This window comes from Chionomys nivalis, chromosome 3 (assembly GCF_950005125.1).
Source record: "Chionomys nivalis chromosome 3, mChiNiv1.1, whole genome shotgun sequence".
In the NCBI taxonomy this organism is placed as follows: Eukaryota; Metazoa; Chordata; class Mammalia; order Rodentia; family Cricetidae; genus Chionomys; species Chionomys nivalis.
Window position 1 is genome coordinate 74,679,747 of NC_080088.1, and position 72,089 is coordinate 74,751,835.

At 40.4% G+C, this 72,089-nt stretch overlaps 2 pseudogenes; both read left to right on the plus strand.

Annotated features, from left to right (window-relative positions):
- Nucleotides 1-30,280: 30,280 nt before the first annotated feature.
- Nucleotides 30,281-37,637, plus strand: LOC130871322 (Golgi to ER traffic protein 4 homolog; annotated as a pseudogene).
- Nucleotides 37,638-56,497: 18,860 nt separating this feature from the next.
- LOC130872157 (60S ribosomal protein L22-like 1) lies at nt 56,498-56,859 on the plus strand (annotated as a pseudogene).
- Nucleotides 56,860-72,089: the final 15,230 nt, after the last annotated feature.

Consider the following 72,089-nt stretch of genomic DNA (forward strand, 5'->3'; position numbering starts at 1 on the left):
AACAGGCAATCCCCAACCAAAGATATCATTGGTCTGATTAAGGACTCTTTTCTGTCTCCACAGAAGTGAGAGATGCGTGGCTGTCATTTATAAGCCAATCTGTTCATGCCATTGCTTATAGCAAGGTCGATTGAATGTGACCAGATCAGACGTGCTCTAGGTCAGGCAAATCTGTGTGCAAAGTGGGAGTCACACAGGCTATCCTATCTCCCTTTTGCTGTTCTTTGAAGTGACTGCAGGTGACACACTGCTCTAATATATGGAAATTGGAACGCGAAAAGTGCTCATGAGGAGCCTTTTCTAAAAGCCCCAGGAGTGTTCTTGAATTCTCGTACCTATATGGTATCCATACATATAGACAGCAAAAATAACACCGCCACTAAGGAAGCAGGATCTTCAGGCTTACACTCTATAGCATGCAGTGAAGGACAGTTGCATCTATGAAAAGGGAGCCAGTGAAGTGCAAGCTTCCTACACTGTGGACTTGCTAAAAGTCACAAGTTGATTGGGATGTAACTCTCTAAGTACTTCTGCTCTTGATTTCAAATTCTTGTGTCATGGATCTTCTTCATTTGACATCTTTAAGATCTCCTGTCCTCAGTTCTAACAAAGTCTTGGTAGGACCTGGAGAGCCTCCTAGGGCACAAGCCAGGGGTGGTGGTTGCCACCTGCATCAGTTAGGGGATGGCTTCATATTAGGAACTTTCTCCTTCTGAGCCTCCTTAAAGAAGGATATGCCCCACTAACACATTGGAAATAACAGACAGAAGAAAACTTAGGTCACTCTTGGGAATGGTCAGTGATGACAATCAGGACACACTATGGACACGATAACAAGATGATGTAAAATCCCAGGTGACTTGGAGCCACGCCTACACACTGAGACAAACTGCCCTCACCTATCACTTTCCTGGAGGGAAAATAAATCCTGAAACTGATGGATGTTCACGTGGAAATGTCCACCTGAAAATGTATTCAGAATGCATCAAACTAGCATTGTAAATAAGGAGAGGCAGTGGATGTTCTCATATTTATAACTACTAGGACATCATGAGTGCTCTATGTGATAATGAATGGTCTCTTAATTTAGACTTAGTCCAGAGACTGTAGCAGGGACAGGAAATCAAATACAAAGGTTTAGATTTCACTTCTCCCTTGGTTTGGTGCACTGTGTGAGTGTCACAGTTGCCATGATATAGTTTAACAGTAACAGTCAGCTTCATCCTCAGACTGAATTCCAGAAATGAATAAAAGTCTTGCATTGCTCAAGGCATCTTTGAATCCAGAGAATTGGATGGTAACCCCAGAGCCCTGGAACGTATCTGAGTCTGAGAAGTATTTTAGAAGAAACTGAGAAAAACTCCCAGATTTCTGCTGGTACCAGAATATGTAGTAGCCAGCCACAATAAAATCCCTACTCAGGGTACCGATGAGTCTGACTGGTCCTCCAGGAGAGGCAATGAGGGTAGGCAATTGATTAAGCAAGGACCATGCTATGGAACCTGGAAACAGATATAGTCATGGTGAGAAAGCAAGGTACCCTGGGCAGAAGAGACTGGCATTAAACATGTGAGGCCTGTACCTGACACTTGCCAGAAAAACAGGGGGACAGGTGAAGAACAGGCCATGGCTGACCCAATCCCCCTTAGGTTCAGAACCGTGGTGAGATACTCCTGGACTAGAGGAGAGTAAGCCCATTCAAATGTTGCCTCCATCTACCAATTACTCAATGCCTGAAGTCAAGGAAGACTGAATGTGGTGATGTTCGTGTGCCTTATGGATCCGGACAGAGGGTAGGTGATGGGGGCACCTGAAGTTAATAAAACTGGTCATTCCGCACTGGAGACAGAGAGCACCTAGGCGCTGCCTTTGCCTGGAGTCAGAGCACTTTAGGGAGTTCCCAGTATTGTTTGTTTGTGACAGGGTCTTGTTCTTTCTTTGTATCTCTGGCTGGCCTGAAAATCACCATGTAGACCAGATTAGCCTCAAACTCATAGAGGTTCATTTGTCTCTGCCTGGGGTTGAAGGCATGTGCTCCCACACCTGGCAAGAGTATTCCATTTTTATGTACAGTTTATGATCTCACAACTGTCTTCCTCCTGTCTACTTCACAACCATATTTTCCAACTTGCTTTAAAGGTCTTATTATTATTCCAGGTGTACAGAATGAGATCCTTGTGTGTGCATCCCTGCATTCAAGCTCTGTATCATCAATATTAACAGCATCTGTCTGTTTTCAAAGGCTGAAATTTCAAAGGAAAAGCTAATAAGGAACCAATACCACAATGAATATAAGTATTGTCATCAGGCAGAAGGGTTTGTCTAGGCATGTTCACTCTTTTGGTCATTTAGGAGAATCTTCTGAGAAATTGATCTTCTTGTTCTGATGGTGTCAAAGTATACTGTTACTGGCACACACTTCACTGCTGTTGCTATGCCTACTCTTCTCTTTTCAGCATAACAAATAAGCCTAATTTCTCTCTTTACTCAGGTTAAAATAGGCAGAGCTTCTGAAGTAGCCATTTAAACTGCTATGACACGATGTACCCTACTGGATGTATTACGAGCTGCAGAAATTTATTTCTCATGTTCTAGAATCTGAGAAACACTAAAACATTACTTTCACTATTTTACAAGGCCTTCCTGTATAGGCAACACGAAGAATTTCACTTAGGATTCCGAGAGTCACCATGAAGCATCAGGCAGAAGGAGTTTGTCTGGGAGAAAGGGCATGAAGCTGAGAGAACACACATGAATCTCAGAAGATTTCCTACATGGCTGTTGTCCTTAGCTGGAGTTCCTCCCTTTTAGAGAGAAAATGCCCAGTACCTACAGAGAGATCTTCCTTCCCCACAGTCCAGCCCATACTCCTACCCAACAAAGGACTTGAATCAGAAGCTATATCTCTGTTTCACTCATAATCATATAACTTTGCCCTCAGTTCAAAGCTGGATCTTATCAACATGGAAGCCTCTAGAAGGAAACCCATCTAATTTTATGAGGATTGTCCTGGAGCTATAATACGTTATTCCAAGACAAAATGCCTACTCTCTTAGTTAGGATTTTATTATTGCGATGAGACACCACGACCACAGCAACTCTTATACAGAAAAAAAATGTCTAATTGGGGCTGGCAGTTCAGAGGTTTAGTCCATCACCAACATGGTGGGAAACATGGTAGCATGCAGGCTCAATAGTTCTGGAGATATAGTAGAGATTTCTATATCTGGACTCACAGGAAATTGGAAGAGGCACTGAGTCATTTAGCCTGGCTTTGAGCTTCTGAAACCTCAAAGCCCAACCCTCAGTGACACATTTCCTTTAACAAGGCCACACCTACTCCAACAAGGTCACACTCCCAAAAATGCCACTCTCTATGAGTCTATGCGGGCCATTTCCATTCAAACAAAGACACCTACCATACAGAAGTGTGGCACTGCATGTCACTGGAGGAGTCTGGCCTCCTCTGCAACAAGGCCTGTGTTTATTTTTCTGACACTTTAATTGACACATCTATATATCAACAGTGCATGGACAGTATGAAAAAGAAAGCAATTCACATGAACAATAAATTTTAAATAATGAAAGTCAGTCTTGATAATTTCTTGATCAATTACTTTCTCCCTACCACTCAGACTTTTAGAACTCCATAATGGTCTCCTTCTGTTTGCTTTAATGCAGAGTGGGTAAAGATTTCTCCTGTAGGCAGAAACTTTCTTCATGGGAGTGCCAATGACTTCCTCAAAACTTCTTCCCTTCTGCCTAGTCACTCTCCCAAGGCTTTACTTCTTCAACATGGAAATCTCTTATACATATTACATGTTTTGTCTGGAGCTGGTTCTGAAAAGTATTGACAACAGGAAGAATTTTGCTACTCTAGCATGAAAAAAACAATGCAGAAACCTTACTGTTGCATATACTGACAGAGATCATTTAGTGTCTGACATAAGTAAATTATTTAAGGATGGCATTTTGGGATTAGATTGAGGATGGGTAAAAGCCAATTTTCTCCCTTTGTATTTTTTTATCTAAAATATTTCAGAATGTCTAAGATCCTACAAATCACTCTTGGGATACCACTCCTGTAGTACTGAGGCTCTGCACTCAGTTTTCCCTGAGAGCTGCCCAGCTCACACTCAATTCATGACAGATTAAAAAATGTTCTAGCCAGGCGGTGGTGGCGCACACCTTTAATCCAGCACTCGGGAGGCAGAGGCAGGTGGATCTCTGTGAGTTCGAGGCCAGCCTGGTCTACAAGAGCTAGTTCCAGGACAGGAACCAAAAAGCTATGGAGAAACCCTGTCTCGAAAATAAAATTAAAAAAAAATGTTCTATTTAGTCCCTTCCGTGGAACACTGAACAAAAATAGTGTGGTACTTGAGGTCTGGATGCAGTTCAGTTCTCGGCTGCCTCTTCCAGGTTATTGAATCCATGGTCCATAACTCAATGAAGTCTTTGTAACTGCAAAACTATATTTTACCTCATATGACAACCTGGGCATAGTGGCTGGCTGTCAAAAGACACAGACATTCATTTTCCCAAAAATAACCTTGTTGCTGAGGTGAGTAAAGGCTCCGTACACAATGTAGTCTCCATCTGTCTCCACCATGATATTCTCAGGTTTCTTTTTTATAAACTTTACTTTCTCCAAATTGATTTCCAAGCAGAAGATATTGAAACCAGATCACAGTTCATCCTAGATTGATTCAAATCATAGACCACAAGATCATATCAGATGGTGGAGGAAAGAGTACTTGGTAGCCATACTGGAATCAAAATAGCTTGGAACAGAGTGTGACCCAACCACAGGAGTGGGCCCATCTTTCTCCCTTCATGTTGAGGGTAGATATAATCCTCATCATGGTAATGGATGTTGGATCCACTGTGGTGCCTGCCCAAGGTTTGAGAAGGAGAGGATGAGTAGGTGAGAATTTGTGCAACAGACTGCTGGCAGGTTCACATGATCCATGGAAGTCCTCAGAGCAGGGCTCTTTGACTTCATCATATACTACAAAATGACCTCTAGGAAGTGCTGCTGCCTCTGGCATTTGCTAGGATTATTGACAGTGTTACCTTATCTAGTAAGGTTGGCATTAGTATAGTCCCAAGTATGTTGATCATTCTTGGGCACATCCAAACAGAAAGGTATCACATGTTGATCTTTAAAGTACAGTAGCCAACATAGATACCATCACCTTCAAGCCAGGTCTTGTGCCCCTGGGGACTGGAATAGTGTAATTCTTACCATTCGTTGCTATGGTAAAACACCCAGATAAACAGCAGATTCTAGAAAGGATTGTCTGTTTGGATTTGGGTTCCAGAGGCAGAGTCCCTAATGGTGGGAGAAGTATGGTCACAGGCAATCATAGTAACAAGCTGAGAGATCAAATTATTTTGATTTTGCTTGCTTGTTTTGTGACATGTGATCACTCTTTTTAAAATACTTCTTTTATTTTATGGTATTGTAGTATTATTATGCTATTTCTCCCTTCCCTTCTTTCCCTCCAAACACTCATGTACACACAACTTGATCTCTTTCAAATTCCTGGACTCTTTTTACATTAGTCGTTGTTACGTGCATATATAATGGCAAATGGGAAGCAGAGAGAGCAAACTGCAAGTGCAGCAAGGTTGAAAACCCTCAATGCCCACTTCTACTAAAATACTTCCTCTAGGAGTACTCCAGGGACTAAAGGTTCCTTAGCCTCCAAACAAGTGCAACAGTCAATACAAGACAGCAACAAAGAAAAAACATAAGAATGTCATTCTGAGATAAGATTAAAAACAGGCACACTTTTCAAAAGGCTACACACTTTATAAACAGCATGCTGATATGAAATTGGATTACCAAGATAGAAAATGGTAAGCTATATGTACTTTCTCTTTTTGGCTACACATATACATACATACATACATACATACATACATACATACATACATATAATAAAGAACTAGAATTTAGAATTTTAAAGTCTTACTATCTGAATTTTCACTCTCAGGTAAGAAAATCCTACCATGAGGGGCTGCTGACTACAAACCTCAGAATTAACTATTTGTGGAAACAGGAAACAGGTGGAAGAGGGTGTTGTAGAGTTGAAAACCACAATTCAAAACAGACTGAAGACAATTGACTAGAAATTTGAGTAGAAAACTATTTTATTTGGACAGGGCTGCCTGACAACACAGAAAAAGCATCCAACAGTAAGGAATATTGAGGTTGTATTTTCCTGTGAGGTGACTGAACCTGTTCCTGTACCGGGTCCTATCCGGTCCTTGCAGGATAAATGACAGTCATGTCTACCCTGCAAAGAAAAAGTGTTAGGGGAGGCTGCTCATTCGTTCTCAGCCACTAAGACCTGAAATTATCATACAGAAACTGTATTATTTAAATCACTGCTTGGCCAATCACTTAAGTGTATTTCTAGCTAGCTCTTATATCTTTGGTTAATCCATTTTTTTAATCTATGTATCACCACATGGCTGTGGACTACTGGCAAGTTTCCAGCACATCTGTCTGTGGCGGATCCATAACTTCTCCCTGACCCACCTTCTTTCTTCCAGCATTCAGCTTAGTTTTTCTCACCTAGCTCTATTCTGCCCTATCACAGGCCAAAACAGATTTTTTTTTATCATTAATCAATAAAAGCAACACATATACAGAAGGACCTCACACACCATTTCCCATTTTCTGTTTAGAAAAAAGGAAGGTTTTAATTTAACATAGTAAAATTACATATAACAAGACAGTTACCAAGCAAGAATTATAGTTACAATATTTATATCTACTTTCTCTTTTATCATAACTAAGGAAAACTACAATTATAACTATCTCTTCCTCAACTCCATCAAAGACCCCAGAAGCATACAATATTATCTAAGTTAAGAGGAAGAGCATTGTAAACAACTTTCAAAACTCTAGAATTGTCAGAGACATCTCACTGCCTGGACAGTCACCCAAAGTTCTTCTGTACTGTTGGGGCATCCAATCTTCAGCCCACATGCCCATAGTATCTGGAAGACTGTTCCATGAAGCAGGAAATTTCAAAGACAGTTCCACCTATATTGGCAGTCTGTCAGTCACTTTGTTCTGTGTCCTGCAGAGTGTCTGGCAGACTCCTTCATGAAGCAGGAACCCTGAAGGACAGTCTCACCTTTAAGCAAGTATGCTCAAGCTCAAGCTCTTTATTACGAACAAATATTGTCCCTATCCCACACAGCAGCCTTAAATGCATGGGACAGAATTCAGGAACTAGGAAATCAAATTGAATTAATATACCAGGGTTAAACATGGTCCAGAGAGGATCCCTTAATAACTTTTTTACAAAGATTAACAAAGGATGTACAAATAGGAGTAACAGACCCGGAAACTAGACAAGTATTTATTGAATCTCTGGATTTTGAAAATGCCAAAATAGAATGCAAAAAGAAACTTGGGCCTGAGTCAGCATTAGTGCTCTCACCAAGAATTTGATCTTGGAAGCCTCAGGTCCTTTTGCTTTTCCCTGTTGTTCAAAATTTTTGCCTCTTCTCACCAATAGCATTTCCACAGTAGTTGTGGCCTGTCTTCCAGGACTGCTGAAACTAATTAAAGCCAATTGTGTGGGCTAGCCTTATTGCTAGAAACCCATGTGTTTACCATTTCCCTATCAAATACTGAATGCAAGCCATAAGATACTACTGCTTGCTTAATTTCTTTTAGATAATTCATTCCTATAGGTATCCATCTACATTCTTTGGATCCTTTGGGGCATTTAGGACTTTATGCTTTTTTTGGAGTTGATTATCGTGCAGGAAGCTAAACCCTGGGTAAGTCATCTCTGACAGGTACTGGCGAAGTTAAATCCTGTCCTTGTACCTTCTTTCCCTGCTCATAATCATTTCAAAAATTTTTATTACTATCTTTTGTAAAGCCTGAATCTCTTGGCCTGTATATAATTCTAGTGATTTCATTGAGGCACCTAACCTCTGTTTCTCATTCTGCACATGTGATTCCAAGGTATGAAGTTTTTCCTTTAAAGATAAGATTGTTTTCCAGAAGAGATACTCTATCTTCTAACCCATCATAACTGCTTAACATATTTTTATTGTCAAATTTAACAGTATGAATTCTTTCAGATAATTCTAGTACCTATTGACATGGATTAAATGTCATCAAGCAGCTTTAAATGCTTGGAATAGGCTACAAGATCCAGCAAAAAGGGTTGAATCATACACCAGAATTAGGCAGGGACAGAGAGAACCCTTTATTGACTTTTTACAAAGATTAATTAAGGCTCTGGACATAGGGGTAACAGAACCAGAAGCTAGATGACTACTTATTGAATCTCTAGCTTTTGAGAATGCAAACATAGAATGCAAAAAGATAATTGGGCCTTTAAAGTTTAGATCAGCACCTATGGATGAATGGATTCAGCATACAATGAATGTTGAGACGTTTAGCTATAATGATGAATCTTGGGTAGGAGAAGCGATTTGCAAAGCAATGAGGAGACATCAAACTGCCAGGTGTTTTAATTGTGGTAAATTAGGACATCTGAAAAGGGATTGCAGGCAAAGGATTTCTAGGAATAATATCCCTTCTGGGAATGACAAAAATAGAGACCTCGGCCTTCAGGTATATGTAGGAGATGCGGTAAAGGCCGGCATTGGTCCAATGAATGCAGGTCCACAACAGACAGACAAGGCAACCCGATACCATCGGGAAACTCCTTGAGGGGCCTCTCGCAGGCCCCCAAACCAACAGTGGCCCAGTCATTCCCAGTCACAGTGGAGAACGTGCCTCACCAAGAAAATTAAAAGCTCCAATTTCTGCTGTAAAATATATTACTGGTCTAAATGATGAATTACGCATGGAGGATGAGTCAAAAAACCCAGTAGGACAGAGTAAACGTATATTTTGGCAGACTTCTATTAATGATCAAAGACCAAAGCTAAGAGTCTGTATAAATGGCACTTTTATTGAAGGCTTATTAGACACAGGTGTGGATGTTAGTATCATTACTCCAGAATCTTGGCATCCGAATTGGCCTCTTCAAGAGGTAGATGTTCAGTTCCTGGGAATTGGAACCCTATCTCGTGTAAAACAAAGTACAAGATGGGTTGAATGCATAGGGCCTGAAGGGCAAATAGGAAGACTAAGGCCATATATTGCCAATATTGCAATAAATTTATGGGGCCGTGGCCTGCTACAGCAATGGAATACCCAGATTAACATTCCTGTAGTTCCAGGAACTTATAATTCTGGGAAGGATATGATGAGGTATTATGAAAAAAGGTCACCAGCCATTCAGGCTGTACAAGAACATACAGCAAATACCAAACCTTTAGAGGTACCAACAGCCCTACCTTTAAAATGGCTAACTGAAAAGCCAATATGGATCAAACAGTGGCCTCTAGCTGAAGATAAATTACAGGCATTGGAACAGCTGGTGCAAGAGCAACTAGATGCTCACCATATTGAAGAATCAACCAGCCCTTGGAATTCTCCTGTGTTTGTTGTAAAAAAGAAATCCGGTAAATGGAGAATGGTGACAGATTTAAGAGCTGTCAACAAGGTAATTCAACCTATGGGCCCACTACAATCTGGAATTCCTTTGCCTTCTCTACTATCAAAAGGATGGCCTCTTATAGTTATTGATTTGAAAAACTGTTTTTTCACTATACCATTATAAGAAAAGGATAGAGAAAAATTTGCCTTCACAGTGCCTACTTATAATAATTCTCAGCCTAATAGGAGATAGCGATGGACTGTCCTCCCACAGGGTATGCCCAATAGTCCTACATTGTGCCAATATTTTGTAAGTAAGCCATTGGAAATAATTGGTAAACAATTCCCCAAGTCCATAATTTATCATTACATGGATGACATCTTGTTATCTGATTCAAATAAAGATACTTTAGAAAGGATGTTTGAAGAAGTAAAGAAAGTCTTGCCTAGGTGGGGATTACAAATTGCCCCTGAAAAGATTCAAAGAGGAAATTCTATTAATTACCTAGGTTACAGAATAGGGTTAGAGAAAATTAAAACGCAAAAGGCACAAATTAGGCGAGACCGGTTAAAGACTCTTAATGACTTCCAAAGACTGTTAGGAGACATTTCCAGTCTACAACCAGCTGTTAGGATAACACTTGATCTAATAGTTCATTTAAACAAAACCTTAGATGGTGATAAAGATTTGAATAGTCCAATAAAACTGACAGCTGAGGCAGAAAAGGAACTGACAATGATTGAGGAAAAATTACAGGAGGCACATGTGGATAGGGTGAACCCAAATCTTAGCTGCATCCTAGTCATATTGCCTTCCAGAATTTCTCCTACAGGGATTCTAATGCAGAGGGAAGATATTATTTTAGAGTGGATATTTATATCTAATAAACCAAGTAAAAAATTAAAAACTTATGTGGAAAAAGTCTCTGAATTAATTATAAAAGGTAAGCTGAGACTTCGTCAACTAGCAGGTATAGACCCAGCAGAAATTATAGTGCCTTTTACTACTGAAGAAATAAAAAAGTTATGGGAAGACAATGAACCATGGCAAAGAGCTTGTGCTAATTTTTTGGGAGAAATTAATAGCAACTATCCTAAAAGTGGTAGACTTAACCTCATAAAGAGAACTTCTTGGATTCTTCCTAGAATTGTACGTGATGCTCCAATAACTGGAGCCCGTACGTTCTATACTGATGCAAATAAATCAGGGAAAGCAGGTTACAAGTCAGATGATTTGAGTAAGGTGGAACAAAGCCCTTATAATTCTGTCCAGTAGGCAGAATTATATGTCATTCTGATGGTGCTAAGGGATTTTAAAGAACCTCTTAATATAGTTACATATTCATAATATGCAGAAAGAGTTATCTTGCATATTGAAACTGCTGAGTTTATACCAGATGACACAGAATTGGCTTCATTGTTTATCCAGGTACAAGACATAATCAGGAATAGGCTTTGTCTGATGTACATAACACACATCTGGTCCCATACAGGTCTGCCTGGTCCTCTAGCACAAGGTAACGCTGAGATTGATCAATTATTAATTGGAAGCATGTTGCAGGCCTCATAATTTCATAAAAAACATCATGTCAATAGTAAAGGCCTAAAGAAAGAATTTTCCATTACATGGCAACAAGCTAAGGACGTTATAAAGAGATGTCCTACTTGTTCTTTCTATAATCAAACACCGTTGCCTGCAGGGAGTAACCCAAAGGGTACTAAGAGAAATGAAATCTGGCAGATGGACGTGTTCCACTTTATGGAATTTGGTAAATTAAAATATGTACACCACACCATAGACACATATTCAGGTTTTCAATGGGCTACTGCCCTGAGCTCAGAAAAGGCTGATTCAGTAATCACACATCTATTGGAAGTTATGGCCATCGTGGGAATACTTGCACAAATAAAGACAGACAATGGTCCAGCATATGTATCTAAGAAAATGAAATGCTTTTTTGCTTATTATAATATAAAACACATTACAGGTATACCACATAATCCCACAGGTCAGGCAGTTATAGAAAGATCAAATCGTACTATAAAGGATATGCTGAACAAACAGAAAAGGAACGAAAATACCCCCAGAAATAGATTACATAATGCTTTATTGACCTTGAATTTTCTTAATGCTAATGAGAAAGGAACAACAGCAGCAGAAAGACATTGGATAATGGAAAAGTCTGCTGAACTAAATCAACCAATTTATTTCAAAGATGTGCTGACCTCTCAATGGAAGCCAAGAGATGTGCTACGTTGGGGAAGGGGTTTTGCTCTTGTTTCCACAGGAGAAGAAAAATTGTGGATACCATCAAAATTAATAAAGGTTCGATTTGAAGAGGAGAAACCTCTTGGAAAGGAGAAATGACAACTCATCCACAATGATGATATTCCTACAGGTGGTAAGAAAAACATATAGAATGGGAGCAGGGTTCTGTTCTTATCTCCACAGGAAAACACTCATCTTTGAAAAATTCAAGGGACCCTGGATGTTTGGATACTGACAGATGGAAAAATACCTGCCCAATAGGAACTATCAAGAAAATTGAATAGGTTGTGTAAGTAAAATATACTAAACCATATTTCTAAATTTATAGAGCTGGTTTTGAAGTTGGACTCTGGCTCAGTCCCTCTCCAATTCCAAGCCTGTTGGTAAGAGAAAAACCCAGAGTTTCTGGAGTTTCTGTCTCATGTCAAGAGCCATGATAGGGGACAGAAAGAAATGTGAGTTTAGAAAACATCTTTGCTTTTCTTCATATCTATCATACTTTTCATTGAATAGATCTATCATGCTTTTCATTGAATATATATATATATATGTCTATATGATTAATGTTTAAGTTTTTCACAATGAACAATGAGTTTTTCCTGAAGTGACATTTGAAGTTTCCAGGAAGAAGATGGGGCCCCACAACAACAACTCCACCTGGTTGCTATGACGTCATGATACTGATAGTGCAAGACCTGTTTTGGTTACCAGCTGCACAAGACAGTTCCAACTTGGTTAGCTGAAACGGTGCACATCTTATATAACATTCCGGCCAGACCTGCACAAAATACTCAGAGACTATTTGCAATTTTAAAAGACATTGATCTTGAAATTTAACCATCATTTTACTTTCACAGATCCCCCAGAAAAAACGTTGCCCCCATGACAGCTGGAAGTAACTCTAGAGGATGACGTCCCCTCTCCCAGTAAAGTTTGCCCTTGGGTTTAGGGACATCATTTAGGGGTTGATTATAATTGGTATACAGTTGAGGGTTGGGGAAGGAATTTTATAAGCTCAGGGATCATTTGAAAAAAAAAGAGGGATAATAGATTGGTACTTGTTGGTACTTATGAGTTATTGTTTTGAGACAAATGTATTGTATCGATTCTTATATATTGATACAAAGTGAAATTATATTGACTATTGTATGCATGCATGTTTCTACCTCTGTTTAAAAACATTTTTTATGTATTGACATATATTGTATTAATATATATATAGTATATATTTACCATATTGCAGTGTACTTACATATTGTTTGTGTATTAATATATATTTACCATACTGCAATGTATATTTGTACATTGTTTATATTTGGAAGTCATTGTCCTCATTTGTTTCACAGTCGTTTATTTTCTTAGTCTTTAAGTTAGATAGGTATTGAGAATTATATAGATCAATAGTATTCTAAGTTTGTCATTTTCAACTAGACTAATCATGTTCTTTAGATACATAGAGATTATACTCAGTATAGATAGATAATTTTCAACCTATTCAAAGAGCTGTAGAAAATGGCCTTTAATCTAACTCAGAGTTTTGTGGTAGTGAGACACAATTGCTCCTGGCAACACCGCTCTATTCCTGAGAGAATGTTGAGCACCAAAGACACTCCACCTGGAGCCTTTCTTCTTGGCTGAACTGGCCTTTGGGCAAAGAAATGCCCATACCTCAACCACTGACAGAAATACAGAGTATCTGTGAATGGAATAAACAGGACTGTCATATCCTGCCAAGACAGGGTAAGACAGTTTTAACAAGTTTCTTGCCTTTGAAAATGGTATGTCAGTTATGTTAGGCCTTAGCCAAAGTTGGTTGCTTCAACGCTGCAAACGTGACCTTGGGTGATTGCCCAGGTAGCTAGTTGTCTCTGTGATTTGTTGCATGTTTTGGAAGTTGTTTGATTGCACTTCCTAATTACTCAGGTAACATTATTTCCCTTCTCAGATCTTCAAGGGGGTTGAAGACTATATAAATGTAGTTACTTTCGACTCATGACTTAGCCAAGCTATTTATTATACAAGACCTAAGCTAGTTAGAATAGGATATTTGTACTTATTGTATATAATTTCATAGTAGGTTTAGAACTCTCTTACTTAAACAAAAGGGGGAGGTGTTGTGGGAGGTCCTTCCGCTCCTCCAGCCAATAGCCGCTGAGATACCAGCCCATTGGGGCATGGTTTCTTTCCCTTTAAGAAAGCGGCTACTTCCCTCCTCACTTTTTTTACTTCCTGCTCCAGTTCCAGCGACTAGACTTCTTCCTAATTGCGCAGAGGGCTGTTGTCTGGGACGGTGATCTGTAAGTTTTTTCCCCTTTAAATAAATACCACCCTATTAATCATAATTCCAAACTGGTGTGGGATTGTTTATGACTTATGCCTTCAGTTTTCTCCCAGACCTTTCTGATCCTAGATATGAAGATGCCTGAAGCCCACAGTTTCCGTCTTCATGCCATTTGGAGTCCCAATCATCATTCAACAACTGGAAAAAGTCATGTTGATTTCAGGAGACTATCTGAGCAGGTCATATTGGCCCATCCTCTACTGTATCAGGGATGTAGTCCCTGGCAGTAGTGAGGTAGATGTTTAAAATTATCTGTTTGTTTTGTGAGGTAGGAAATTTTAGGATGCCAAGTCACTATGATTTACTGACAAAGGAAGATTAAATGCCAAACCTCACATGGAATCCTCAGGCTAGGGTATAACATTTGTGGTGTAAATCATTCTTCAGGGAGAGGGACTCTAGAATTCCTTTCTGGATACAAGGCCTCAGGTTTTCTATTCATTCAAAGGTGGATCGTTTGTATGACACCGAGTGTGCCTATCTAAAATGTATACTTTCTCTTTCTCTTGGAGGTGATTGCTTCATGCAGAGCAGTTTGTCTGGTGCATTTGTTGGAGGAGGTAGATCCTTCGTTTTCACCATCTCTGAATGTCCTATCTTCTACTGCAACTGCCGAGAGTGGAGTTCATGTTCTTTTTGATGCTTGCCATCTACAATAACAAAAAAGGAACCAGAAAATCAGAAAGAGTAGTAGCTCTTCGTGCATCCAGATAGATATTAAGGGCTATAGTTGTATAGAAATCACTGGTTTTTATGAAGAGCCAGAGGGATTAATAATAGCAACAGTCAGAGGTATATTACAGAGAGCAGAAACCTTGAGCATTTACACCTACCCTGTATCAATGTCTCCTCCAGCCACCAGAGGGCACTGACAGAACCAAACTTGCTTAGTTTTACCAGGCTCTCAACTGATTTCTGAAGAAGAGAGCCTCTTGGTGGAACTTTACCCGGTAAGCCACTGCCATGTGGCAATACAAAGATTGATGGAGATGGGTTAAATTAATATGTAAGAGCTAGCCAATTAGAAGCTAGAGCTAATGGGCCAAGCAGTGATTTAAATACTGTAGATTCTGTGTGATTATTTCAGGGCTGAGTAACTGGGAACCAACAAGTTGCTCTATCCTTCAACAGATTTGTCCTTGCCAAGCTGCGTTTCCTGTACATGAGAAAGCAAGTTCTCTGTAAATTTTTTCTCAGCTGAAGCCCATTCTAACATTGAAGGAGGGGCTTCAAAGCCTCCAGGACAGAAGATTTGCATATGGATGACTCCCTCTGAGGAGAGGGACAGGGAAGTGGCTGCCTCTCACTTGGTTTTGTGGCTCCAGGAGAACTTTCTGGGGTCTCCACTATAACCTGGCATCCAGTTCTCCTCACTTTCCTCACTCACAGCATGGATGCTGTTTACATGGGATTATGGGAATGTGAAGAGGAGAAATGATAGTTTATCCCTGCCTGCTCCCCTAGAAACTGGCCTTGCCCTATCCTCACTGATACTCTGCTTCACTCCATCCTCCCAGGGTCTGGGGATGAGGGTTTGTTAACCCAGGAACAATCTGTTTTGGGCTCTTTGGGGCAGAAGATCACCATTTCCTGCCCCTGCAGCAGTGGCAGCAGTGAAAGCAATTCTGTATACTGGTATCTTCAGCATTCAGTCAACACACCCTGTCTGCTCATCTCCAGTTGTGCTCTAAGACCCTCTGGTGCTCCAGATCAGTTCTCTGGCTCCAGTGACAGCTCCTCCAACTCTGTCTCCCTAACTATATCTGGGCTGCAGCCTGAGGATGAGGCTGACTAGAGCCACCTCTGGGGTTATGACAGCTGTCTCATAAAGACCCCCACACTTACAGGGAACTGAGACAGAAACTCTCCAGAGCATCACCACCCTGGGTTACCTTCAGCCTTGGAAAATGGAACTTTTCTGTCTTGTTTTAGAAATTTCTGTTCAATAGGCCCTTTATTTCCTAAAATAAAACTTAGTTCCTATCTATCTATCAATGGATCAATCCTCTCTATATGTGTGTGTTTGTGTGTATGTGTGTGTGTGTGTGTTAGTCAGAAGACACATTATAGAAGTCAGTTTTCTCTTTTACCCTGTGGGTTCTCCACAAAATTTACTAACTCCATGTAAAACCTGAAAGGGCTTAAAACACAAATTCTAGACAAATATATACATATATGTGTATATATATACATATATGTGTGTGTGTGTGTGTGTGTGTGTGTGTACAGAGAGAGAGAGCTTAACACAGCTTTTTGCTGTTTGCTGGCAGTGTGTCACAGAGAGATTTTCCTGACTCAGCAGCCACAGCAGAAAAAAAGTGGCGGTATTAAAATGCCAGCTCTCTGGGCTATGTTGCTAGTGCGACCTCTGTCTCTTGTGGGAGACAGAGCATTTGGTATTTGGATGGGGTTTGTGAGCAGATTGCTGCAGCTTGCTTGATGGAAATGTAGACTAGCTTTGTGCCTGGAAGTGGGACTGTGTGCTTGGCTCTCAGAGGCATGAGCGACTCTGCCATGCTGGACTGGGCAGGGCAAGCCTACAGTACCTGTATTTGACCTAGGAATGTCACAGCTTAGATTCTTAAAAGTACTTAGCATTTTAAAAGCACAAAACAAAAGTATTCCTGGACAGTAAAGAATTACAGATTCACAATAGGACAGATTCAGACATAAAAGACCTCTAAATAAGTCACAGTGTTGGATAAATGTGCATAGGCTTAGGAGAGAGAAAAAAGAATATAGAGAGTCATAAAATAAAGTTAATGCTTTTTAAAAAGGGTAAAGTCTTTAAAGAGACAGGCAGTACAAATAGTGGTAGATTAAAAGGAGTAAAGAAAAATAAGCCTCCTAAAAATGGAAAATTCATAGAGAGTCTGGATTATGTGTATTATTCTATTTTCTTTGAATTTTTTGACTGTGAAGGAGCTAAGTACAGAAAGATTTCATTGTATGGGCTGCTAAGCTAAACCAGCATGTATATTATAAAGGTATCATGACTTCAGAATTTGGGTCTAAGGACATGTTGCTTGGGAAAAGAGGTTCTTCTTTTGTTTTCACAGAAGATAAGAACCTGTGGATTGTCTTCAGGAAAATATGGTTTCATGGACCAAGGCTTCCTGAAAGGTTGCTGTGAACACCCCCATGAACTTTCTTCACTCAACTGTGGACTAAGATAAGCCTAGCACACAGGATACACCATGAAAGACCTGATTAACAGTGCCCCATACAGCTGGAATCAGTATGGACAGAACTATGCTCATATTCCCAAATATTGTCTACAAATATTTGTTTTCATTTAAAGGGGGATATGCTATAGAGATTTGCATTGGTATGGATCTTGCCTTAGTGATACAAATGTAAGGTTAATTTTGTTATATGTATATGTATTTCTGATCTTGATTCAGGTATTGTAATTGTTTAGATCATTTAAAAATGCAATGTATAATTAAGAAATACAGGTTAATAGGTAATCATGTATAATAGTCAAGTTTGTAGTCATGTTAATAAGATTTTTCTAGGTGTTTAGAGATATATTTCAGGTAGATAGGCATTTTTCATATCTTTCAAAGACTACAGAATATGTCAGTTAAATATTTTAAAAATTTAGACTTTTCATGACAGTGAGACATATCTGCTCCTGGTAGCACCAAGCTACTTCAAGAGGAAGATGGGCATCAAAGAGCCTCCTTAGACATTGAGGCAAGAAACTGATCTTGCCTGGATTACTTCACTGGACATGCAGAACCCATAGAGAAATGACTGCTGAACTTGCCTAAAGGTGAAATGATCCTTCAGGCTTCCTGCTGCATGAAAGTCTCTGTGAGACATTCTGCAGGACACAGAAGAAAGTAACTGAACTGTCTTTGAAATTTCCAGCTTCATAGAAAAGTCTGCTGGATGGTACAGGCCTGTAGACTGAAGATGGATGCCCCAATGATACAGAAGAACTTTGGGTGACTGTCCATGCAGCGAGATGTCTCTGTAAGTTCTACAGTTTTAAAAGTTGTTTACAATGCACTTCCTGTTTACTTAGGTAATATTATATCCTCCTGGAGTCTTTGATGGAGTTGAAAAATTTATAGTTATCGTTTTCCTTAGTTATGATAAAAGATAAAGTAGATATAAATATTGTAACTGTAATTTTGCTTGTTAACAGTTTTGTTATATATAATTTTACTATGTTAAAGTTAAAGCCTTCCTTTTTGTTTAAACAGAAAAAGGGGAAATGGTGTAGGAGTTCCTTCTGTTTGTGTGTTGCTTTCATCAGTTAATGAGTAAAGAAATTGCCTTGGCCTAGTTGACAGGGTTGAACTTAGGTAGGAGGAAGAAGGGCAGAGTCAGAGAAGCCATGGATCCTCCACCAGAGATGGACACTGGTTAGAATGTCCAATAAGCCACTGCCACGTGGTGATACACAAATTCATGGAGATGGGTTAAACTAATATGTAAGAGTTAGTCAATAAGAAGTTAATAGCCCCTCTGCTGGGGCCTCTCTCTCCCTAACCCATCCCAGTTTGCAACCAGAAACCTCCTCCCATCTTCCTCCCTTCTGTGGGGCCACGGGATCTGCCATCTCAGCCTGTTTGGGCGCTGGGACGGGATGCTGAGGGCAAAGGGGCCGGCGGGAATTGCTTTGCTTTAATAGCCTGTTTGCAGCAAGGTAGGTCCTTTGTTAACGAGGTTCCTGGCCACCAAGGGAACCTGATCCTGTTCCATAAGATCCATAGGATAGTATTTGAAGGAAGAGATAAGCAGGCACCAAGGCAAGATTTCCTCCACCAATCTGAAAAACAACATGAAAACACTAGAACCCAGTGATCAGACAACAGAAGGTCTTGAACACCCTAATCCAGAAGAAGGGAAAAAATTGGAATTACGAAAGTGACAGAGTCACTTAAACAGCATGTAAAAAAATGCCCTTATAGAAATGGATAAGAAGTATAACAAAAAGTTTGAAGAAATGAATAAATACGTAAATGATACCCTGGGAAACCAAGAAAAAACAATCAAACAGGTAATGGAAATAGTTCAAGAATTAAAAACTGAAATGGAGGCAAGGAAGAAAACACAAACCGAAGGCCGAATGTATATGGAAAATCTCGGGCAATGAACACAGACTATAGAAACAAGCATAACTAATAGAATACAAGAGACAGAAGAAAGAATGTGAGACTCTGAAGACACCATTGAGAAAATAAATGTACTGATCAAAGAAAACAGCAAATCCAACAAATTCTCATCACAAAACATTCAGGAAATATGGGACACCATAAAAAGACCAAACCTAAGAATAATAGGGATAGAAGAAGGAGAAGAATTACAGCTCAAAGGCCCAGAGAATTTATTTAACAAAATTATGGAAGAAAACTTTCCCAACATAAAGAAAGATATTCCTATGAATATTCAAGAAGCATACAAAACACTAAATAGACTGGATCAAAAAAAATCCCCTCACCATATAATAATCAAAACACAAAACATACAGATTAAAGAAAGAATATTAAGAGCTGCAAATGAAAAAGTCAAGTTACTTATAAAGGTAAACCTATCAGACTTACACCGGACTTCTCTATGGAAACCATGAAACCCAGAAGGTCCTGGATAGAAGTACTGCAGAAACTAAGAGACCATGGATAAAAGCCCAGACTAATATACCCAGCTATCATTCACTATCAATGGAGAAAACAAAATATTCCAAGATAAGAACAAATTTAAACAATACATAGCCACAAACCCAGCCTTACAGAAAATAATAGAAGGAAAATCAAAACCCAAGGAATCCAACATTGCCAACACTGCCTATAATAACTCAGACAACTAGCGACCCTTCACCAGGACAACTCAAAGAAGGGAAACACACAAACTCTACTACCAAAAAAATAATAACAACCGGAGTCAATAACCACTGGTCATTAATATCATTTAATATCAATGGACTCAATTCACCTATAAAAAGGCACAAGCTAAGAGATAGGATACGAAAACAGGATCCAACATTCTGCTGTTTACAAGAAACACGCCTCAACCACAAAAATAGATATCTACTCAGAGTAAAGGGTTGGGGAAAGGTTTTTTAAGCAAGTGGACCTAAGAAACAAGTGGGTGTGGCCATATTAATTTCTAACAAATCTGACTTCAAACTAAAATCAATCAGAAGAGATCGAGATGGACACTTTATACTCATAACAGGAGCAATTCATCAAGATGAAGTCTCAATCCTGAATATCTATGCCCCTAATATAAAAGCACCCACTTATGTAAAAGAAACATTACTAGAACTCAAGGCAGACATCAAACCTCACACACTGATATTAGGAGACTTCAGCACACCTCTCTCACCAATGGACAGGTCAATCAGACAGAAACCTAACAGAGAAATTAGAGAATTAATGGAGGTAATGAAGCAAATGGACTTAACAGACATCTATAGGACATTCCACCCAAATAGGAAAGAATATAACTTCTTCTCTGCAGCTCATGGAACCTTCTCGAAAATTGACCACATACTCGGTAACAAAGCAAGCCTCCACAGATACAAAAAAATTTTAGTGACCACATGTGTTTTATCGAATCACCATGGATTAAAGTTAGAATTCAACAATGAGGCTACCCCCAGAAAGCAAACAAACTCATGGAAACTGAACAGTCAACTGCTGAACCACACCTGGGTCAAGGAAGAAATAAAGAAAGAAATTAAAGTCTTCCTTGAATTTAATGAAAATAAAGAGACAACATATTCAAACATATGGGACATGATGAAAGCAGTGCTAAGAGGAAAGTTCATAGCACTAAGTGTTCACTTAAAGAAAACGAAGAAAGCACACATTGGAGACTTAGCAGCCCAATGAAAGCTCTAGAAAAAAAAAAAGAAGCAGACTCACCCAGGAGGAATAGAAGACTGGAAATAATCAAACTGAGGGCTGAAATCAACAAAATAGAAACACAGAAAACAATCCAAAGAATCAATGAAACAAAAAGTTGGTTCTTGGAGAAAATCAACAAGATCGAAAAACCCCTATCCAAACTAATCAAACAGGAGAGAGAGAACACACAAATTAATAAGATCAGAAATGAAAAGGGGGACATAACTACAGACACAGAGGAAATTCAGAGAATCTTTAGATCTTACTACAAAAGCCTCTATGCCACAAAACTGGAAAATGCAAAAGAAATGGACATCTTTTTAGATAAGTACCATATACCAAAGTTAAACCAAGACCAGGTGAACAATCTAAATAGACCTGTTATTCGCAAAGAATTAGAAACTGCTATCAAAAATATCCTTTCCAAAAAATGTCCAGGACCAGATGGTTTCAATGCGGAATTCTACCAGAACTTCCAAGAAGACCTAATACCTATACTTCTTAATGTATTTCACAATATAGAAACAGAAGAGTCATTGCCAAATTCCTTTTATGAAACTACAGTTACCCTGATACCAAGACCACACAAAGACCCAACGAAGAAAGAGAATTACAGGCCTATCTCACTCATGAACATCGATGCAAAAATCCTCAATAAAATACTGGCAAAACGAATCCAAGAACACATTAGAAAAATTATCCATTATGATCAAGTAGGCTTCATCCAAGAGATGCAGGGCTGGTTCAACATACGCAAATCTATCAATGTAATCCACCATATAAATAAACTGAAAGAAAAAACCATATGATCATTTCATTAGATGCTGAAAAAGCATTTGACAAAATTCAACATCCCTTTATGATAAAGGTCTTGGAGAGAGTAGGGATACAAGGGTCATATCTAAATATAATAAAAGCTATTTACAGCAAGCCAACAGCTAACATTAAATTAAATGGAGAGATACTCAAAGCCATCCCACTAAAATCAGGAACACGACAATGCTGTCCACTTTCTCCATATCTCTTCAATATAGTGCTTGAAGTTCTAGCATTAGCAATAAGACAACATAAGGGGATCAAGGGGATTTGAATTGGAAAGGAAGAAGTTAAACTGTCGTTATTTGCAGATGATATGACAGTATACATAAGCAACCCCAAAAACTCTACCAAAGAACTCCTACAACTGATAAACTCCTTTAGTGACATGGCAGGATACAAGATCAACTCCAAAAAATCACTTGCCCTCCTATACACTAAGGATAAGGATGCAGAGAGGGAATTCAGAGAAGCATCACCTTTCAGGATAGCCACAAATAGCATAAAATATCTTGGGGTAACTCTAACCAAGGAAGTGAAAGATCTATTTGACAAGAACTTTAAGTCTATGAAGAAAGAAATTGAAGAGGATACCAGAAAATGGTAGGATCTCCCTTGCTCTTGGATTGGGAGGATCAACATAGTAAAAATGGCAATTCTACCAAAAGCAATCTATAGATTCAATGCAATCCCCATCAAAATTCCATCAAAATTCTGCACAGACCTTGAGAGGACAATAATGAACTTTATATGGAAAAACAAAAAACCCAGGATAGCCAAAACAATCTTATACAATAAAGGAACGTCTGGAGGCATTACCATCCCTGACTTCAAACTCTATTACAGAGCTTCAGTATTGAAAACAGCCTGGTATTGGAATAAGAACAGAGAAGTTGACCAATGGAATCGAGTAGAAGACTCGGATTTTAACCCACAAACCTATGAACACCTCATTTTTGATAAAGGAGCTAAAAGTATACAATGGAAGAAAGAGAGCATCTTCAACAAATGGTGCTGGCAGAACTGGTTGTCAACCTGTAGAAGAATGAAAATAGATCCATATCTATCACCATGTACAAAACTCAAGTCCAAATGGATTAAAGACCTCAATATCAGTCTGGACACACTGAACCTGATAGAAGAGAAAGTGGGAAGTACTCTAAAACACATGGGCACAGGAGACTACTTCCTATGTATAACCCCAGCAGCACAGACATTAAGGGCAACATTGAATAAATGGGACCTCCTGAGACTGAGAAGCTTCTGTAAAGCAAAGGACACTGTCACTAAGACAAAAAGGCAACCCAATGACTGGGAGAAGATCTTCACCAACCCCGCAACAGACAAAGGTCTGATCTCCAAAATATATAAAGAACTCAAGAAACTAGACTTTAAAATGCTAATTAACCCAATTAAAAAATGGGGCACTGAACTGAACAGAGAATTCTCAACAGAAGAAATTCGGGGGGGCTGGAGAGATGGCTCAGAGGTTAAGAGCACTGACTGCTCTTCCAAAGGTCCTGAGTTCAATTCCCAGCAACCACATGGTTGCTCACAACCATCTGTAATGGGGTCTGGTGCCCTCTTCTGGCCTGCAGGGGTACACACAGACAGAATATTGTATACATAATAAATAAATATTTTAAAAAATAAGAAATTCGGATGGTCAAAAGACATTTAAGGTCATGCTCAACCTCCTTAGTGATCAGGGAAATGCAAATCAAAACAACTTTGATAAACAAGTACCCCCCCTTACAAGATATAGTACTCTGGAATGACTAAACTTTCTCATGAATATTGTGACAATCAATCACTATTTTATGAGATCTATGGATTCTGATAAGAAATCAGATCAGGGTTATAGCACTAATAATAAAAACCTAGAGACAGAAATTGGGGTTTAACCTGAAAAGCAGGCAACTCACTAAAGAAGTCTTACCTCTACCAAGGCTTGGCAGCCACAGACTAAGCAGACTAAGCCTCTCTCTCCTCTCACTTTTATGGCCTATACTACTGGGATTAAATATGTGACTCCCTAGTACTCGGATTAAAGGTGTGAGGCACCACTACCTGGAATTGCTTGTGCATTGGTCTTGTGTAGTCCAGGGTAGCATTGAACTCTCAGAGATGTTTTGTTCTCTGAATCCCTAATCCTGGGGTGGGGGGGGAGATGTGTTCCAACATTATTTGAACTTTAGTGGTTTAGCTATGCCTCTGGTCTTCCAGCAAGATTTATTTATTAAAATATAAAAAAAACCTTTATATTGGTTCTTATGATACAATTATGATGAAGCTTCATCCTCTGAGGCCCACAGAGGTTCCTCGCAAGGCCTTCGTTGCATTGGAAACAGAACATCTTATTACAGCATCTCAGTGCCAGTAAGGGACCACATCTTTTAAATCTATCAGTCTAAGTTGAAAGCAAAAGGAATTGAATACTCTTGAGTACAGAGATGATGAAGATTAAAAAAACCAAATGTTGATACAAATTAAAGGTCACAATTCTCAAGGCCATTAAAAAACCCTACATAATTAATCAAAACCAGTCTCCATAACCCAAGGAACCAGAAATCTTCCTGATTCTATCGTTTTCTTTCCCCTTATTTATTATTACCATTGAGGGTAAAAGGTCTTTGTTGTGGGTTGAATTTGATATAGCCTCTTCTGTCTCATATGCTTGATCCCTTGTGCCCCTTAGGCAGTCCTGTTTCAGTAATTAGGGAATTCAGGGATGTGTGGCCTGGCTGGAGGTGGTTGGTCTTTAAAATCCCTGGGAAACTATCAATGCAGTGATAACAGTTGCCTCACACTCTCCTGTCAGGGCCAGAAGCTGAACCCAACACTAAGCCGAGCCTGGTAGTCAGAAAGCATAATACAAGACAACCTCTGCCTCTCGAAGTTGTATCTTGACATAGATTTGGGAGGAGCCATGAAAAGAACTAGAAAAGGGTGAAGGATTTTGGCTAGCTGTGATTGGTCCACAGCTTGTATGACCTCACAGGGATCCACTGTGAGGAAAGACAGTCCCCAGCCCATATAAGGGACCAGCTTGGCCTGGACCTTGTCCCTTATACTGCAGTAAAGCTCTTTGTAGGCTACAAAGCAGTGGGACTCAGAATTTTGTTCTGAGAGCGTTATCTATAAGTATCCATCTTTGGAATTGAACATCAGTTATCGCCACTGACCTGAACACAGTGAGTTTGTTACCTGGGGCACTGGGGTGGAGGAGCAGTTGGTATTGCGGTATACACTTTGGTTTACTGTTTGTAGTTTTGGATTTACTTTGTGCATTTACTTCAGATTTTCCCTTTTTATTACCAACCATTTTCTACTACCTGCCCATTTATCTTAGCCATTTTGTACATTGGTTTCTTTCTAAACCTAAAGCTTTTGTCAGTACATATTAGCTTTAGAAAATACTTTGACTATACCATGCTTTGCTACTTCCCACAGCATTTCATTGGCCTTATGAATTCCCTTATCATTGTAAGACTCATCCTCTGGCACCATCCCACTCATAAAATAAAATATGAGTTTGGACATCTTGATGAACAACACATTTCCTAATGGCATCACAGTGTTTAGGACAGGGTACCATATGATTCCCATAACTGGGATTTAATAAAAAAGGACTGAGTGTCATGAATAAAGAAACAAGGAGGTCTGCAGTAGTCAGAGTCACTAGAGAATTTGAGGGTCTAGGTGAAAGCAATATTGACAAAGCCCATGTGTTCACTGTCCAGTGAATAACACATCACTAACTCGGTTCAGCAGGCAGCGCACTGAGTCTATTCTTGGTGTTACTGCTGTTCTCCTTATACTCAAAATGTTCTCATTAAAGTTTATAAGACAGAGATTATAGCACCGTCTCATATCTCTGAATTCCTGGTCTCAACAAGGGGGTGATATCTGGGAAAATTGTGAAACAGAAACCAGAAGGAAAAATTGAGTCATTACAGGAAATGGAACCCAGAACAGCCATGCAAGCATGCTTGAGATCCACCTTCCCAAGTCTCCATTCATGCCTTTCCTGTGCATTGTGAGCCAAAGTATGAGTGTAGGACTTATGTATGGAACTGATGCTTCTTCTCAAATCTTTGGTCACGGCCAGGGAGAAAGAAATGCCATTCTGGGAGAGAGAAGGGGGAGAAATTCTTTGGTTCTGAAGAGCATGAGTGTTTCCTTGCAATGACCTCACTGGACACATTGTGAGGTCTTGCAGTCCCTGCCCATAGAAGGCATTGGCCAGTCTGAGTCTTGTCCACACACTGCAGAGAAGGTGTTCACTTGTTGGCTTCAGGGAATTTGGACTAAGAATCTGGGTCACGTTCACAAGGCTATTATTGATCACTTGGAAACAGACATGTTGATCTGATTAGACCAAAAGAGTTTGTGATTCTTTCCTGAATTGTAGGTTTTTATCTATATCTTTTGAATGGTATTTGAATTAATTTGTGCTTTCAAATTAGTTTCTTGTTTTAAACCACACTTAATTCGCATCTTAAATGAGCATGATACTTTGACATTTTTAAAATATTCTTTTCTGATTTTAAGTCTTCGCTACTAGGAGATAATTTCAAAGAGTAAGCCTCACTATGGTGTGCACTGTCATCACCCCCAGTATGATTACATTCTCCAAGCTTTGTTGAGCCCCACATGTCACCTATTCTCTTGATGACCTTCCTGAATAGCCATGTCCCATCCACCACAAAACAAAACCATGCCATCTCAATTAGAGACAACCCACCACACTGCTATGTTCAATGAGGCCTACCATCTTTTAGATCCATCCATATGAATTTAAGGAAAAAATTGAATATCAGGAATGGAGAGGTGATGATGTCTATCCTAGAGAGTTCTTAGAGAACTTATAGACACAATGAAAAAGCCACTGAAGCAGTTCCAACCGCAACTAGTCCAGACCCAAGTCCCTAGTCTAAGTCAGCTCAGAGTTCCTGAGTCTGTCATTCTTCTAACTTCGGGCTTACCTAAGAGTTGAAAAAAGTCCTCAAGGTTTGATGTGAAAGGCCTTACAATTCCTCATGTGCCTGAATGCTTGGTCTCTAGTATGGAGTGCTGATTGGTTTGGGAAGTCATAAATCAATAAAACACTAGAGCATCAAGAGGTATTAGGTGACTGGATGCAACAAGGGCTTTCCAAAGCCATAAAACCAGCTGCTTCAGCCGCATCTTCCCCAGGCCAACTTCCCCATCTCCTCCATCTGCCATGCCTCCGCTGTACTCAGAAGGCATGAGACAAAGGAGTCCTTATGCCCCTTAAGTTGCATTCTGTTAAGGAAATGTTCACTGCCGTGGTATAAATGATGCAGTCCCTGTTATTAGACAGAGAAACTACATTGGGTTACTCCTTGCTGTTACTGGTCTAACCTTGGCAGTTACATAACTTGTCCTTTGTGGGAAATGATAGGAATTTGTTCCTAAAGGACATTCAGTGGCCAGGGCTTCATCCTGAAGCTGCAGAGAAAGTCATGTTGGATAGAGAGCATCTGTATCTAGCATTGGTCCTGATACACTTGGGATTTCCCAGTCTCACGGACCTTGACATTGGGAGATTTCCTCTCTGTTGCCATGAGTTTCGTGTTCTGTGCAATCTTGGAAGTCACAGAGTCACTGCTGGTGCTGAGACATTGATTTCTGCTTGTGCCCATTTGACTTTTTTTTCTAAATTTGGTCCCTTTTTTATAATTTTGTTTGGGCATGTGGTACTATAATTTCTTTAGGGGGTTGTTGTTTTATTTCAAACCTTAACTATGAAAAGTAGAAAATATGCCTTGAGACATGTATCCATACATATAGTGAGCAAGGATCATTTTCATCTGCTGTGTTATATTGCAAAAGCTCCTGGCATGTGCTTACTGCACTCCCCTTTTAAGAACCCACAAACACATCCACGGCTCTAGTTAGACTCGGAACATCTCTGGAACTGGCACAGTACATCCGAAGCTGTGTCCATGTGTATTTCAGAAAACTACATTTCATTCGTCGTGGATGAACATGGACTCTTCCCACTAAACTTGTCTGTTAACTGATGATCAGTTTTTGTGTGGACTAACCCCTAGTACTCCTTGCTGAACATACTGACAACATGAGGTATCCTTAATGTGTTGTTGAACAGTGTTGAATAGGGAATCTCATTTCAGATGATGGGCAAAAGGACATTATATTATACATTTTGACTGTGTGTATTAGAGTGTGAATGTAAGTGTGTCTGTGTCACACATTGTGTTTGTGTGTGAGTGTGTAAACCCACAAATGTGCATGAATTTGTGTGTGTGTGTGTGTGTGTGCATTCATTGTTTTGGCATCAGGATACTACTGCCATCTTAGAATGTTTAGAGCAATCTTTTTGTCTCTGGTGAAGCAGCTTGAGGATCATTGATCTCCATTGTATTAAAAGACAGCAGGTATGTTCCTTTATGCAATCTTTGGGCCTGAGCTGTCCTTATACTAAGAGACTTATTCTCTTTCAATCTTGTATTCATATGGATCTTAGCACATTTCATGAGCTCCTGAATACATCATCATACCCAGGTGCAGCAGTGGGAGGCACCTGCTGTTGCATTATTGGTTACTTCTTATATCTCTGTTTGTGGCGGCTTTGTAAATTTAGCAATCTCTTTAAGGATTGTCAACACAAAGTTTTCTCGCAGCTCCTAGAGTTCCCATGGATCTTATCATCTCTTTCCTGTCTGACATTTCAACAATATGTGTCTTCCTTTGGGGGGTTCATGTCAAGGGTTGTCAGATTTGTTCATCCTTTCAAAGGACCAGCTCTTTGTTTCAACTGCCAAGTTATCTCTAGCTCTGTTCTTCCTTACACTTTCTCATAACAGTTTTGAGGTTAGAATGCTGTGCTTTGTTTGTTTGTTTTTGCATCTTTGACCACTAAGATGCATCATTAGGATGCTTGTGAGACTTTTGATTTCTTGATGTACAAACTGATAGTTATAACTTTGTCTCCTAGTGCTGATTTTGCTTTTTTTTTTTTTTTTTTATTTCTAGCATCTTGTGGCAGAGCCATTCCCCACCAGAAAAGATGGAGGACATGGCAGGTGAAGTATCCTGTGTCAGTCTCAGTGATGACAGTTTACAAGCATCCAGAAAATTAGCTTCAGAGTACTCCATTTCAAGTTTTGTAAACACAGCCTGCTCACTGACTCACATAGTAGCTGAAGAGAATTTTGACAAAACTGTGCCAAATAGATTTTATGAGACCTTAGCCAAAAACGACTTACTTTTTAAGAAAAATCATATCTACAGGTGGAAAAGCAAATATCATCCACAGGTCTGCTACTCCAGGAGGCTTTCACATCAACTCACCCTCCCTCGGTTTCCTTTGAGGAGGAGGTGGAGTGAGCTGGCCCTGCCAACATTCATGACAGAACCCGAAGTAAAGAAAGGCCAGGAGGTAAATGAAAAAACTAGCAAGGGCTTCTCTAAGTCCAGCTCCCCTGATTTATACATCAGATCTTAACTCACCTGCGAATTCTGCCACACAGGGTGCTGATACAAAGGCATTACAGACACCCGAGTCAGCAGAAAATGCTGCAAACTTAACATCTGAGGGGACACATGAGGAGGCTAAGGTGAAGGCCAACAGAAACCTTTTTTGAAGGTTTTTCTGCTGCCTGTGCATGCCAAGGACAAAAGAGACAACATCCAGGTAAGGAACAGCAAAGAATGGAAAGTGCAGTGTTAAAATGGAGTGGGTGAAGCCAGTTAACTACATATGATTTGAGCTGACTTTTCGAAGGCACTTTGCCATGGGCAAGCTTCAGCCATTTACAGGACCCAGACATTAAGATGTCTGGAACCCCAAAAGGAGCTTTCACACTGAATCCTATTCATGAAGAGACTAGCATAGTTGAGACAGAAGCAGAGGTTGCTGGCAGGGCTTGTGGATGCAGGGAAACTGGAGGGAGGAGAGCTTTCAAAGGGACGACAGTTTAGGAAGGGAAGAAGAAGTCTGTGGAGAACTCTGGTTCCTCAGATCAGCTTTTTGCTAAGTCTTTCTATGTCAACATCACTAAAACAGTCCTTTGTTTCTCTCTTTTCAAGGGTTGATGATGCGGCCCTAACTCAGGGTTCCTAAACCCCGGGTCTGTGTTCGGCCTGGTTGGGGCATAACAGCTTCTGGAGCAAGCCAGGCCAGAACATGAAAGGAGGTGTGCCCCAAACCTCTACCTGATAGACAGCTCCAGCCACCAGGGCATGAGCTCTGTACCCCTCCTCTCCTACTGGGTGCAAGGGTGAACTTCATTTGTCCCCAGAAGAAGTAGCTGGACAGAGAAGCCTGTCACATCATCATGGGCGATGACGAGGCATCCATCCCGCTCCGAGTCCACATGAGAAAAGTTAAGTGTCCCAGATGACTCTGGGTCCCCATCTCCTTCTCCCCTCACTTCCATCAACAGAATCAATGAGCACATGGAAAGAAGTGCTTGCACGCTTTCCTCTTAGGTGGTAAGGAGGCACAGGAAGAGGAGGGGAGGAGGAGTGGGGCAAGTGGGACATGTCAAGGGATAAAAGCAGTGAGAGAGGGCAGAAGAAAGGGCTTGCGTCTGGATGGGGAGGAGGTGATTTATCCAGAGGAAATTCCATTCTGAGAGCAGAAAAGTAAGGGATGAATGTGTGGTGGTGACAGGGGCCACAACCAAGAAGGAGAGGAGCAGAATTCCCCTGAAGAGGAGGTTAGGAGCGAACGGTGCATGGGTACCCCGAGAAGACGACCCTATCTTCCTCATGGGTTCCAGCTTGCTCCAAGCTGCAGCAGGTGAGTGCTGCCTGAGAAATCTGCTCTCATCCTAAGGTGCTCAGCAGGGTGTGGCTGCAGAGAAGTCACATGTTTTCAGGAGCCTCTTCCTCTTTCTGCTTGACTGAGGATTGGATTGATCTGGTGACATCTGCTTATGTTCAAGCCTTCATCTTTCATGCTCCAAGGTGCTGTTGTCCCATCCAATGATTATTCAGACAGATAAATCTGATGTCCCCTTGGGGGATTCCTTGACTTTGAGTAAACAGCAAGATAGGTGTTTGTACTGGAAATGGGTAAACAGTGCTTAAAAGGACTGGGAAACATTACTGCCCAGAAAAAGTCAACAAACTTGGAACATCTTTGAGCCCAGGGCCATCATCAGGCTTTAGTTTAGAAGGAAACCTGATTGACAAGGAGCTGCAGATGACGGCCAGTGGTATTGTGTGCAGCCTTGTTGAGTGGGCTGCCTGCAGTCTTCTCCTGCCCACCATACATATAGGGAGCATCTTCCTGGGTCACCAGGGGAAAGCCAGCTGACATGCTTTTCAGGGGTCTAATCTTGAGATCAGTCAGGTCTAGTGAATTTGTGTCCAATGTGCATCTCCTTGAGGTAGATGATGAGTTTCTGTATCGTGACCTTGATGTACACCAACCATCCCAATTGAGCGCTCTCCTCTGCAGAGGCTGATAGTCCTATCCTGGTCAATGGGAGTATGGTTCTTTGTGACAGCTTATCAATTGTCTGGAATCCACTTCATTTGCTACATCATGTAAATGGAATCTTGACCGAGTCCTATATGGTGCCTTGTTCACCCTAGTCATAATGATAGTCAGTATTAGTATGTCAGTCATCATTTTGTTCTAATAATTCCTGCCATTATATGTTACTTGATGTTTTTATTATACCCTTGAACATTCTTTGTTTTATTGCTTTGATTATATTGTGCCAAGTATGATTTGTTCAATGATCTGGTCTATTTGGAGTTCTGTATGCTTCTTTTACCTTAATAGGAAGCTCAATCTTTAGGTTAGGGAAGTTTTCTTCTATGATTTTATTAGAAATAGTTCCTGTTTCTTTGACCTTGCTTTCTTCTCCTTCTATTCCCCTTAATCATGGATTTGGCCTTTACATAATATTCCAATTTTTCTGGTGCTTTGTGCTTGAAATTTTATTAGATTTAACATTGTTATTGACTGGGAAATCCATTTTCTTCTATGTTGTCTTCAATGTCTGAGATTTTTGCTTCCATCTCTTATATTCTGTCAGTAAGTCTTATCTCTAGGATTCTCGCTCCAGTCCCTTACACTTCTGTTTCCAGTTCAACCTTGGTTCCACTTGTCTTTATTGATTCTTTTTTTCACGTGTAGCCTTGACCTGTCTTCTTCATTCAAATCCATTGTTTGTGTTCCAAAGATTTCATTAACACATTCATTCGTGTCCTTCTAAGGTCCTTGACCATTTTCATAATAGCTATTTTGAAGTCCTTGTTCTGTGTGTCAGCTGTATTGCCTTGCTCGGGAACTACTGAAGTCCTACTGATGAGCTCTAGTGGAGACACACTGTTGGGGCTGTTTTGATTCTGTCCTCATGCTGACATCCAGACATGTGGGCTTAGAAGGATTTCACTTCCAGTAGTTGATATCTGGTCTTGCCTGTCTGTTGGGTAGGTTTTTCCTTCCTTAATTTGTGTTGCTCCCTCGGGATTTTTGGAGGAGGTGCAGTGGCTGTGGTAGCCTATAGAGAGTGGCCACTGGTGGTTCCAGGTGGGCAGTGTTTCTAGTATTGGGAGATTGCAGGAAAAAGTAGGATGAGCTAGACTAGCGAGTGTCTCAGCAGATACACAAGGAGGGAGAAAAGTTTGGTCAGCCATCTGGATCTCTAAAGTCCCCAGGGAGTTGGAGAAAGAGGGTGAAATCTCTTCCCCTATCCAGCACGTGGTCTGGTACAGGGTTAGGGAAGAGACCGAGTGTTTGAAAATGGAGGACAGAAGAAGAGAGAAGATTGCCTATTTGCTTCCATGGTCAGCATGGCCAAAAGGACTGCAGTGACAGACTGTCTCCAGTGAAGGTGACCAAAGGGATGGGATGAAGAGAAGGCTGAGAGAGAGGATTTGTTTACCCTCCCGGGAATGGGGACAGAAAAAAGGAGAGTCCAGAGCAGGTGGCCTGCTGAGAATAAGACTGGGGAACTGGGATTGGAGGATGGGAAGGAGATTGAAGTTCACCTACCTGATTTCCTGCTCAGCACAGCAAGTGTGTCCAGGAACATAGTGTCTCTGGTGTTGCTGGCTGAGACAAAGTGGTGGGAATTGGGTACAGTGGTGTAGGAGAAGAATGATGGATTTGAAATTTGTACATCGACTAGCGAAACATGCAGACACTGGAAGTGAGTGCAGGAATCTCATAAATGAGTGTCTGATCATGTATGGGGCAGACTATTGTATAGGCAAAAAGTGGAGGCTGTAGTGCAGTAAATTCATTTGATAGTTACTGGAATATGTTCCCTTAATAATGAATGCTGTGAGGAACCCCAAATATATATCTTTGTGGTAAATCACATACCAATGAAATAATCTGATGGCATTCTCTGTGGGAGAGTTAACAATGTATTATTCCCTTTGATTTTTGTAAGAGTGTTAAAGATTTCTTCTGGATGTGGCAATCTTTTCAGAAGATCAAAGGATATGATCTAGTAGAATCCAACTGGATTCTGAGGGCTGTGTGCTGTGACTGATGATCCTGTTAGAGCTCACCCTGTGCTCACTGAGGAGACTCAGCAGTGCTGTCCTTCTGTCCCGTCAGAGCCCAGGGTGAAAGGAGTCCGCCAGAGCTAGTGATTACTGCTAGGACTCCCCAAAACTGAAAGCCCACCTAGCTCCTCCTCAGGCTGCCATGGCAGTTGAGCTTCAGCAGCAGGGCTCACAAGGGTCTTGGCAGCCTCAGTGGAAACATACCCAAAGGAAGAGCCACTTCTCTGCAGGGGAAGGAGGCCTGGGACAACCTAGACTCCCTGAGGAGAACTTTGGTCTTCAACTGCTTCTTTCTCACTGCAGGGCAGGGGCAGGCCTAAGCGCTCTGCTGTCACCCCGGCCATATCTGTATCTTAAGCACAGATCACTACTACACTTTACCACAGCATCTCATCTACCATCTGTTCGTCTCTATCACTGCAAGGATCCTTTCCCAGTCCATTCCGCCCTCTGCTTCTAGGCTAACATTGCCTGCACCTTGATCATGGAAATCAGTTCCATTGTCCCTAGGGTACAATGAGGCAAAAAAGTCAGATATCTATTCCTCATATCTCCTTGGATACCCCTATGAGTCAATAATAGTCAATCCTATAAGAAATATTAAATGATCATTTTTCTTGTCAAATACTATAAAACAAATGCTGTTTTTCCTTCAACCCTGAACACTCCTGAGCCTTTTAGACTTTTGTCCTCCATTCCCAATGTCCCATTCTAAATGCCCACTTCTCTTCAAGTGTTAGACACGTTCTTCCAGACAGATGGAATCAATTTCCTTTCCTTTTTTAAAAAAGAAAACAGAATATCTATACATCCAGTGACCTCCTCTTCTCTCTGCCTTTTTCACTGTTCATAATTATTTTCCAAACTAGCTCTAACTGTGCATACACTGTGAAGTTGGACCTCAGCTCACGCAAACAACCACTTTCCTTCCTTTGGTCATGGATAATAGTGTTAACAGGGATAAAAAATACAGCTTACTTTCCAGGTATGCTTGCTCTGCCACTTCCGTGAGCATCTACTCTCCTCATTAGAAGTTGCATTGTTAAGATGCTTTAGTAGGAGTGGTGGTCTCTTTCTTTGTGTTCTCAAGACCACTTCCAACAGACTCCAGCTCTTTCTATGAATCTAACTATGCATCAGGTAATATAGGCACCACGCATACCTTTGAGTTGTGGCCTGATGGCAGACCTGGATATTACATTCAAGTCTGGCACAGGTGAGTTTCTCAAGATGACAGAGACAAGAGAAGCAGTGCAGGATACTCAACCTCCTGGGCCTCGATCCATCTCCACATCTGCAACAGTATTTGTCTACACTGCTGTCTTTGTACACAGCTTCTGCTTACAGTATCTTTTATTCGTTCACATTCAATGATTCTAAATGATCATAAAATGCAAATAAAACAGACATCAAGGTTATGATTGGTTTACTAATCCAAGTACTTCCCATTGAACCTATTGTTTAAAGGGCATCCCATGGAGTTGGCATTGTTTTCTTAAATATAGAAATATCAGCCTGTGCTTGGTGCATTTTACTAACAGAAAATGATTCTGGAAAGCTCTATGCCTGAATACACTCCTGTTTCCATATTATTATGTGTCATGTGGTTAATATATAACTAACCCCTAAGCGGGCCCTTGAACCTGCTTCATTTCCTAAGTCACGGTCTACGACCCATCTTGTACCCTGCACCATCTGCTCTTTTTGCAACTCGTGCTTACTGCACCACTGCTGCACCTTCAAGATCTGTCCCATTTCAGCCTTTCCTGGTTCTCAGCTGTTGGACTGTATCAGCCTCAGGCAAATGCATTCTTCAAGGCCCCTTCTGCGTAAGTTCAGCCCATTACATCTATCAGAGTAGGGTGTCTAATGTCAGAAGAAACAACAGGCAACATTTTGGTTAAATATCTCTTGAACACATTAACATGTTTGACTGAAAGCCACACATGATGTCTTGGCATATTGCCTGGTTCTGCACTCTGCCTGTCAACTGCAGACCCTGTGTTGGTATTTGATCTGCATTCTAGGCCATGCTGTGTCATCTCCTGTGACGTTTATCAAGGCCTGCTTCACTATATGAACCCCCTTTCACACACAGCATCCTGAACAAGTGCCTCCTCCTCTAAAATAAAGACAGATCTAATCATCCTTGATCCATTAAAGGCAACAGAATTGTTCATATTGTCAGACTCATTTGTCTCTGTTCAGGGTTTTTCATCCTCGGCTCCTGGGTGGGTCCCAAGCTCTCCTGTGCTGACTGCCATGTGCTGTCCCTGTCCACATTCATCAGGAAACGCACCAGCGATGGCTCCACTGGGACACATCGCCACGCCCCTGTAGTTTTCCTTCCATGCGTCTGAAATGTAAGTCTGAAACCCACAGCAGCACTGATACAGTGAACGACTGTGGAAGTGAGGCTGCTCTGGGACTTACAGGAGTGTGCTGAGTCTCTCTCTGGAGTTTCTGCAGGACAGGTGCCCACGTGCGGTGACCCTAACAGACATGGGGCCCATGGCTGACTGAGTCCTCCACTGTGAGGAATCAGCAGCTGCTCGCTCTCCTGTGGATCTGAAAGTGGTCTTTGCACACAGGCCTGGGTGTTTTACCGTCTACTTTATATTCCATGGAGAAAGTAATTCACTTCACCTGGCTTGCTCTTTCAGGAGCCCACACTGAAACAACCACTAGGAGGAGCTAATGAGAACTCATTTGCTTGACTCGCACCTCTTCTCCTATGGGGTCCAGATGATGAGATGAGACAGCCCAGACAGAAGACCCTGGTCTAAGAAGAAGGTGTGCTGTGCCTGCCATTGCTTGGACTCCCTCATCTTCATTTTTCCACCTCAATGTACAGGTACGAACAGGCCCAAGAGTTCTGGGGAGAATTCCTAAACTCAGTCAGTCCCTTCTGGTTCAGATCCCCAAAATGTTGTACCTCAACTCTGCTGTTCCCTGTGGTTTCTGCTTTGGCAGGTTCCTTTTCTCGGACTATATTGACAGAAACACCCTCCTCCTCTGTGCCTCTTGGATCAACAGCCAGACTCACCTGCGCCCTGAGGAGTGGCATCGGCATTGGTGATAACAACATTTACTGGTACCAGCAGATGCAGGGGAACCCTCCCAGGGTTCTCCTGTGCTACTGCAAAGACTCAAACAAGTCACTGGGGCCTAGAATCTCCATTACATTCTCTGGATCCAGAGAAGCCTCAAAAAAAAATGTTGCAAATTCGCACATCTCTGAACTATAGATGAAGAATGAAGCTCAGTACTGCTGTATTATCTGGGAAAATAGTGTTTCCCACAGTGATACAGGCAGATGGGGAAGTAGCCATCAATAGTAGCTTCTGCTAAAACACAAAATCAGTTCTGGTAGAGTGCATGTAGCGGCCACAGGGAAGGGAGCAAGGAGGCTCCGTCAACATCGCCTGCCACAGCACCAGTTCTGAACATTGCAGAGGCCCATGGTATTGGTTTTGATCACCCAGAAAGATGCCCCCACCACATGGAGGGCAAATTGCGTGCAAGCATCCAGAAGGGCGACTACCACAAGGCACACGAGATGTACCTGATGCTCTTCTTCAGCTACATGTCCAGAAACAAGCAATCAAAATCCTGAGACCTCAAATACTCAGGAGTATTTCTCTTCTTCGGTCATGACCAGCAGAGCAGTCCAGGCTGACCTGACCATGCCGGTCCTCGAATCCCTGGGGAAGGTAACGGTGTATATAGCTAATGAACTGTTAGAGAACTGTAGAGCCAGCTACAGTGTTCACTTTGACAGATCTAAATTCACAAGAGCAAGTAGTGTTGGTGGCCAGAACTCTGAAGTGGTCCAGTGGAGGATCTGGGAAACTGGGCCATCCCAGCTTCCACCAGCCCCTCATGCTGTGGGGTCTGCAACACTACTGTAAGTCTCGGTATTACTTCCTGCCCTCCACTGAGGGCAAGGGCTGTACCAACATGGCAGACAGGTACTCCACAGCACAGGCTTCTGAAGCGGGTGGGTGAGTTCATGGCCCAGGCTGTGTACAACTGTTTCTCTGTTTGAAAAACAAGAAAGGTACCCAGGTGGTCTTTACAAGGTGCACACAGAAGGTCCCGTCCATCAAGGGGACCTTCTTTCAATCCTTGCTCAACTTCATCTGGTTTCGGCTGCTGGCTGTGGACAAGCTGACTGTGTTCACAGTGAGCACTGCCTGCTTCCCTACATGGGGACCCCATGTACAAAGTGTACCTGGACAGAGGAGCTGCCAAAGCAGACCTCCTCCAGAGAGGGCAACCTGGGAACAAGCTGAGCAGCCTCGTGGACTCCTCAGAACAGGAGGATGGGGATGAGTGCTAGGATGGCAGAAGCCTCATCAGCCTGCACGGAAGCTGCCTGGCCAGCATGGAGATGCCCATGACCAGCACCACTGGGACGGACTCAGTGCCAGGCTGGGCATGAGGCCCCTTACACAGTAGGTTCCTGTTCCGGGGCTGGAGGGGCCACCTCTACAGTCTGTCCCTATTTATTATGGAGGTCAAGGGCTGTGTGGTAAAGAACAAGAACAAAGCCCAGCTTCTGCTGCCCACCGATGTTCCTCATATCTCCCACAATAAAGCACAGGTCCTGCGGCAGCACCCTGTGCCGTCCTTGTCTCTGGTTCCTTGAGGAGGGCTCTAGTGGGACAGGCAGCCTGGTATCAGTAACCGGTGTCCCTTCTTGTGTGTCCACTGTTGCCGTGGCGTGCCAGAGGAGCGGTGCTCACTACTGGGGGCCATGCAGGATCCTGAACCCTGCAGATGAGTGTGCTTTCTTGTTTGATTTCTGTTTGGTCACAGAGTTGTTTTGCAATCATGGTGAGCTTCTCAGGGATAGAATATGTTCTGTGGGGGCCAAGCTCCTAGGAGGTAGAGATCAGTCATTCAAGCTACAGCCCCACGCTGCTGCTCTGCAGATGTTTTAAAGGGTGTAGTAGGTTCTCATATCCTTCATGTTGTTGTATTTTTTTTCTGGGTGAGTGATTTTGCAATCTAATGTTTAGGACTTAACCATTTTAAAAGTCCAGGAATGAGCAACCAACTCTATTACCACAGATAATGTCCATGCTACCAGTCAGATTATAAAGGGAGACTCCATACTTTTTACAATTAAAATAAATAAAATTTCTGGATTACAACACTCTAAGCTGCTTGGGAAGGAAGCAGATGTGCCCTGTTTTCTATAAAATGGGATTTAAAGGAGGGCTTATGTCATCAGTTGATTACTTCTCAATTTTTTTCTAAAGGTCTGTATACATTTTGGATCTATTCTTGGTTTAATTTCTCTGACCCAGATATATCTAGAATTTTACCCCTTTTATTAGGGTTTTCTGGTTCATAGATTTCAGAACTGTCTAGCCTTGTGATTTTTAAAAAATTATTTCTTGAGATTATCCTTACATCACTTTCCCTTACCCTTAATTCATCTCAATCCCTCCCATGTGCCCTGCCTGATTCTCTTTCAAACCATGGGCTCTTTGCTCACTCTTGCACACATTCATTTATATACATATATATTTCTACGTACATGAACACAACCTGCTCAGACTATATAATCTTCCTTGTATGCATGTTTTTAGGTTTGACCATTGGTTTTGGGTTGATGGAGGAAGGTTATTGGCTAATAAAGAAACTGCCTTGGCCCATTTGATTGGCCAGCCTTTAGGTGGGTGGAGTAAACAGAATAGAATGCTGGGAGGAAGAGGAAGTGAGCCAGATGCAGGGCAGCTCCTCTGAGAGACAGACGCCATGCTCTCTTCTCCAGAGCAGACACGATGAAGCTCTGACCCAGGATGGACGTAGGCTAGAATCTTCCCGGTAAGCGCACCTTGGGGTGCTACATACATGAACAGATATGGGCCAAGCAGTGTTTAAAAGAATAGAGTTTGTGTGTCTTTATTTTGGGGCATAAGCTAGCCAGGCAACCATGAGCCGGGCTGTGGGAAGAGGCCCGCAGCTCCCTACTACATTGGGTCGCCAATAATAAGCGTGTGCTCCTCATGAGGAAGACTATTTCTCCTACCCTCAACATTCTTTGGTTGAGGTGTTTTTATTTAGGTTTGAGTCTTTGGGTTTTTGCTAGCCCACACATGTTGGTGAGACATTATGGGAAATGCTTCTGTTATTACTTGGAGGCACAGTCTCACAGCAAACTCCCTGACTCTCTGTACTCCCTGACTCTCTGTCCCTTACAATCTTTCCATCTCCTCTTACTCAACTTTCACTGGGGTGTGGGAGTGTGGACTACACAACCCTGTGGTTTGATTGATTGTGGTTTTGTGTAGTGGTCTCCATCAGTTGCAAAGGGAAGTTCATTGATGAAGGATGATGACTATACTTATCAGTGAGTATAAATTCATGTTTATAGTTGTTACAGATTATTCTGGTTTAGTGGCTGTACAGTTTCTTATAATAACCATAATTTCTCTAGGATTGAGTAGTTAGGTAGTTTACCCCTACAAGGGTATGGTATTCCTATTGACGTATGGGTCTTAAAATCAATTGGAGAGCTTGTGGTTAGCACTAAGGTATGTTTGTCAATAGTGAGTTTGTAGAGTTATCATACCCTGCTGGTTATTGTTGTGGGTTCATAGGTATCAAGCTGGGTTAAGATTGTGTAGGTTGTCTCCTTCCTGTGAAGCTTGTGTGACCATGGAAGTTAGACTGCAGAAAGGGAATGTTCAGGTCAGTTCAGTTAACAGGTCTCAGGGATCTTTTTCTGAAGAGTTTGGTGTCTTCACCAATAAGGAATTACACTCAGGGAGGGAACAAAGGGCAACATTACTAGGCTGTATGTTTTAAGAGTCTCTTGAGAGCTCTGACCAACAACTCAAAAGACGGCTTCTCATATCTGGCACTGGCGCTTTAGTTAGGTGGCCTTCGGTTCTTAGGGGAGCACTGCCTTTGCAAACGATAAAAATCTCATTAACACTATCTCTATATACTGAATAACATGTATATTTGTGTGTGTGTTTAGGTAAATAGTTAATTGTATGATTCTTTGTGATTTTTTTAAAAAACATTCTTATGGTTGTTTTACTAACCTCCATCCTTCTCCTGTATTTATCTTGCTCCCCTTCTCTAAGAGCCCCATGTTTCAATTTCTGCTATCAGATATCTAGTATTCTACTATTTTCCTTTGACCTCCCCTCTGTATTTATCTCCCTCTCCCTCCCTAATCCTTTCCATTTCTCCTTTATGGTCACTCTTACCCTGTCATTACCCTCTCTTTGGCTCCCACACCACCTCCCCCTATCCTGGTAATTAGCTCTGTTTTATTTTGCAGTATATGTACTCACATGTGAAAATTTGGACCTAGGGGCTTCCAATAAGAGAAAATATATTTCTTTCTGGATCTGGATTACCACACTCAATAGAATCTTTTCTCATTCAATCCATTTACCTGCAAAGTATGTGATACCAGTTTTCTTTAGAGCTGAGTAGTATACTACAGAGCACATTTATCACATTTTTATTATCCATTTGTCAGTTGTAGGACCCTTGGTTGTTGTCATTTCCTAGCTATTATGAATAGAGCAGCAATGAAAATGCCTGAGAAAACATCTGTAGAATGGATGATAAGTTCTTTGGGCACTGCCATGGAGTGGTATAGCTGGGTCATCTGGTAGATATTTTTAGCTTTTTGAGGATTCTCCACACTGACTTCCACAGTGACCAAACCCATTTAGAACCCCAACAGCAGTGGATGTGTATTTAGTTCTTGGCACTACCATCTTTGTTCTCTATCTTAGTTTGGCCCATTAAGCACTACATTCATCATTTGACCACTTTTTAAAAGTCCCAAAGTGAAAGTCAGAAGGTCCTGGATAGATGTACTGCAGAAACTAAAGACCGTGGATGCAAGCCCAGACTACTATACCCAGCCAAGCTTCCGTTCACTATAAATGCAGAAAACAAAATTTTCCAGGATGAAAACAAATTTAAACAATACGTATCCACAAATCCAGCCTTACAGAAAGTAATAGAAGGAAAATCACAAACCAAGGAGTCCAACAATGCCCAAAATAACTCAGACCTAGAGACCCTTCACCAGCACAACTCGAAGAAGGGAAACACACAAACTCTACTACCAAAAAAAATGACCGGAGTTAATAACCACTGGTCATTAATATCACTTAATGTCAATAGACTCAACTCACCTATAAAAAGTCACAGGCTAAGAGATTGGATACGAAAATAGGATTCAACATTCTGCTGTTTACAAGAAACACACCTCGCCTTCTCCCTTCTGCCCCCTTTCCTCTTTGGGGACATAACACCATCCAGCTCAGTCTGTCTGGTGCTGGGGGCAAATCCTCAGGGCAAGTAGGCAGGCGAGACTTCCTTTGTTTCACTGGCCCGCCTGCACCAACCAAGGTAGGCGCTTTGTTTACGAACTACCCAACCTGCACGGAGATCTGATCTCGGCACCAGGAGAGACAGCAGTGGGGTGAGTTTGTGACCGGCGGCGGAAGCAGCCCTGGACAGGGAACTCTGAAGTTCCTCATCCCCCACCCTATACTCCCTGGGCTCCCTGCAGGGGCTCTACACCCCGCATACTGCCTCTCTCTTCTTGTCCCACCCAGCTTGCATCCAGAACCCTTCTTCCTTCTGCCCCCTTTCTTCTTTGGGCACATAACACCATCCAGCTCAGTCTGTCTGGCGCTGGGGGCAAATCCTCAGGGCAAGTAGGCAGACGAGACTTCCTTTGTTTCACTGGCCTGCCTGCAACAAGCAAGGTAGGGGCTTTGTTTACGAACTACCCAACCTGCAGGGATATTTGATCTTGGCACCAGGAGAGCCATCAGTGGGAGAGCTAATCTGGGTACCAGGAGAGCCGTCTTTGGGCACGGAGATCTGATATTGGTACCAGGAGAGACATCACTGGAGCACCAGGAGAGCCATCACTGCAGAGTGCCATCACTGGGAAGGTACATCAGTAGGCAAGGAGACCTGATCCAGTAAAAGAAGATCCATAGGGGAGCATTCAGAGAAAGAGATGGGCAGGCGCCAATGCAAGAATTCACCCAACAATCTGAAAAACTATATGAAACCACCAGAACCCAGCGACCTCACAACAGGAGGACATGAACACCTTTATCATGAAGAAGTAGATAAAATTGACTTTATGAAAGTGATTGACGCCCTTAAACAGCATGTAAAAAATGCCCTTATAGAAATGGATGAGAAGTATAACAGAAAGTTTGAAGAATTGAGTAAATCAGTGAATGATACCCTAGGAAACCAAGGAAAAACAATCAAACAGATAATGGAAACAGTTCAAAACTTAAAAACTGAAATGGAGGCAAAGAAGAAAACACAAACAGAAGGCCAGCTGGACAGGGAAAATCTAGGTAAACGAATAGAGACTACAGAAGCAAGCATAACCAACAGAATACAAGAGATAGAAGAAAGAATCTCAGATTCTGAAGATACCATAGAGAAAATAAACACGCTGATCAAAGAAAACAGCAAGGCCAACAAATTCTCATCACAAAACATTCAGGAAATATGGGACACAATAAAAAGACCAAACCTAAGAATAATAGGAATAGAAGAAGGAGAAGAAGTGCAGCTCAACGGTCCAGAAAATATATTTAATAAAATTATAGAAGAAAACTTTCCCAACCTAAAGAAAGATATACCTATGAAGGTTCAAGAAGCATACAGAACACCGAATAGGCTGGATCAAAAAAAAAATCCTCTCGCCATATAATAATCAAAACACAAAGCATACAGAATAAAGAAAGAATACTAAGAGCAGCAAAGGAAAAAGGCCAAGTTACTTATAAAGGTAAATCTATCAGACTTAAACCTGACTTCTCTATGGAAACCATGAAAGCCAGAAGGTCCTGGATAGATGTACTGCAGAAACTAAGAGACCATGGATGCAAGCCCAGACTACTATACCCAGCCAAGCTTTCATTCACTATAAATGGAGAAAACAAAATTTTCCAGGATAAAAACAAATTTAAACAATACGTAGCCACAAATCCAGCCTTACAGAAAGTAATAGAAGGAAAATCACTAATCAAGGAGTCCAACAATGACCACAATAACTCAGACATCTAGAGACCCTTTACCAGCGCAACTCAAAGAAGGGAAACACACAAAATCTACTACTAAAAAAGTGACTGGAGTTAACAACCACTGGTCATTAATATCACTTAATGTCAATGGACTCAACTCACCTATAAAAAAGCACAGACTAAGAGATTGGATACGAAAACAGGATCCAACATTCTGCTGTTTACAAGAAACACACCTCAACCACAAAGACGGGCACCTACTCAGAGTAAAGGGTTGGGATAAGGCTTATCAAGTAAATGGACCTAAGAAACAAGCAGGTGTGGCCATACTAATTTCTAACAAAGTTGACTTCAAACTTAAATCAATCAGAAGAGATGGAAAGGGACATTTTCTACTCATAACAGGAACAATTCATCGGGATGAAGTCTCAATCCTGAATATCTATGCCCCTAATATAAAAGCACCCACGTACGTAAAAGAAACATTGTTAAAACTCAAGGCAGCCATCAAACTGCACACATTAATAGTAGGAGACTTTAATACTCCTCTCTCACCAATGGACAGGTCAATTAGACAGAAACCTAACAGAGAAATAAGAGAATTAATGGAGGTAATGAATCAAATGGACTTAACAGACATCTATAGAATATTCCACCCAAATAGGAAAGAATATACCTTCTTCTCTGCAGCTCATGGAACCTTCTCAAAAATCGACCACATACTCGGTAACAAAGCAAACATCCACAGTTACAAAAAAAATATTAATAACCACCTGTATCTTATCAGATCACCATGGATTAAAGCTAGAATTCAGCAACAATGCTACCCCCAGAAACCCTACAAACTCATGGACACTGAATAGTCAACTACTGAACCATACCTGGATTAAGGAAGAAATAAAGAAAGAAATTAAAGTCTTCCTTGAAGACAATGAAAATAAAGAAACAACATACTCAAACCTATGGGACACTATGAAAGCAGTCCTGAGAGGAAAGTTCTAGCACTAACTTCCCACTTAAAGAAATCAGAGAAAGCACACATTGGAGACTTAACAGCCCACCTGAAAGCTCTAGAAAAAAAAGAAGCAGACTCACCTAGAAGGGGTAGAAGACTGGAAATAATCAAACTGGGGGCTGAAATCAACAAAATAGAAACACAGAAAACAATTGAAAGAATCAATGAATCAAAAAGCTGGTTCCTGGAGAAAATCAACAAGATTGATAAACCCCTATCCAAACTAATCAAACGGCAGAGAGAGTATTTGCAAATTAATAAGATCAGAAATGAAAAGGGGGACATAACCACAGACACAGAGGAAATTCAGAGAATCATTAGATCTTACTACAAAAGCCTGTATGCCACAAAACTGGAAAATGTAAAAGAAATGGACACTTTTTTAGATAAATACCATATACCAAAGTTAAACCAGGACCAGGTGAACAACCTAAATAGACCTGTTAGTTGCGAAGAATTAGAAGCTGTTATCAAAAACCTCCCTACCAAAAAAAGTCCAGGACCAGATGGTTTCAATGCGGAATTCTACCAGAACTTCCAAGAAGACCTAATACCTATACTCCTTCATGTATTTCACAATATAGAAACAGAAGAGTCATTGCCAAATTCCTTTTATGAAGCTACAGTAACTCTGATACCAAAACCACACAAAGACCCAACCAAGAAAGAGAATTACAGGCCAATCTCACTCATGAACATCGATGCAAAAATCCTCAACAAAATTCTGGCAAACCGAATCCAAGAACACATTAGAAAAATTATCCATTATGATCAACTAGTCTTCATACCAGAGATGCAGGGCTGGTTTAACATACGCAAATCTATCAATGTAATCCATCATATAAATAAACTGAAAGAAAAAAACCATATGATCGTTTCATTAGATGCTGAAAAAGCATTTGACAAAATTCAACATCCCTTTATGATAAAAGTCTTGGAGAGAGTAGGGATACAAGGGTCATACCTAAATTTAATTAAAGCTATATACAGCAAGCCGACAGCTAATATCAAATTAAATGGAGAGAAACTCAAAGCCATCCCACTAAAATCAGGAACACGCCAAGGCTGTCCACTCTCTCCATACCTCTTCAATATAGTTCTCGAAGTTTTAGCAATAGCAATAAGACAACATAAGGGGATAAAGGAGATTCAAATTGGAAAGGAAGAAGTTAAACTTGCATTATTTGCAGATGATATGATAGTGTACATGAGCGACCCCAAAAACTCCACCAAAGAACTCCTACAGCTGATAAACACCTTTAGTAATGTGGCAGGATACAAGATCAACTCCAAAAAATCAGTCGCCCTCTTATACACACAGGATATGGAAGCAGAGAGGGAAATAAGAGAATCATCACCTTTCACGATAGCCACAAACAGCATAAAATATCTTGGGGTAACTCTAACCAAGGAAGTGAAAGATCTATTTGACAAGAACTTTAAGGCATTGAAGAAAGAAATTGAAGAGGATACCAGAAAATGGAAGGACCTCCCTTGCTCTTGGATTGGGAGGATCAACATAGTAAAAATGGCAATTCTACCAAGGGCAATTTATAGATTCAATGCAATCCCCATTAAAATCCCATCAAAATTCTTCACAGATCTTGAAAGGACAATAATCAACTTTATATGGAGAAACAAAAAACCCAGGATAGCCGAAACAATCTTATACAATAAAGGAACTTCTGGAGGCATTACCATCCCTGACTTCAAACTCTATTACAGAGCTACAGTAATGAAAACAGCGTGGCACTGGCATAAAAAGAGAAGTCGACCAATAAAATCGTATAGAAGACCCGGATTTTAACCCACAAACCTATGAACAACTGATTTTCGATAAAGGAGCTAAAAGTATACAATGGAAGAAAGAAAGCATCTTCAACAAATGGTGCTGGCACAATTGGATGTCAACCTGTAGAAGAATGAAAATAGACCCATATCTATCACCATGCACAAAACTCAAGTCCAAATGGATCAAAGACCTCAATATCAATCTGAACACACTCAACCTGATAGAAGAGAAAATGGGAAGTACCCTACAACATATGGGCACAGGAGATCGCTTCCTATGTATAACCCCAGCAGCACAGACATTAAGGACAACATTGAATAAATGGGACCTCCTGAAACTGAGAAGCTTCTGTAAAGCAAAGGACACTGTCATTAAGACAAAAAGGCAGCCTACTGACTGGGAGAAGATCTTCACCAACCCCGCAACAGACAAAGGTCTGATCTCCAAAATATATAAAGAACTCAAGAAACTAGACTTTAAAAAGATAATTAACCAAATTAAAAAATGGGGCACTGAACTGAACAGAGAATTCTCAACAGAAGAAGTTAAAATGTCCAAAAGATACTTAAGGTCATGCTCAACCTCCTTAGCGATCAGAGAAATGCAAATCAAAACAACTTTGAGATATCATCTTACACCTGTCAGAATGGCTAAAATCAAAAACACCAAGGATAGCCTTTGCTGGAGAGGTTGTGGAGGAAGGGGTACCCTCATCCATTGCTGGTGGGACTGCAAACTTGTGCAACCACTTTGGAAATCAGTGTGGCGGTTTCTCAGAAAAACTGGGATCAACCTACCCCTGGACCCAGCAATACCACTCTTGGGAATATACCCAAGAGATGCCCTATCATATGACAAAAGCATTTGTCCAGCTATGTTCATAGCAGCATTATTTGTAATAGCCAGAACCTGGAAGCAACCTAGATCCCCCTCAATGGAAGAATGGATGAAGAAAGTGTGGAATATATACACATTAGAGTACTACTCAGCAGTAAAAAACAATGACTTCTCGAATTGTGCATGCAAATGGATGGAAATAGAAAATACGATCCTGAGTGAGGTAACCCAGACCCAAAAACAAGATCATGGGATGTACTCACTCATAATTGATTTCTAGCCATGGATAGGGGCCACTGAGTCTATAATTTGTGATCCTAAAGAAGCTAAACAAGAGGGTAAACCCAAGGAAAAACATTAGCTATGGGAAATAGACAAGATTGATGGGCAAAAAATTGGAATCTTGGGGGTGGGGTGGGATGGGGATGAGGGGTGATGGGGAGAGAAAAGTGTGAAGGAGAGGATGAGGGGAACTGGGGGAATCGGGGTGATTGGGGATAAAGGAAGGTTGGATAGGGGAGCAGGGAAACTCATACCTTAGTTAAGGGAGCCACCTAAGTGTTGGCAAGAGACTTGAACTTGGAATGGCTACCAGATGCCCAGGGCAATGTCCCCAGTTAGTTCATTGGGGCACCTGAGGATAGGGAACCTGAAATGAACCTATCCTATAATCATACTGATGAATATCTTGCATATCGCCATAGAACCTTCATCTAGCGATGGATGGAGATAGAGACAGAGACCCACACTGGAGCACCGGACTGAGCTCCCAAGGTTATAATGAGGAGCAGAAGGAGAGAGAACATGAACAAGGAAGTCAGGACCATGAGGGGTGCACCCAACCACTGAGACAGTGGGGCCGATCTATTGGGAGCTCACCAAGGCCAGCTGGACTGCTACTGAAAAAACATGGGATAAAACTGGACTCTCTGAATGTGGCGGACAATGAGAGCTGACGAGAGGCCAAGGAGAATGACACAGGAACTTTCATCTGGCGATGAATTGAGAGAGAGACAGAGACCCAATTTGGAGCAACGGTCTGAGCTCTTAAGGTCCAAATGAGGAGCAGAAGGAGGGAGAACATGAGCAAGGAAATCAGGACCACGAGGCGTGTACCCACCCACTGTGACAGTGGAACTGATCTATTGGGAGCTCTCCAAGGCCAGCTGGACTGGGACTGAATAAGCATGGGTTGAAACTGGACTCTCTGAACATGGCGGACAGTGAAGGCTGATGAGAAGCCAAGGACAATGGCACTAGGTTTCGATCCTAATACATGAACTGGCTTTGTGGGAGCTTAGCCTGTTTGGATGCTCACCTTCCTGGACCTAGATAGAAGTGGGAGTACCTTGGTCTTCCTGTAGGGCAGGGAATTTGTACTGCTCTTCAGTATCGAGAGGGAGGGGGAATGGACTGGGGGGAGGAGAAGAGGAGTGGGGATGGGGGAGGGGAGTGGGGGGAGGGGGAAATATGTGGGAGGAGGGGAAGGGAAATGGGAAACGGGGAGCAGTTGGAAATTTTAATTAAAAAAGAATTAAAAAATGAGAAAAAAAAACAAGAAACAAACCTCAACCACAAAGACAGGCATCTACTCAGAGTAAAGGGCTGGGGAAAGGTTTATCAAGCAAATGGACCTAAGAAACAAGCAAGTGTGGCCATACTAATTTCTAACAAAGTTGACTTCAAACTTAAATCAATCAGAAGAGATGGAGAGGGACATTTTTATCAGGATGAAGTCTCAATCCTGAATATCTATGCCCCTAATATAAAAGCACCCACTTATGTAAAAGAAACATTACTAAAACTCAAGGCAGTCATTAAACCACACATACTAATAGTAGGAGACTTCAGAACTCCTCTCTCACCAATGGACAGGTCAATCAGACAGAAACCTAACAGAGAAATAAGAGGATTAATGGAGGTAATGAATCAAATGGACTTAACAGACATCTATAGAACATTCCACCCAAATAGGAAAGAATATAACTTCTCTGCAGCTCATGGAACCATCTCGAAAATTGACCACATACTCGGTAACAAAGCAAACTTCCACAGTTACAAAAAAATATTAGTAACCACCTGTGTCTTATCGGATCACCATGGATTAAAGTTAGAATTCAACAACAATGCTACCCCCAGAAAGCCTACAAACTCATGGAAACTGAGCAGTCAACTACTGAACCACACCTGGATCAAGGAAGAAATAAAGAAAGAAATTAAAGTCTTCCTTGAATTCAATGAAAATAAGAAATAACATACTCAAACCTATGAGACACTATGAAAGCAGTCCTGAGAGGAAAGTTCATAGCACTAAGTGCCCACTTAAAGAAAGCAGAGAAAGCACACATTGGAGACTTAACAGCCCACCTGAAAGCTCTAGAAAAAAAGAAGCAGACTCACCTAGGAGGAGTAGAAGACTGGAAATAATCAAACTGAGAGCTGAAATCAACAAAATAGAAACACAGAAAACAATTCAAAGAATCAATGAAACGAAAAGCTGGTTCCTGGAGAAAATCAACAAGATTGATAAAGCCCTATCCAAACTAATCAAACGGCAAAGAGAGAATATGCAAATTAATAAGATCAGAAATGAAAAGGGGGACATAACCACAGACATAGAGGAAATTCAGAAAATCATTAGATCTTACTACAAAAGCCTGTATGCCACAAAACTGGAAAATGTAAAAGAAATGGACACTTTTTTAGATAAATACCATATACCAAAGTTAAACCAGGATCAGGTGAACAACCTAAATAGACCTGTTAATCGCGAAGAACTAGAAGCTGTTATCAAAAACCTCCCTACCAACAAAAGCCCAGGACCAGATGGTTTCAATGCGGAATTCTACCAGAACTTCCAAGAAGACCTAATACCTATACTCCTTCACGTATTTCACAATATAGAAACAGAAGAGTCATTGTCAAATACCTTTTATGAAGCAAAAGTTACTCTGATACCAAAACCACACAAAGACTCAACCAAGAAAGAGAATTACAGGCCAATCTCACTCATGAACATCGACACGAAAATCCTCAATAAAATACTGGCAAACCGAATCCAAGAACACATTAGAAAAATTATCCATTATGATCAAGTAGGTTTCATCCCAGAGATGTAGGGCTTGTTCAACATACGCAAATCTATCAATGTAATCCATCATATAAATAAACTGAAAGAAAAAAACTATATGATCATTTCATTAGATGCTGAAAAAGCATTTGACAAAATTCAATATGATAAAAGTCTTGGAGAGATTAGGGATACAAGGATCATACCTAAATATAATAAAAGCTATTTACAGCAAGCTGACAGCTAACATCAAATTTAACAGAGAGAAACTCAAAGCTATCCCACTAAAATCAGGAATGCAACAAGGCTGTCCACTCTCTCTATACCTCTTCAATATAGTGCTTGAAGTTCTAGCGATAGCAATAAGACAACATAAGGGGATCCACATCAAAAAAGTAAAATAACAACCAACCAGCCAACCAGACCAGACCAAACTAAGACTACAAGCTTAGGTCTGTCAGCAGCTATTAATACCCTACTCTCTGGTACCAACTTCTGTATTAGTTATTTTTCTATTGCTGTGATAAGACCAAGGTAACTCATAGAAGAAAGAATTGGTAGCACTTGAAGTGATTGAGGAAAGCCTTGGTGGCTAGGCCTGGGCCTGCTCCCTCAGCATTTCAGGACCTGAAGGAGCTGCATGGTGGTGCAGGTGATGGTGGGACTTGAGGCATGGAGGAACAGATAGAGGCCGGCTCCAAACCACTGAATAGAAACTCTTGGGAGTTGGACCTGGTAGCAAAGCCAAGCCTGCCTTGCTGATACGGATAATTTGGAATCAGTATGTGTATGGTTGTGATCCCACAGTAGAGGATTGCTATAGGAAAATGTTAGTATTTATGGAGAAGCTGATCTCTTGAATATACTTGACAAAGCAGGTGAACAGGAGCGCAGTGCAGTAGAGGACAAGTATATTAAGACCAGGGAGCTTTTTTGTGTATTTTCCATAAAATACTAAATCATTTGAAGATATTCACTATTATGGAGAACAAATTAAAGAGTGAAAGACTCTGAAGATGGTCCTATGGTCCTAGTAGAGATATTCCCATTGCTTAAAATAATCCAACAGACACCATCATATGATTTGACCTAGTATCTGGCTTCAAGTGGCCACTACAGAAATTAATATTAATGTTTTGAACTACATCTCTGCTGCCCAGACTACTGATGGCTGAGTGGAAATATTCAAACTTAGTGTGAACAGACAGAACACCGTCTATAAAAGGAGAGCTTAATCCTCATCTATGTATCATCCTAGTTAGTGATGGATTCCATTGTTTTAATAACTTCAGTGTTACAGTGAAGAACACTTTAAATTGCAGTCATAAAGGTAACTTTTCAAACTAGAATTTATTTGCTCAGTATTTCTTCAGTGACTGCCATATACTAGGCAATAAACAAGGCACTGGGGATAAACAAGGAAGAAGGGGCATGATCCTTGGGCAGTGTTGGTAGTGTGGTCTGGGACACCTTAGTAAGGTGCATGGCACATGACCTAGAAATAATGTAATACACAATTTTACTTTCACAAAGACCGCTTCTAACCGTGCAATGAGAATTGTTTTCCTATGATTTCAAAGAAACTCATTAATCAGGCTACTTTATGTGAATTATTTCATTCTCCTAAAAGAATAGAGATTCCCTAATCTCATTTATAGGTAATTTCAAAACTTATAAGATATAAATATTGACTTCTAAGATAGTTTTATTTGGGTTCAAATAAACAGTATCTTAAATTTATTTGCATAAATTTTGAAACAAAAATCAATATGATTTCTTATATGTTCTCCTAAGTGGTACATGTTCATCCACCTTCCAGTGGATATTAAGCCTTAACACAGGTTCTAGCACATCTCCTTTCTACATAGAGGAACAGGTGTACAAGCATAATTATAAACATTTTTAATGTTCCTGGGCCTATGTTTAAAGTGATAGTAATTACCATTATGTAAATTACAAATTGTGATACACTTTTCATTACCAAAGGGTTTTGTAGAGATTTCTAAAATGGGGGGAATCTTAGAAATAAATGTAAATGTTAAGTAGTTGTTATCACCTTACAGTCCTTGTTGAAGTTGAACACTAGTACTAGGTATTAACATGTTTGTGTACTGTAAGCTTCTTGTACATTCATAGGCATATCTTTTTTTAGGTTGGAAAATTTTTCTTCTATGATTCTATCAGTATTATATGACTTCTCAATGGAAATTCTGAAAGCCAATAGGTCCTGAGCAGATATGCTACAAACACTAGGAGACCATGGATGCAAGCTACTATACCTAGCAAAGTTTTCAATCACCATAGATGGAGAAAACAAAACATTCCATGACAAAACCAAATTTTAAACCTTCCACAAATCCAACCTTATAGAAAGTACTACATGGAAAACTCCAAGGAAGGTAGCTGCACCCATGAAAACACAGGCAACAGATAACCTCACACCTCATACCAGCAAACTCCAAAGAAAAGAAACACACAAACACCACCACCCAAAAAACAGGAAAGCAACTGATCATTAACATGTCTTAATATCAGTAGACTCAATTCACCTATAAAGAACAGGCTAAGAGAATGGATATCACAATAGCATTCATCCTTCTGATTTATATAAGAAATACACCTCAACCTCAAGGACAGACATTACCTCAGAGTAAAGGGTTGGGAAAAAGACTTCCCAATCAAATGGATCTAAGGAACAAGTGGGTGTAACTATCCTAATATCTAACAAAATAGACTTCAAACTAAAATCAATCAGAGGAGATGGAGAAGAACACTTCATATTCAACACAGAAAAATCCATCAAGATGAAATCTCATTCTTGAACATCTATGGTCCAAATACAAGAGCACCCACATATATAAAAGAAACATTACTAAAGCTTAAATCTTATATCAAATCCCACACACTAACAGTAGGAGACTTGAAGGCCCCACTCCCACCAATGCACAGTTCAGTCAGAAACTTAATAGAGAAATAAGAGAACTAACATGTTATGACTCAAGTGGACTTAACAGACATCTATAGAATATTCCATCCAAACACAAAAGAATATATCTTCTTCTCATCACCTCATGGAACCTTCTCGAAAATTGATTACAACTCGTAACAAAGAAAACCTCAATAGAGAAAAAAATTGGAATAACCGCCTGAATCTTATTGGATCACCATGACTTAAAGTTAGAATTCAACAACAATACCAGTTGCAGAAAGCCTACAAACAAACGCACAGAACTTGAACAGTGCTCAATTGAATCACCCCTGGGTCAAGGAAGAAATAGAGAAATTAAATACTTCCTACAATACAATGAAAATGAAGACACTACATACCCAAACCTATGGGACACTATGAAAGCAGTGCTAAGATGAAAGTTCATAGTTCTAAGTGCCTATACAAAGAAAGTGGAGAAATCTCACACTAGCAACTTAAAAAGAGAACTTAAATAGCACACCTGAAAGTCCTAGAACAAAAAACAGATTCACCCAGGAGAAAAAGATGACAGGAAATAATCAGATTGAGGGCTGAAATCAATAAAACAGATAAAACACAAAACACAAAGAATCGATACAAAGTGCTGTTTCTTTGAGAAACTAAACAAGATAGACAAACCCTTATCCAAACTAATCAGAAGGCAGAGAGAGAACATCCAAATTAACAAAATCAAAAAAAGAAAAGGGGGACATAACTGAGGAAATCCAGAGAATCATTAGTCATACTTCAAAAAGCCTGTATTCCACAAAATTAGAAAATCTAAAAGAAAAGGAGTTTTCTGGATGGGTACCACATCCCAAAATTATATCAAAATCAGATGGATAATTTCAATAGAAGAAGTTATCAAAAGTCTCCCAACCAAAAAAAGTTCAGGGCTGGATGGTTTCAGCACAGAATTCTACCACAACATCAAGGAGGAGCTAATACCAATATTCCTCAAATTATTCCACACACCAGAAACAGACGTAACATTGCCATACTCTTTTGGCAAGACTACAGTTATATTGATACCCAAAGCACACCAAGACTCCACTAAAAAAGAGAAATATATAACAACCTCCCTCATGAACATTTATGCAAAAATACTCAATAAAATACTGGCAAGCCAAATTCAAGAACACAAAAAAAAAAGCATGCAAACTTGTACTATGGAAATCAGCGTGGTAGTTTCTTTAAAAATTGGGAATCAAACTACTTCAGGACACAGCAACACCACTTTTGGGCATGTACCCAAAAGATACTCAATCATACTATGAGGACATTTGTTCAACTATGTTAAAGGCAGCATTATTTGTAATAGCCAGAACCTGGAAACAACCTAGATGCCCCTCAACCAAAGAATGTATAAAGAAATGTGGTACATTATACATCAGAGTACTACTCATTGGAAAAAAACAAAAAACAAAAAACAATGACATCTTGAATTTGTATGCAAATGAATGGAACTACAAAAACCATGCTGAGTGATTGTTGTAGGAGGCCACTTGTTCATTTCCCGGCCACCCAGACTCCCAAAATAACCACACAAAAACTGTATTAATTAATTCACTGCTTGGCCTATTAGCTCTAACTTAATATTGGCTAGTTTTTACATCTTAATTGAACCCATTTCCATTATTTTATATTCTACTATGAGGCTCGTGGCCTACCAGCAAGGTTCTGATGTGTCTGTCTCCAGGAGGTCCATGGATTCTCTTTCACTCTGTCTCCTTTCTCCCAGCATTTAGTTTAGTTTTCCCTGCTTAGCTCTGCTCTACCCTATCAACAGGCCAACTCAATTTCTTTATTAACCAATGGTATTCACAGCATACAGAGGGGAATCCCACATCAAGTGGGGTAACCCAGACCCAGAAAATGAACATGGTATGTACCCATAAGTGGATACTAGCTGTAAAGCAAAGGATATTGAGCCTATAGTTCATGATCCTAGAGAAGCTAAGTAACAAGGTGAAACCTAAGAAAAACATACATAGATCCACCTGGAAAGGGGAAATAGACGAGATCACCTGACAAAATTGTGAGCATGGGGGTTGGTAGGAGGAGGGTGGAAAAGGGGGAAAAGGAGGGGAGAAGGGAAGGGGTAGGAGAACTTGAGGGAAAGGGATTGTCAAGATGGAGGAAGGACAGAGATGAGAGCATGGAAAGAGATATTTTAATTGAGGGAGCCATTATGGGGCTAGCAAGAAACCTGACACTGGGGAAATTCCCAGGAATCCACAAGGACGACTCCAGCTAAGACCCTAAGCAATAGATGAGAAGGTTCCTGAACTGGCCTTGACCTATAGTCAGATTGATGAATATTAAATGTCACCATGGAACCTTCATCCAGCAACTTATGGAAAGAGATGCAGAGACCTGCAGCAGAGCACTGGGCTAAGCTCCCAAAGTCCAGTTGAAGAGTAGGAAGAATAAGAATATTAGCAAAGAGGTCAAGACCATGATGGGGACACCCACTGAAACACTGAGGTAATGGGAGCTCACCAATTCCAGCTGGATAGGGAAGGAACCAGCATGGTCCAAACTAGTCCCTCTGAAGATGGGCAACAGTTGTATGGCTGGGGCAGACTGCAGGACCACTGGCAGTGGCACTAGGATTTATCCCTACTATTTGTACTGGCTTTTTGGGAACCTATTCTCTTTGTATGGATACCTTGCTCAGCCTAGATATAGTAGGGAGGGCCTTGGACCTTCCCCCAAAGTAATGTACCTTACTTTCTCTGAGGAGTGAATGAATGGTGGGGTGGGGGAAAGGTGGAGGAAATGGGAGGAGAGGAGGGAGTAGGAATTGTGATTGGTATTGAAAATGAAAAAAGATAGCTTGCTTTCTTTTAAAAAAAAAAAAAAAGAAAAGAAAAACAGAAAATTAAAAAAGAAAATTATCTAAAAAATGGAGTACAGATCTAAACAGAAAATTCTTGACAGAATAGTCTCAAATGGTCTAAAGACGCTTAAGAAAATGCTCAACATCCTTAGCCATCAGGGAAAAGCAAATCAAAATAACTCTGAGATACCATATTACACCTGTCAGAATACTGATGATAGCTTGTGCTGGAGAGGATATAAAATAAGGGAAACACTCCTCCATTGCTGGTGGGAGTGCAAACATGTACAGCCCCCTTGCAAATCAGCATGGTGGTTTCTCAGAAAATTAGGAATGAACCTACTCCAAGATCCAACAATACCACTCTTGGGCATGTACCCAAATATTCTCAATCATACTACAGGGACATTTGCTCAACTATAGTCATAGTAGCATTATTTGTCATACATTACACAATGGAGTATTGTGCTCAGTTGTAAAAAAAAAAAAAAGAAAAAGAAAAAAAACCAATAACATCTTGAAATTTGCAGGCAAATGGATGAAAATAGAAAAAAAACATCTCAAGGGAGGTAACCCAGACAGAAAGAAAAATAAGGTATTTTTCCCACGGCCGCGGGACAATATGGTGTCACAGAAAGACAAAAAGCCTAAGAAATCAACCTGGAGGTTCCATTTGGACCTCACTCATGCGGTAGAAGATGGAATTTTTGATTCTGGAAACTCCGGTTTCTCCGGGAGAAGGTTAAAGTCAATGGGAAAACCGGAAATCTTGGAAATGTTGTTCACATTTGTTTCTGAGAATAAAATCACAGTTGTTTATGAGAAACAGTTCTTTAAAAGGTATTTGAAATATCTTACCAGGATTACCTTAACAAGAATAATCTCCGTGATTGGCTTCGTGTGGTTGCATCTGACAAGGAGACCTATGAACTTCATTATTTCCAGATTAGTCAGGATGAAGATGGCTCAGAGTCTGAAGATTAGTTGGCCTTTGTATGCTTTGTATGCTTTAAAGAAAAACTAAAATTGGACTTTTTCAAATAAAAAACACTGTACTCTTAAAAACAAAAAAGAAAAGAAAACTAATGGTATGGACTCACTCATAAATGGATACTAATGAATATAAAGCAAATGATAAACAGATCCCAATCCACAGCTCCAAAGAAGCTAGGTAACAAGGAGGGCCACAAGAGGGATTCATGGGTTACCCTAGGAAGGGGAAATAGATGAGATCTCCTGGATAAACCGGGGTCAGGGTGGTAGAAGGGAGGAAATTGCAGATGAGAACATGAGGTAACAGAATAGCTGAGTTGGAGGAGGGGTGGAGCGGGAGAACAATGAAAGATATCTTGATAGAGTGAGCCATTATTGGGTTAGGGAGAAACATAGTGCTAGGGAAATTCCTAGAAATCCACAAGGATGATCCCAGGTAAGACTCCTAGCAATAGTGGAGAGGGTGCCCGAACTGTCCTTCCACTCTAATCAGATGGGTGAATACCCTAACTGTCACCATAGAACTTATACCAGTAAGTGATGGAAGCAGATGCAGAGATCCACAGCCAAGCACTGGCAGTCCAGTTGAAGAAGAGGGAGGAGGGATTATATGAGTAAGGTGAGGTCAAGATCATGATGGGGAAATCCACAGAGACAGCTGACCTGAGCTCATGAGAGCTCACAGACTCTAGACTGACAGCTGGGGAGCCCGCATGGAAACAAACTAGGTCCTCCACATGTGGGCAACAGTTTGTAGCTTGGTCTGTTTGAGGGGCCCCTGGCAGTAGGAACAGAATCTATCCTTGGTGAATAAGCTGGCTATTTGGAAATAATTCCCTATGGTGAGATGCCTTGCTCAGTTTTGATGCAGGGATGAGGGTTTTGGTCTTGTTTAACTTGATGTGCCTAACATTATTGACTCCCCATACGAGACCTTATTCTTTCTGAGGAGAGGATGGGGTGGGTTGGGTGGAGGTGGGGGAAGCAAGAAGGGAGGATGAACTGTAGTTGGTGTGTGATATGAATAAAAAATTAAAAGAAAAATTAATTATGGTGAGCACTGAACTATGGTATCGTCTTAAAAATTATGTTTATTGAAATGACTTCCATACATTTATTTAAACCAGAAAAAAGAATGTTGTGTTTCTTGATTAGTTAACTGATTGTTAGGTATTCTATTTTCAAGAAAAAAAAATCCCACCATTATCTTGTTATAAAGTGACTGCATTTCCAGTACATGAATCTCACAATATCGTGTATTCTCTTCTGGAAAGTCATTTGTATCACTGGACACACACTAGCATAGGCATTGAGTACAAGTTTCTGAAGACTCAGAAGGACGGGGTCATACCTCCAGTGCAATGTTGAGCAGAATGAAATTATAAGGTTCATCCAGTATGTGACCACAAAGACACTCACCAGAGCCAGGATGGTCCAGGTGGCTCTTTGCTCTGGGGAGTGTCTTACAGAGAGGCTGCTTCTGTGGAGATGCAGTGATCGCCTATGATGCCAGAACAACAGAAACACCATGTATGCACTAGAGAACATCATGAGCCCCACAAAGAAGACATCCCTGGAAAATGTCAAAATAAAATATAGCCCCCTCCTGATGGGGGTAGTTGGAGACATCGAGCAGTATTCACTGACCACAAGTAGATTTGTCTGGCTTGTGTTGGAATAAGCTAAAGTGAACGAGATGATGTTACTACTAAAAGACAAGTTGAGGAACCAGAAAAACAAAATTATATACATGATGTAATTTGTAAGTGTGTGTTTGGTTTTAACCACCCAGGCAGAGCTTGGGCTGATGATGGTGGCCTGTAGCACACTCAGGAAACAGGTGATACAGATGGAGAGGCCCCTCATCACCCTGTACAGGTAAAACAATGCCTTGCATTTGAAGTCATTCTGTAAATTCAGTGACTCAAACATGTCTGGAGACAAAAAATCTAATGCAATGAGCAGCATCACAATATGAACAAGGGCCAAGTGACATGTGATCATCTCTGTGGGCTTAAGTCTGCAGTCTTGAAGGACCATGAAGACATGCAGCAAAAGAAGGAAGGTGCTGGCTGAAATTCCAATGCCAATTTGGAAATAACAAATGTTCTTAATAATGACATGAGTGTATATCTCATATCTCTTCATGACAGAGGGCAGCATTCTGTATGTAGAAAGAAAGAGATGTGAGTTTATAAAGGAATGAAGGAAACACCCAATGCCATCATTAAGATTTTCTCTTTTTTATTTTTATTGAACTCTACATTTTTCTCTGCTCCTCTCCCTGCCTCTCCCCTTCCCCTTCAACCCTCCCCCAAGGTCCCCATGCTCCCAATTTACTCAGGAGATCTTGTCTTTTTCTACTTCCCATGTAGATTAGATCCATGTATGTCTCTCTTAGTGTCCTCATTGTTGTCCCAGTTCTCTGGGATTGTGATTTGTAGGCTGGTTTTCTTTGCTTTATACTTAAAAACCACCTATGAATGAGTACATATGATAATTGTCTTTCTGTGTCTGAGTTACCTCACTCAAAATAAAGTTTTCTAGCTCCATCCATTTTCCTGCAAAATTCAAGATGTTATTTTTTCTGCTGTTTTTAAGATAATTAATGGTTTTTGAGAATATTGTACAAATTATTTTATCATATTTTCCCCCTACAAATCCTGCTTGATCCACCCATCTTCCCTACGTGTTGACTGGGGTTTTCTGTCCCTGCCGGTTCCTGCAGTGTTAAGTTCCAAAGAATCACACAGAGGTCTACATTAGTTATAAACTGATTGGCCCATTAGCTCAGGTTTCTTATTAACTATTTCTTATAACTTATATTAGCCCATAATTCTTGTCTGCATAAGCTATGTGGCTTGGAACCTTTTTTGGCGAGGCAGTCACATCTTGTGTTCTCCGTATCTGGGTCATGACTGTAGACTGAAACTTCCCTCTTCCAAGAATTCTCATTGCCTGGCCTCTACTTCCTGCCTGGCTACTGGCCAATCAGCATTTTATTAAAAATTATGCAAGTGACAGGATAAAAGACAATTGTCACAAGGCACCTACGTGCCCAACTTTGTCTCCTCTTTTAAACCCATAAAGTCCAATTTGATTATTTTATTTTATTTAGAGATATGAGTGCTTTGCCTGCATTTATTTCTATGTACCACTTGTGTGCCTGGTGCCCACAGAATCCAGAAGAGGATATGAGATCCTCTGTAACTGGGGTTACCATGGCTGTGAGTCTCTATGTGGGTGCTGGGATTTGAACCCAGGTTCTCTGGAAGAGCACTGAGTGCTGTTAACTTCTGAGCCATCTCTGCAGCTTCCACATCAAACTCAATTTGTGTTGCCCATATACTCCTGGACGTTCAGCTTCCACTGGAGCACGGTGACTTATAAGTGACTACGCTCCTAAGAAAACTGACCCTTCCTCCCTCCACAGCAATCAATTCCCTGTAACCCCTCTGCTAGGGACGGTCCTTCCTGCCCACCTCCCCTTTGCATTCTGGGACTTGGTTGGTTTAAATTTGTATAGGTGTTGTGTCTGCTGTCATAACTGTGAGTTGGCTATGTGCAGAAGACACTGTTTTCTTCTAATCTTCCATTAACTCTGCCTCTTACACTTTTTCTGCCCCCCTCTCCCATAGGGACCCCTGAGTGCTTAGAGAGGAGTGTGTGATACAAATGTACCTTTTAGGGAAGAGAATTCCTTATTCCCTCACTCCCAAGACCTTGAACTCTTGTGCGAGTCTCTTGTTAATCACTGTCTACTGCATATAGAAGAGTTGAAAGTTGAATTAACCCATGGGTATAATAACAAGTCAACAGGAACCTGTTTATTTAACACTAGCAGAATAGCATTTATCAGAATAACAGCAGTAAGGCCCATGAACACCTGAAATGGTGTTGGGTGTGGGTTTCTGTCCTATCGCGGTTTCCTTAGGGATTAAAATTTTACATCTTGGAGGGAGGATCCTAAAAACATGTTGAAAGGGAGATAAAGCAACTGGATATTTTAAGACAGGATTTTTACAGAGAGGACAAGCAACAGGATGTTCTAAGGGGAGCTGATGCATTCCTTCTTGCAAGAAAACTTAAGCTCAGGAAGTAAACAACTAAAAACAGCCTCAGGAACTTTCTAAAACTGGCCAAACTCTCCAGGCCCTTCCATTCCCAAGCATACAGAAGCAGTAAGGACTGCTGAGACACACACTCAGAAAAGGTGACCTCCCTTAAAGAGGGTGAGGCGACCCAAACAGCCTGGAAAGGACATTTTCCTACCCATGAGCTACAGGGCATGCAGTGAGCTCCACATTAATAGCTTTTGTGAGTTGTCACCCATGCTTCGGTGGTATCTGTCATTGGTTCACTGTCTAGAGTGATTAGACAATTGTTCATGTCTCCCTAGCAGTAATGTTGCACAATTTCATTTTGTAGATTTGGCCTTAAATCCAATCATAAAGTGGTTGATATCTCCAAAATCTAACATGGTGAACCAATGAATTTCATTGTGTTTACTTACAGGCATATAGGTAAGGGGTTCGATACAGGAGTAGAAAAGACTCAAAGACAATAGACAATAAACAATCATCAAGAGAACAACTGTATTACCTACTTTCTCTTCTGTCAGATTCAGGGCATCAAGTGTTATGCTGGGATACAAAAATCATCATCATATGTGCAATTTATGACTGTCATGAGTACACATCAAAGTGATTTCCTAGAAGCCTTTCCTGAGGTTCCACTTAATACAGCAATCCCTTCTATTGCCTTTGAAACACCTCAGGCCTCAGTAAGTAAAGATGATGCCCCTCATGGTTCAGCAGTATATTTCAAAAGTCTAAGTGCCTTGGACAATGTCACTGAAAAAAATTGGCAGGCACAGTATTGTGTTATATTGCTAGGATCGAAGGCAAATTATTTGCTCAAATTATTCTAATTAAACTTTAGAGCAAAAAAATGGAAAACTGATTATAAATGATTATACATAACTGCATTCAGATAATATATTACAAGCCTCCATTAAACTGGGATAAAATAATTATAGCTATATAAATAACAAATATAATGTTTCTTTGTCATTCCAAGATCTTCGGCTCACCTCTTTCAGTCATGCATCCTTCTGTAAGTGGTGTTGAAAAGGCTTGAACTGCTGGATCATCAGACGGCATCCTCTATAAAGTTCACATGTCCTGGCTGCTGAACATGGGCAAGAAAAAACCATGGTTATCATGGAGCAGAGGCAGCAGCTACCATATGCTCATTTCATGGCTCATCTTTGAAATTTATCTACACCAGCAGGATCTAATAACTGATCCTTATAAACAATATGCATGTTCATCTAAAGGCATTGTGTGCTGATTATCTGACTTTTAAAGTTCACTTTGTGTTCTTCTCTCAACATTGAAGCATCTGGGAATTTAGAATAATACAGCCATGACCTGTGAACAATAGCTTAGGAAGCAGTTTCAGAGAAGACACCTATATGTTGGTAATATAGAAAAATAAATTTGAGTCTCCTTTAAGGTGCTAGAAAAATCAAAATATGAACACACCATTTAATATTCAGTGTAAAAAGAAACAAGGAAAGATTGCTGATCTCAGGATTAAACTCCACAACTCTCAGGAGATGGGTAAGGCAGATCAAGTGAACCTTCCTAATTCTACCTTTCCCATAAAATTTGTGTAAATTAACCCTAAGGTGTATGTATGTGCATATGTGTGCACGTATGCATATATATATATATAATTCTTATGATGAAGTGAGAAGTATCACTAGTAAATAGCAAATCTATATGTACCCGCAAGTTTTTATGTCACCATCATCCAGGTAAAAGAAATCTTAATCAAGAAAATGCCTTCAAAGAATGGGAAACGGGGAGCAGGTGGAAATATTAATTAAAAAAGAATAATAAAAAATAAATAAATAAATAAAAGAATTAGCCTGTAGGCAACTCTACAAGGCACAAAGCTGCTGAAAACAGTGTTTGTGAGTGGCCACTCTCAACTCTAGTTCTGAGAAAACAAGTAGGTGGCAGAAGCGCCAGTGTAGAGACAGAACACAGAAACCCGGCACAGGATCCTGAATGCAGCCCTGTTGTGAATTAGGAGTCCCTCTAAAAAGCCTCTCTCAAAGCCTTACAATCTCAGCACACCAGGAAACCAATAGGGCATGGCACTGTGGTCTCACAAACCAGCACACGCGTCCTGTCCATCCCCGTGGAGACAACAGGAGATTCCAGTGCCTGTGTCAGACGCTTGACTTGAGGGAAAGGAGCACTAAAGCCTTCACATTGCAGGCTTCCTGCCAAGGGCAGCCAGGGTGGCATTACCCTTCTCAGTGCACAAAGTACAGACTTTCCACATTAACAATTTAAGGCAAACAACAATCTGAAACATTTAAAACATAAATGAATATCATGATTATCAAATTCTTGATCAAATGGAAAATCCTGTGACAGCATTTTGTTCCACTTTTACGAAATGAGACCACCTTCTCTGCCTTCCATTCTAAAGACACATAGAAGTTAGAAAACTACTTCTACTGAGTTCAGAATTGTCACTAATCTCATAACAACACAGAAATTAAACTGGAATTTAACTTAAGGTTCAGTGAATATGTGTTTAATAAATGGACCTAGTTATATACTTGTGGTGAAAAGATCAAGTTCTAAATATTTCTATATTATGTTTTCTCTAATGTATGTAACCTTGTCTAAAGGTTGAAAATTGTACTTACTGAATCTCTATAATCCTTACAAAATTAATATTCTGATCACTATTGTAAGTTCCATTTGACATATAAAATACTAACCATTTTTAAGAAAATATTTGAACTTCACAAAATTCATTAATAACAAAATATCTTATTTGGAGATAATTGAATGGTCACTGAAAGTTGCCTTGATAATCATTATGTAGTAAAAGAAAACTATTTATAGGGTCACAACAACTAATTATTGTACAGCAATAGAACACCTTCCTTTTACAATGATGCAATAAAACAGCCTTAAAATATGAAAGGATTACATAATACAATCAATGAATGTGCACATGAAATTTTTATTAAAATGATTTTAAAGATCTCCTGAGATTCAAAATATGAGTACAGCACACTGAATTCTTTCAGAAGTGGTGTATTCTACTAGAAGAATTGCAGATAGATACATATAAAAAGACGAACTGTAGCATGACTAATAAAAACCCAGAGACTGGTAGTGGGGTTCAACATGAAGGCCAGAAAAACAAACCAGCCTGCCACTGACTCTTACCTCTACCTCAGTCCAAAATGAAAAATCCTAATTTTGGACTGATGTAGAGGTAACAGCCAGTGGGTCAGTTTTGCTTTGCTGACCTTCAGGTTGAACCCCAATCTCTGTCTCTGGGTTTTTATTAATTGTCCTACAACAAACCGTGAATGTATCTTTAAAAAATTATAATATAAATCCAATCTAATACTTCAGAAAGTTATCAAAAAAAGCACTTACCGCCCGGGCGGTGGTGGCGCATGCCTTTAATCCTAGCACTCAGGAGGCAGAGGCAGGAGGATCTCTGTGAGTTCGAGACCAGTCTGGTCTACAAGAGCTAGTTCCAGGACAGGCTCCAAAGCCACAGAAAAAAACCTGTCTTAAAAAAACAAAACAAAAAAAAAAAAAACAAAAACAAAAAAAAAAAGCCCTTATCAAAACTACAAATGTGTGGGTTTTCACCTTTTGTGAAATTGTTCTTTTCATGTATACTACTTACTATGATTCAGTGAGCACACAGACAATGTCCTGGACAGATACAGCTCTGTTGTTTTAGTGGAAACCATCCTACTGCTCCCAGCCTCTCCCCCAAGTCTCCAGCCTTAAGCACTTACTGCAAATGAAGTAGAGAAATAAGCACTAGGCAGCCTGAGAATTTTCTGTGAATGAAGTGAAGGGAGGCCCCGGACAGGGTTATAAAGAGGGTGCACCATCCTCTCCTCTCCCACTGCACTGCTAGTCAAGTCCTGCTCTTCACCAGGACAGCCCTGGCCTGGGAATGTAGACGGGGGCGTTACCAATGGGAAAACTCAGCTTAACTAGTTAGAAAAAACAACATAGAAGGACCAGCGGGGCTGTCACCTCTTCCCTGTGGGAACTCATTTTCCCAGCCACATCTGTCTGAGTTCTCTGCATAATCCCAGTCTCATCCACAGGAGCAAACTACAGCTAAGAGTCTGTCTCTGACAAAAGGATGATGCTGTGTCAGACACCCAGTGATCTCCACGGCTTTGGGAAGTTCCTGGGAGCCTCTGCACCTATTCTGTGCCTTGGGAGCCTCCATAGAGGACAAGGTGCTGTTGTACAAATTAAGCATGCATAGAAAAGTGCTCTGAGCACATGAATTAAATCAGGCTTATGATTTCCAACATGCTGGGAAAACAAGTTCAACCACTAGGCAACCAGCACTGATCACACTCAAATGTAGCAAAACACAGTTGAACTCTGTCAGTCCTGTGTTATGAGATGAAACAAGGCCCTCAGCCCTTACAGGATGTAAAGTGATGATGTGAGTGACTGCTAGTGCATCATACAAAACCACTAACTGTGAACTTGCATCTTCATGATATCCGAAAAATGAGAAGGGATCTGACAGAAACCAGAAACCTAACAACATACCATACTGTTTTCACAAACTGAAAAGACAACAGACAGGGACAAGTGTGTCTGCACCATTGCCAGCAGCAGAAAATGTAAGTTCAAGCTTGTACAAGACAGGTACAAAAATTATTTCTCAATAAGTGCTATAAGAACCATGAAGGTTCAAAATAAGAATAATGGAAGAACTATTTTAAAATATGTTCATATGTATATACATATAAAATTCAAATGAATTATTCTGTTTAATATATATAAGCTATTATTAAATACACATTAAATTATATGCAAACTTTTTGTGGTGGCCTCCTTTCTCTTTTTATCTGTCTCCCTAAATGGTGTATATAAAAAGAATTAGATCCATACACATATAGATAAAATAACCACATACTATGAATGGGTACTCAGAAATCCAAAATTAACTAAAATTAATTATGTAAATGTAAAAACAATGCACAGGGAGTTAACTGGATTTTGTATCACTGAGTGCAGATTCTAAATTAAATTTACCTCCAGCTAAAATTCATCGACTGACTAAATACCATGGACTTAATTAATTCTGATCTTAAATAAAAGTTAGGCCTTGTTAGCTACCATTAATACCTTCTCCATAATATTAGAAAGATGGTTTAAATATCTGTTAGAAATGAAATATGAATTTCCACTGTTGTCCTACAGATCTTATCACGTCATGCCCCATGTCATACCCTGCCTCCACACTGACCCTGGCCTGAAGTCTAGCCCAGCTTGTTGAGTTCACAGTCATAATCCTACCCTCACCACAATCTTCAAAGTGGAACCAGAATACCATGCCCCACACCCCAGGACAGTCTGAGGAGCCCTGCTCCTGCCCCAGCTTGCTGTGTCCACATCAGATACACAAACAACAAAAAGTACATATAATTCAATCTCTTCACAAAAACACAAACAATATGAAAGGTCAAAACAGGATGTCTCTGTCCCCAAATCCACTAATCCTTGAGAAATGTTCTCCAGTGAGAATTACTTAGTTAAAAACCCAGGACACAGATCTTTAAAAGTACTATCATAAACTAAATCAAATTAATCAATACATTTTTTAAAGGACACAAATAAAGAGAATAAAAGACCAAACGATGTCCAAGAAAACACAAATATAAGACTGAATGAAATAAAAAAGCAATCCAGGATTTGAAAACCAAGCATTGAAGAGAACTAAGGTTGAAATGAAGGTGGAATTGAATACTCAATATCCCTGTAACAGAACTTCAGGAAACACTTTACAAGTAGAAAATAGAATATCATGTTACAAAGTGGAGGAACTAGGTCTTACAAGAAAATATGAAAAACTTAAAATACTAGAAGGAGTACACAGGAATTTTTGGACTTTATGAAAATATCAAATATTTAAATTGTAAACATAACTGAGGGAGAAGTAGTCCAGGTCAATGACATAGACTAATTCTTCAAAAAGTCATGGAAGAAAGCTCCCAAATTAAGGAAAGACACACCCATACACAGAATACCAAATAGTCAATATAAAAAAGAAAAAACAAACTCCTTGGGTTGTGTCATATTTATAACACTAAATATACATAGCATAAAAAAAGTATTAAAAATGTGGGAGAAAAAACATAAGCCACAAGTAAAGGAAAACCTCATCAGAATAACAATTGATTGCTTTCAAAGAAAACTTTGGAAGCCAGAAGAGCCTGAAGCACTGTACTTCAAATTCTAAAATACAATGCCAACCTAAACTACTATACCCAGCAAAACTAGCTACCATAATTGAGGGCAATAGAAGAAACTTCTCGTATACAAAAGGTTAAATGAATTCACATGCAACAAGCCAGTCCAGCAGAGAATGCTGGAAGCAATAATTTGGAATGAAGAGAGGAACAAATATAGCCAAGAGACTGTAGAAAGAAACCAAAGATATAATTGCTGAAACACAAACAGTCTAAGCACACAAACAACAACAAAATGCCTGAAATCAGCCCACCCTTTTCAACAATAGCTTTAAATATTAGTGGCCTTGAATTCCCAATCAAAAGATATAGATTAGTTAAATGGATTAAGAAACAAAATGTATCATTCTGTTGTTAAAAGAAACTCAGATCTAAAAGATGAGCGCCTTCTCAAGGTGAAAGGATAAAATATCCCAAGCAACTAGGACCTGGAAGCAATCAGGTATTGCTATCCTCATATCTGACAAAAAAAAAAAATTCAAACTAGGACAAATCAAAGGAGATAAAGAAGGACACTACATTCCAATCAAGATAATAGTTAATCAATAAGACATTACATTCTTTTTTAATTTTTTTATTTTATTTAAACAAAAAACAAAAAAACCTATTTTTCCATTTTACATACCAACCTCAGTTCCGACTTCCTCCCCTCCTCCTGTACTCTCCTTCCCCCTACCCCAGCCCTCCACCTATCCACTCCTCAGAGAGGGTAAGGCACATTGCTTTGAGGAAGGACCAAGGCCCTCTCTACTATATCTACGCTGAGCAAGGTTGATGTGGGAGTGTCTTCTATCTATCTGTTGCTTTCATTGGTTAATTAATAAAGAAAACTGCTTGGCCTGATAGGGCAGAATTTAGATAAGCAGAGTAGACCAAACAAAATGCTGGGAAGAAGGGAAGTGAACAGACGCTATAGCTCTCCTCTCCAAGATGGACACAGGTTAAGATCCTTCCCGTTAAGACACCACCTCATGATGCTACACTCATTAATAGAAATGGATTAATCAAGATGTGAGAGTTAGCCTCTTGGTCAGGCAGTGTTTAAAAGAATACAATTTCAGTGTAATTATTTCGGGTAAAGCTAGCCGTGCTGAGCTGGGCAGGAACCCAGCCCACGGCTCCTCTTACTACACAAGGTATTCATTCAAAGAGAGTAAGTTCCAAAAAAAGAAAAAAAAAACAGTACATGCAGTAGGGATAAATCCTGGTGCCACTGCCAGTGGCCTTGTAGTCTGCCCCAGCCATACAACTGTCACCCACATTCTGAGGGCCTAGTTTGGTCCTATGCTGGTTCCTTCCCTATCTGGCCAGAGTTAGTGAGCTCCCATTAGCGCAGGTAAACTGTTTCAGTGGGTGTCCCCATCATGGTCTTGACATCTTTGCTCATATTCTCATATCTCTCACTATTTGACTGAACTTTGGGAGCTCAGTGCAGTACTCCACTGTTGTTCTCTACATGTGTAGAGATGAAGGTTCTATGATGACATTTAAGATAGTCATCAATCTGACTACAGGACAAGGCCATATAAGGCACCCTCTCCACTATTGCTTAGGGTCTTATCTGGTGTCATTCTTGTGGATACCTGGGAATTTCTCTAGTGCCAGGTTTCTTGCTAGCCCCATAATAATTCCCTCAATCAATATATCTCTGTCCTTGCTCTCTGTCTTGGTCCTTCCCCCATCTTGACTATACCGTTTCCTCAAGGTCTCCTCCCACTCCCATTCTCTCCTCCTCTTTCCCTTCTACTCTCCCTTCTCCCTCCACACCCATGCTCCCCATTTTCTCAGGAGATTTTGTCTATTTCCCCCTTTACAGGGACATCTATGTATGTTTCTCTTAGCGCTCTTCTTGTTACTTAGCTTCTCTATGGCCATGAAATATAGGCTCATTCTCCTTCGCTCTACAGCTAGTACTCACTTATGAATCTCATCTTTCTGAGTCTGGGTTAACTCATTCAGAATGATTTATCTCTAGTTCCATCCATTTGCATGCAAATTTCAAGGTGTCATTGCTTTTTACCACTGAGTAGTACTCCATTGGATAAATGTACCACATTTTCTTTATCCATTCTTTGGTTGAGGGGCATCTAGACTGTTTCCATGTTCTAGCTATTACAAATAATGCTGCTGCTGGGCAATCGTGGCGCATGCCTTTAATCCCAGCACTTGGGAGGCAGAGGCAGGCAGATCTCTGTGAGTTCGAGACCAGCCTTGTCTACAGAGCTAGTTCCAGGACAGGCTCCAAAGCCACAGAGAAACCCTGTCTCGAAAAACCAATAATAATAATGATAATGATGATGATGATGATGATGATGATGATGATGATGATGATGATGATGCTATGAACATAGTTCAACAGATGTCCTTGTAGTATGATTGAGAATCTTTTGGGTATATACCCAAGAGTGGTATAGCTGAGTCCTGAGGTAGGTAGAGTCCCAATTTTGTGAGAACCCACCATACTGATTTCCAGCAATCTGTAGATTTCAATGCAATCATCCATTAAATTTCCAATACAATTCTTCACAGATCTTGAAAAACTAATATTCAACTTTATATGAAAAAGCAAAAAAAAAAGAACCAGGATAGCCAAAACAATCCTGTACAATAAAGGAACTTCGGGAGGTATCACCATCCCTAACATAAAGCTCTGTTATAGAACTATAGTAATGAAAACAGCCTGGTATTGGCATAAAAGCAGACAGGTCAGCCAGTGGGATCAAATCGAAGACCTGGATATTAATCCACACACATATGAACACCTGATTTTTAACAAATAAACTAAAATTACACAATAGAAAAAAGAAAGCATCTTCAACAAATGGTGCTGGCATAACTGGATGTCAACATGTAGAAAAATACAAATAGATTTGTATCAATCCCCATGCACAAAACTCAAGTCCAAATAGATTAAAGACCTCCATATAAATTCAATTACATTGAACCTGATAGAAGAAAAAGTGAGGAGTTGCCTTTAATGCATGAGCATGGGAGACCACTTCCTAGATAAAACACAGGTAGCACAGACACTGAAAGCAACAATAAATAAATGGGACCTCCTAAAACTGAGAAACTTCTGTAAAGCAAAGGACACAATCAATAAAACAAAAAGATAGCCTACTGAATGGGAAAAGATCTTTACCAACCCCATATTAGACAGAGGACTGATCTCCAAAATATATAAAGAACTCAAGAAATTAAACTTCAAAATTCCAAATAACAGAATAAAAAAAATGGAGTACAGATATAAACAGAAGAATCTCAAATGGACAAAAGATACTTAAGGAGCTGTTCAACATCCTTAGCCATCAGGGAAATGCAAATCAAAACAACTCTGAGATACCATCTTACACCTGTAAGAATGGCTAAGATCAAAAACACCAATGAGTCCCCACAAGTTCGCCCTTTTGTCTGTGGGGTCCTTGGACTACCAGGAGTCCCTGTTCCTGTGCTGAGGAGATCCATCCATATGGGTGAGTGTGTACCATCCCTGGGTGGACAGTCCTGGAAGGGAGCACAGGGCCTCTCCAGCTTCTGCTGCAGGGGCTTCTTTGTTCCACACAACCCTGCCTCCCCCAAGCCTGCCCTATTGTCTGTGAGGTCCTTGGCCCAGGAACAGTTCCTGCTCCTGCACTGAGGATATCCACCCAGAGAGCATAGATTGGACAAAGATGCCAAGACTCTCCTGGCTGCATTTGAAGGAAGAGATGGGCAGGCATCAATGCAAAAATTCCTCCAACAACCTGAAAGGCAACATGACAACACCAGAATCCAAGGATCACACAACAAGAAGACTTAAACACCCTATTCCAGAAAAAGTAGAAGACATTGACTTTAAACATAACATTATGAAAATAATAGAGGACCTTAAACAGGATGTGAAAAACTGCTTTGAAGAAACAGAGAAGACAAACAAAAAGGTAGAAGAAATGAATAAATCTCTCAAAGATACCCAAGAAAATCAAGAAAAAGCAATCAAACAGGTAATGGAAACAGTTCAAGACTTGAAAAATGAAATGGAGGTAATGAAGAAAATACAAACCGAGGGAAGGCTGGATATGGAAAATCTGGGTAAACAAACAGGAACACTACAGAGACAAGTATAACCAACAGAATACAAGAGATAGAAGAAAGAATTTCAGACACTGAAGATACTATACAGGAAATAACCTCATTGATTAAAGAAAATAACAAATCCAACAAATTCTTAACTCAAAACATCCAGAAAATCTGGGACACCATGAAAAGATCAAACCTAAGAATAATAGGGGTAGAAGAAGGAGAAGAATTACAGCTCAAAGGCCCAGAACATATATTCAACAAAATTATCAAAGAAAACTTACCCAACCTAAAGAAGAATATTCCTATGAAAGTACGAGAAGCATACAGAACACCAAATAGACTGGATAAAAAAATCCCCTCACCATATAATAATCAAAACACAAAACATATAGAATAAAGAACGAATATTAAGAGCTTCAAGGAAAAAAGATCAAGTAACATATAAAGGGAAACCTATCAGAATTACACTTGACTTCTAAATGGAAACCATAAAAGCCAGAAAGTCTTGGATAGATGTGCTGCAGACACTAAGAGATCATGGATGCAAGCCCAGACTACTATACCCATCAAAGCTTGCATTTATCACTGATGGAGAAAACAAGATATTCCAGGACAAAAACAGATTTAAACAATTCGTTGGCCGGGCGGTGGTGGTGCACGCCTTTAATCCCAGCACTCGGGAGGCAGAGGCAGGCAGATCTCTGTGAGTTCAAGGCCAGCCTGGTCTACAAGAGCTAGTTCCAGGACAGGAACCAAAAACTACGGAGAAACCCTGTCTCGAAAAATCAAAAAAAAAAAAAAATTCGTTGCCACAAAC